Source organism: Ambystoma mexicanum, chromosome 12 (assembly GCF_040938575.1).
Source record: "Ambystoma mexicanum isolate Mex_15411 chromosome 12, UKY_AmexF1_1, whole genome shotgun sequence".
Taxonomy (NCBI): domain Eukaryota; kingdom Metazoa; phylum Chordata; class Amphibia; order Caudata; family Ambystomatidae; genus Ambystoma; species Ambystoma mexicanum.
Window position 1 is genome coordinate 1,017,234,938 of NC_090936.1, and position 70,030 is coordinate 1,017,304,967.

Sequence of the window (70,030 nt, forward strand, 5' to 3'; positions counted from 1 at the left end):
CTCTCCTGTTGCCCCCACCCCCAGGTCATGCCCCGTGTCTCTCTTCTGTTACCCCCCACCCCCCTCTCATGCCCCGTGTCCCCCTTGTGTTCCCCCCACCCCACCCTCATGCCCCGTGTCTCCCTGCTGTTGCCTCCCACCCCCGCTCATGCCCCGTGTCTCCCTGCTGTTGCCCCCACCCCCTGCTCATGCCCGTGTCTCCCTCCTGTTACCCCCCACCCCCGATCATGCCCCGTGTCTCCCTGCTGTTGCCCCACACCCCCCGCTCATGCTCCGTGTCTCCCTGCTGTTGCCCCCCACCCCCTGCTCATGCCCTGTGTCTCCCTCCTGTTACCCCCACCCCCGGTCATGCTCCGTGTCTCCCTGCTGTTGCCACCCACCCCCTGCTCATGCCCCGTGTCTCTCTCCTGTTACCCCCCACACCCCTCTCATGCCCCTTGTGTCTCCCTCGTGTTCCCCCCACCCCCCGCTCATGCCCTGTGTTGCCCTGCTGTTGCCCCCACCCCCCGCTCATGCCCCGTGTCTCTCTCATGGTGCACCCCAGCCCTGCTCATGCCCCGTGTCTCTCTCCTGTTACCCCCCACCCCCCTCTCATGCCATGTGTCTCTCTCCTGTTACCCCCCACGCCCCCTCTCGTGCCCCGTGTCTCTCTCCTGTTGCCCCCCACCCCCAGTCATGCCCCGTGTCTCCCTGCTGCTGCCCCCCAGCACCCGCTCATGCCCCGTGTCTCCCTCCTGTTACCCCCCACCCCCCGCTCATGCCCTGTGTCTCTCTCCTGTTGCCCGCCATCCCCCGCTCATGCCCCGTGTCTCTCTCCTGTTACCCCCCACCCTCCTCTCATGCCCTGTGTCACCCTGCTGTTACCCCCACCCTCTGCTCATGCCGGTGTCTCTCTCCTGTTGCCCCCCTGCTCATGCCCCGTGTCTCTCTCCTGTTACCCCCCCACACCCGCTCATGTCCCGTGTCCCTCTCCTGTTGCCCCCACCCCACTCTCATGCCCTGTGTCTCTCTCCTGTTACCCCGCACCCCCCTCTCATGCCCCGTATCTCTCCTGTTGCCCCCCACCCCCGGTCATGCCCTGTGTCTCCCTGCTGTTGCCCCCCACCCCGCGCTCATGCCCCGTGTCTCTCTCCTGATCCCCCACCCCCCGGTCATGCCCGTGTCTCCCTGCTGTTGCCCCTCACCCCCTGCTCATGCCCCGTGTCTCCCTGCTGTTGCCCCCGACCCCCAGCTCATGCCACGTGTCTCCCTGCTTTTGCCCCCCACCCCGCTCATGCCCCATGTCTCTCTCATGTTACCCCCACCCCCTGCTCATGCCCCATGTCTCTCTCCTGTTACCCCCCACCCCCCCTCATGCCCCGTGTCTCCCTGCTGTTGCCCCCCACCCTCCGCTCATGCCCATGTCTCCCTGCCTGTTGCCCCCCACCCCCTGCTCATGCCCTGTGTCTCTCTCCTGTTGCCCCCCACCCCCGCTCATGCCCCGTGTCTCCCTGCTGTTGCCCCCCACCCCCACTCATGCCCCGTGTCTCTCTCCTGTTACCCCCCACCCCCCGATCACGTCCCGTGTCTCCCTACTGTTGCCTCCCACCCCCCGCTCATGCCCCGTGTCTCCCTGATGTTGTCCCCCAGTCCCCCACCCCCCGCTCATGCCCCGTGTCTCCCTCCTGTTACCCCCCACCCTTGGTCATGTCCCGTGTCTCCCTGCTGTTGCCCCGCACACCCAGCTCATGCCCCGTGTCTCTCCCCTGTTACCCCCCACCCCCTCTCATGCCTCGTGTGTCTCCATCATGTTCCCCCCACCCCCTGCTCATGCCCTGTGTTGCCCTGCTGTTGCCCCCACCCCCCACTCATGCTCCGTGTCTCTCTCCTGTTACCCCCACCCCCTCTCATGCCCCGTGTCTCTCTCCTGTTACCCCCACCCCCCTCTCATGCCCAGTGTCTTTCTCCTGTTGCCCCCCACCCCCGGTCATGCCCCGTGTCTCCCTGCTGTTGCCCCCCACCCCTCGCTCATGCCCGTGTCTCCCTCCTGTTACCCTCAACCCTCCGCTCAAGCCCCGGTGTCTCTCTCCTGTTGCTCCCACCCCCCGCTCATGCCCCGTGTCTCCCTGCTGTTGCACCCCACCCTTCGCTCATGCCCAGTGTCTCTCTCCTGTTACCCCCCACCCCGTGCTCATGCCCCGTGTCCCTCTCTTGTTGCCCCACCCCCCTCTCATGCCCTGTGTCTCTCTCCTGTTACCCCCACCCCCCTCTCATGCCCCATGTCTCTCTCTTGATACCCCCACCCCCCGCTCATGCCCCGTGTCTCCCTGCTGTTGCCCCCCACCCCACTCTCATGCCCCGTGTCTCTCTCCTGTTGCCCCCCGGTCATGCCCTGTGTCTCCCTGATGTTGCCCCTCACCCCGCGCTCATGCCCCGTGTCTCTCTCCTGTTCCCCCCACCCCCCGGTCATGCCCCGTGTCTCCCTGCTGTTGCCCCTCACCCCCTGCTCATGCCCCGTGTCTTCCTGCTGTTGCCCCTGACCCCCGCTCATGCCCCATGTCTCTCTGCTTTTGCCCCCCACCCCCAGCTCATGCCCCGTGTCTCTCTCATGTTACCCCCACCCCCCGCTCATGCCCCTTGTCTCTCTCCTGTTACCCCCCAACCCCTCTCATGCCCCGTGTCTCCCTGCTGTTGCCCCCCACCCTCTGCTTATGCCCCGTGTCTCTCTCCTGTTGCCCCCCCGCTCATGCCCCGTGTCTCTCTCCTGTTACCCCCCCACCCCCCGCTCATGCCCCGTGTCCCTCTCCTATTGCCCCCACCCCACTCTCATGCCCTCTATCTCTCTCCTGTTACCCCCTGTTAGGGAGAATTCTCTGTTTAGGCTGAATTTCCTAACCTAGGGAGTCCCCCAGCAGCTTTGCTGGATTTCTGGAGTTAGTTTTTTCCATCCTGCCAAGAGTGAGACTCTTTTTCTCCCACTCTTGGACATGAATGTGTGTAATTCCTTTGAATGTCAATGTGTTCAATGGGCTATGGGGTCTTTTACTCCATAGGGTCTCATATGTTTTACTATGTGTGTTACACTGCACCCTCCGTGCTGTAACACGGGGCGTCCTAGAGGATCCCCACCATGGACTCCATACCCTGGGACTGACTACTGTCTCCCAGGGCATGTAAAGTCACCATTGGCTTTACTAGACCTAAATTTACTAACATAACTAGTACAAACCATCCTATTGTGGACGTACTAGTAGGGGTAATTCGATTACTCCTGGGTCTGTTACTCGAGGGGACACTGTCCCGTCCCCCCTCGTCGAGTTGTGGCTGGTGACAGTGGAAACTACTCGTTATATTCGACACTGGGCATGAGCAGGGGATGGGGGTAACATGAGAGAGACATGGGGCATGAGCGGGGTTGGGGGGCAAAAGCAGGGAGACACGGGGCATGAGCAGGGGGTGAGGGGCAACAGCAGGGAGACACGGGGCATGACCGGGGGGTGGGGGGAACAGGAGAGAGACATGGGGCATGAGCGCGGGGTGGGGGGCAACAGCAGGGAGACACAGGGCATGACTGGGGGGGCAACAGGAGAGAGACAATGGGCATGAGTGGGGGGTGGGGGGCAACAGCAGGGAGACACGGGGCATGACTGGGGGGTGGGGGGCAACAGAAGAGAGACACAGGGCATGAAAGGGGGGTGGGGATAACAGGAGAGAAACACGGGGCATGAGCGGTGGTTGGGGGGCAACAGCAGGGAGACACGGGGCATGACCGTGTCTCCCTGCTGTTGTCCCCCAGCCACCGGGGCATGACCGGGGGCTGGATGACAACAGGAGAGAGACACGGGGCATGAGAGGGGGGTGGGGGGTAACAGGAGGGAGACACGGGGCTTGAGAGGGGGTGGGTGGGTAACAGCAGGGAGACACGGGGCATGAGCAGGGCTGGGGGAACACGAGGGAGACATGGGGCATAAGAGGGGGGTGGGGGGTAACAGGAGAGAGACACCGTGCATGAGCGGGGGTGGGGGGCAACAGCAGGGAGCCACAGGGCAGGAGCGGGGGGTGGGGGGGCAACAGCAGGGAGACACGGGGCATGAACGGGTGTGGGGGCAACAGCAGGGAGACACGGGGCATGAGCAGGGGGTGGGGGGTAACAGGAGAGAGACACGGGGCATGAGAGGGGGTGGGGGGTGTTAGGCGGAAACCTGTGCAGTTCCCTCTGGGACCACTGCAAAAGATTTAGGACTACAGGTGTTTGGCAGTAAACCCACGTGGTAGCAGTCTGTACCACACAGATTCACTTGGTAGCTGTGGCTGAGCAGTCAGACTTCCCTCAAGAAGTGTTAGGCAGTATGTGGAGTATACAAAATAGGGCAATTTACACAGTAGAACAAGCAAACACGGGACAGAGCTTTGGTGTAAAGATATATAGTTATTTATTTATAAAAAACACATCTATGGAAAACACACTGGCACTAATACGGCAAACAACTTCAATCACAATTAATATAAGTAAATCAATCCCCCCAACAATAGTTCGACAAGTCTAGGTTCCGAATGCTTTAACCTAGATGGCACTCTAGTATTCGTTAGGACGGGAGAGAAAAGGCAGGGTATGAAATCAACTCGGTACCAACACTTTTACAAACAAATGCAAGGCAAGTAAGGCAGTGTCTACTGTAGATCGCAACGTTCAGAGGCCAGGCCCACTAGAGAGGCAAGGCGATATGTCCCAAAAAGTATCACAGTGGAAATGCACTTCGAGTCTTTGTCGCAAATTGTTATAGAAAGATTGGACCAGTTCAGAACAGAAAGTTAAGAAGGCTTGGAGGCGACCCAATGGAGAGGCGAGGATTAAGACACCTCACACTAACCGACACAAGGGAAGCCAGGCGGACACAGTACCTTGTATGTGGAGAGACAGCTCCGGCGGGGCAGTTGTTCCTGGTGGTGGATGCAAGTCGGGGCTTTGCCAAGAGAAGAGATGCTCTCGTCGTCGAAGGAAAGTTGAAGATCGTTGCACCACCAGGGAAGAGACCAGCTGTGGAGTGCTCCGTCACAAGGCACCACCTTTTGGTCGCGGTACGGGTTAGTGGCTATCCGGTTGCCGGGGTGCTCAGCACGGGCAATTCGACCACTATGCCCTGGAAGCGAAGAAAAAGCAAAGGGAACTGGTTGTTCCCACCAGTCAGGGGAAGAAGACTCTCCAGCCGGGAGATCTCCTCTGTCGTTGGGAAGTGGTGAGTCGGTTCGGCATGGCTCCACCGGAGGTGTCGTCGTTGCCGGTCGGCTCAGCTTTACCCTCGTCGGATTCTTAGGTCCTGTGGCGACTTCTGAAGATCCAGTCCCAAAAGCCCTGCTTTTATGCAGAAAAACCCCTTTCAGTCAGCCTAGCTGTCAATCAAAACACGCTAAGTGGTGAGCGGGGTGGCTCACCACTTGGGCCAATCACACCAGAGTGCGACTTGAGTTGGCAATGCAACTCAGTCCAGGGTGCCTAAACCTCCTCCCATAGAGTTATATTCTGGGTCTAATATTCTATGGGATAACTCTATGGGATGCCCCATGTCTCCCTGCTGTTACCCACCCACCCCCTCTCAAGCCCCGTGTCTCCCTCCTGTTACCCCCCCACCCCCCTCTCATGCCCCGTGTCCCTCTCTTGTTGCCCCCACCCCACTCTCATGCCCTGTGTCTCTCTCCTGTTACCCCTCACCCCCCTCTCATGCCCGTGTCTCTCCTGTTGCCCCCCACCCCCGCTCATGCCCCGTGTCTTTCTCTTGTTGCCCCTCCGCTCATGCCCAGTTGCTCCCTGCTGTTGCCCGTCATCCCCGCTCATGCCCATAGTCTCTCACCTGTTGCCCCCCACAACCCTCTATTGCCCCGTGCCTCCCTCATGTTCCCCCCACCCCCGCTCATGCCCCGTGTCTCCCTGCTCTTGCCCCCCGGCCCCCCGCTCATGCCCCATGTCTCTCTCCTGTTACCCCCAACCCCCTCTCATGCCCCGTGTCTCTCTCCTGTTACCCCCCACCCCCCTCTCATGCCCCGTGCCTCTCTCCTGTTGCCCCCCACCCCCGATCATGCACTGTATCTCCCTTCTGTTTCCCTCCACCGCCCACTCATGCCCTGTGTCTCTCCTGTTACCCTCACCCCCCTCTCATGCCCCGTGTCTCTCTCCTGTTGCCCCCCACCCCCGGTCATGCCCCGTGTCTCCCTGCTGTTGCCCCTCACCCCCCGCTCATGCCCCTTATCTCTCTCCTGTTCCCCCACCCCCGCTCATGCCTCGTGTCTCCCCTGTTCCCCCCAACCCCCGCTCATGCCCTGTGCCTCCCTGCTGTTGCCCCCACCCCCCGCTCATGCCTCGTGTCTCTCTCCTGTTACCCCCCACCCCCTCTCATGCCCCGTGTCTCCCTCCTGTTGCCCCCTACCCCCCGCTCATGCCCCGTGTCTCTCTCCTGTTAAGCCCCAAATCCCGGTTATGCCCCGTGTCTCCCTGCTGTTGCCCCCCACCGTCTGCTCATGCCCCGTGTCTCCCTGCTGTTGCCCCCACACCCCGCTCATGCTCTGTGTCTCTCTCCTGTTGCCCCACACCCCCGGTCATGCCCGTGTCTCCCTGCTGTTGCCCCCCATCCCCGGCTCATGCCACGTGTCTCTCTCCTGTTAAGCCCCACATCCCGGTCATGCCCCGTGTCTCCCTGCTGTTGCCCCCCACCCCCTGCTCATGCCCCGTGTCTCCATGCTGTTGCCCCCCACCCCCTGCTCATGCCCTGTGTCTCTCTCCTGTAGCCCCCACTCCCCGCTCATGAACCGTGTCTCTCTCCTGTTACCCACCACCCCCTCTCATGCCCTGTGTCTCCCTGCTGTTGCCCTCACCCTCCGCTCATGCCCCGTGTCTCCCTGCTGTTGCCCCCCACCCCCCGCTCATGCCCCGTGTCTCTCTCCTGTTACCCCCCACCCCCCGCTCATGCCCTGTGTCTCTCTCCTGTTGCCCCCACCTCCCGCTCATGGCCCGTGTCTCCCTGCTGTTGCCCCCCACCCCCCGCTCATGCCCCGTGTCTCTCTCCTGTTACCCCCCACACCCCCGGTCATGCCCCATGTCTCACTGCGGTTGCCCTCACCCCCTGCTCATGCCCCGTGTATTTCTCCTGTTACCCCGCACCCCCTCTCATGCCCCGTGTCTCTCTCCTTTTGCCCCATACCCCCTGGTCATGCCCCATGCCTCCCTGCTGTTGCCCCCAAACCCCCGCTCATGCCCCGTGTCTCTCTCCTGTTGCCCCCCACCCCGGTCATGCCCTGTGTCTCCCTGCTGTTGCCCCTGTCCCCCGCTCATGCGCCTTGTCTCTCTCCTGTTCCCCCACCCCGCTCATGCCTCGTGTCTCCCCTGTTCCCCCCCACCCCCCGCTCATGCCCCGTGTCTCCTTGCTGTTGCCCCCACCCCCTGCTCATGACCCGTGTATTTCTCCTGTTACCCCCCTCTCGTGCCCCGTGTCTCTCTCCTGTTACCCCTCACCCCCTGGTCATGCCCCGTGCCTCCCTGCTGTTGCCCCCAACCCCCAGCTCATGCCCCGTGTCTCTCTCCTGTTGCCCCCCACCCCCGGTCATGCCCCGTGTCTCCCTGCTGTTGCCCCTCACCCCCGCTCATGCTCCTTGTCTTCTCCTGTTCCCCCACCCCCGCTCATGCCTCGTGTCTCCCCTGTTCCCCCCCACCCCCCGCTCATGCCCTGTGCCTCCCTGCTGTTGCCCCCCACCCACCGCTCATGCCTCGTGTCTCTCTCCTGTTACCCCCCCAACCCCTCTCATGCCCCGTGTCTCCCTCCTGTTGCCCCCCACCCCCCTCTCATGCCCCGTGTCTCTCTCCTGTTAAGCCCCAAATCCCGGTCATGCCCCGTGTCTCCCTGCTGTTGCCCCCCACCGTCTGCTCATGCCCTGTGTCTCCCTGCTGTTGCCCCCACACCCCGCTCATGCTCTGTGTCTCTCTCCTGTTGACCCCCAACCCCCCGGTCATGCCCGTGTCTCCCTGCTGTTGCCCCCCACCCCCGGCTCATGCCACGTGTCTCTCTCCTGTTAAGCCCCACATCCCGGTCATGCCCGTGTCTCCCTGCTGTTGCCCCCACCCCCTGCTCTTGCCCCGTGTCTCCTTGCTGTTGCCCCCCACCCCCTGCTCATGCTCTGTGTCTCTCTCCTGTTGCCCCCCACCCCCCGGTCATGCCCCGTGTCTCCCTGCTGTTGCCCCCCCACCCCCGGCTCATGCCACGTGTCTCTCTCCTGTTCCCCCACCCCCCGCTTATGCCCCGTGTCTCTCTCCTGTCACCCCCCACCCCCTCTCATGCCCCGTGCCTCCCTCGTGTTCTCCTCACCCCCGCTCATGCCCCGTGTCTCCCTGCTGTTCCCCCCGCTCATGCTCCGTGTCTCCCTGCTGTTGCCCCCCCACCCCCTCTCATGCCCCGTGTCTATCTCCTGTTACCCCCCACCCCCCTCTCATTCCCCGTGTCTCTCTCCTGTTGCCCCCCACCCCCCGATCATGCACCGTGTCTCCCTGCTGTTTCTCCCCCACCCCCTCTCATGCCCCGTGTCTCTCTCCTGTTACCCCCCACGCCCCCTCCCATGCCCCCTGTCTCTCTCCTGATGCCCCCCGGTCATGCCCCGTGTCTCTCTTCTGTTGCCCCCTAACCCCCTGGTCATGCCCCATGTCTCCCTGCTGTTGCCCCCACCCCCCGCTCATGCCCCGTGTCTCTCTCATGTTGCCCCTCACCCCCCGCTCATGCCCCGTGTCTCTCTCCTGTTACCCACCACCCCCCTCTTATGCCCCATGTCTCCCTCTTGTTCCCCCACCCCCCGCTCATGCCCCGTGTCTCCCTGCTGTTACCCACCCACCCCCTCTCATGCCCTGTGTCTCTCCTGTTACCCCCACCCCCCTCTCATGCCCCGTGTCTCTCTCCTGTTGCCCCCCACCCCCCCGGTCATGCCCCGTGTATTTCTCCTGTTACCTCCCACCCCCCTCTCGTGCCCCGTGTCTCTCTCCTGTTGCCCCTCACCCCCTGGTCATGCCCCGTGCCTCGCTGCTGTTGCCCCCAAATCCCCCCTCTCATGCCCTGTGTCTCTCTCCTGTTGCCCCCCACCCCGGTCATGCCCTGTGTCTCCCTGCTGTTGCCCCTCACCCCCCGCTCATGCCCTTTGTCTCTCTCCTGTTCCCCAACTCCGCTCATGCCTCGTATCTCCCCTGTTCCCCCCACCCCCCGCTCATGCCCTGTGCCTCCCTGCTGTTGCCCCCCACCACCCCGCTCATGCCTTGTGTCTCTCCCCTGTTACCCCCTACCCCCCTCTCATGCCCCGTGTCTCCCTCCTGTTGTCCCCCACCCCCCGCTCATGCTCCGTGTCTCTCTCCTGTTAAGCCCCACATCCCGGTCATGCCCTGGGTCTCCCTGCTGTTGCCCCCCACCCCCTGCTCATGCCCCGTGTCTCTCTCCTGTTGCCCCCCACCCCCGGTCATGCCCCGTGTGTCCCTGCTGTTGCCTCCCCACCCCCGGCTCATGCCACGTGTCTCTCTCCTGTTCCCCCACCCCCCGCTTATACCACGTGTCTCTCCTGTTACCCCCATCCCCCGCTCATGCCCCGTGTCTTTCTCTTGTTGCCCCTCCGCTCATGCCCAGTTGCTCCCTGCTGTTGCCCTTCATCCCCGCTCATACCCCGTGTCTCTCTCCTGTTACCCCCAGCACCCTCTCATGCCCCGTGCCTCCCTCCTGTTCCCCCCACCCCGCTCATGCCCCCTGTCTCCCTGCTGTTGCCCCCCGGCCCCCCGCTCATGCCCCATGTCTCTCTCCTGTTACCCCCAACCCCCTCTCATGCCCCATGTCTCTCTCCTGTTACCCCCAACCCCCTCTCATGCCCCGTGTCTCTCTCCTGTTACCCCCCGCCCCCCTCTCATGCCCCGTGCCTCTCTCCTGTTGCCCCCCACCCCCGATCATGCACCGTGTCTGCCTGCTGTTACCCACCCACCCCCTCTCATGCCCCGTGTCTCTCCTGTTACCCCCAGCCCCCTCTCATGCCCCGTGTCTCTCTCCTGTTGCCCCCCACCCCCCTCTCATGCCCCGTGCCTCTCTCCTGTTGCCCCCCACCCCAGATCATGCACCGTGTCTGCCTGCTATTACCCACCCACCCCCTCTCATGCCCCGTGTCTCTCCTGTTACCCCCACCCCCCTCTCATGCCCCGTGTCTCTCTCCTGTTTCCCCCCACCCCCACTCATGCCCTGTGTCTCTCTCCTATTACCCCCACCCCCCGCTCATGTCCCGTGTCTGCCTGCTGTTACCCACCCACCCCCTCTCATGCCCCGTGTCTCTCCTGTTACCCCCGCCCCCCTCTCATGCCCCGTGTCTCTCTCCTGTTGCCCCCCACCCCCCCGGTCATGCCCCGTGTCTCCCTGCTGTTGCCCCCCCAACCCCCGCTCATGCACCGTGTTTCACTCCTGTTACCCCCCACTCCCGGTCATGCCCCGTGTCTCCCTGCTGTTGCCGCCCACCTCCCGCTCATGCCCTGTGTCTCTCTCCTGTTACCCCCCACCCCCTGCTCATGCCCCGTGTCTTCCTGCTGTTGCCCCCACCCCCCGTTCATGCTCTGTGTCTCTCTCCTGTTGCCCCCCAACCCCCGGTCATGCCCCGTGTCTCCCTGCTGTTGCCCCCCCCGACCCCCAGCTCATGCCACGTGTCTCTCTCCTGTTTCCCCACCCCCCGCTTATACCACGTGTCTCTCCTGTTACCCCCATCCCGCGCTCATGCCCCGTGTCTTTCTCTTGTTGCCCCTCCGCTCATGCCCAGTTGCTCCCTGCTGTTGCCCGTCATCCCCGCTCATGCCCCGTGTCTCTCTCCTGTTACCCCCCACCACCCTCTCATGCCCGTGCCTCCCTCATGTTCCCCCCACCCCTAGCGCTTATGCCCCGTGTCTCCCTCCTGTTACCCCCCACCTCCCTCTCATGTCCTGTGCCTCCCTCGTGTTCCCCTCACCCCCGCTCATGCCCTGTGTCTCCCTGCTGTTGCCCCCCGCTCATGCTCCGTGTCTCCCTGCTGTTGCCCCCCAACCCCTCTCATGCCCCGTGTCTCTCTCCTGTTACCCCCCACCCCCCTCTCATTCCCCGTGTCTCTCTCCTGTTGCCCCCCACCCCCGATCATGCACCGTGTCTCCCTGCTGTTTCTCCCCCACCCCCTCTCATGCCCCGTGTCTCTCTCCTGTTACCCCCCACCCCCCTCACATGCCCCGTGTCTCTCTCCTGTTACCCCCACCCCCTCTCATGCCCCGTGTCTCTCTCCTGTTACCCCCCACTCCCCCTGCCATGCCCCCTGTCTCTCTCCTGATGCCCCCCACCCCCTGGTAATGCCCCGTGTCTCCCTTCTGTTGCCCCCTATACCCCCCGGTCATGCCCCGTGTCTCCCTGCTGTTGCCCCCCACCCCCCGCTCATGCCCCGTGTCTCTCTCATGTTGCCCCCCGCTCATGCCCCGTGTCTCTCTCCTGTTACCCACCACCCCCCTCTTATGCCCCATGTCTCCCTCTTGTTCCCCCACCCCCCGCTCATGCCCTGTGTCTCCCTGCTGTTACCCACCCACCCCCTCTCATGCCCCGTGTCTCTCTCCTGTTACCCCCACCCCCCTCTCATGCCCCGTGTCTCTCTCCTGTTACCCCCCACTCCCGGTCATGCCCCGTGTCTCCCTGCTGTTGCCTTCCACCTCCCGCTCATGCCCTGTGTCTCTCTCCTGTTACCCCTACCCCCTTTCATGCCCTGTGTCTCTCTCCTGTTACCCCCCACCCCCCTTTCATGCCCTGTGTCTCTCTCCTGTTGCCCCCCACTCCCCGGTCATGCCCCGTGTCTCCCTGCTGTAGCCCCCCACCCCCCACTCATGCCCCGTGTCTCTCTCCTGTTGCCCCCCGATCATGCCCTGTGTCTCCCTGCTGTTTTCTCCACCCCCGCTCATGCCCCATGTCTCCCTGATGTTGTCCCCCCCGCTCATGACACATGTCTCATTCCTGTTACCCCCCACCCTCGGCCATGCCCCCTGTCTCCCTGCTGTTGCCCCCCACCCCCGGTTCATGCCCTGTGTCTCTCCCCTGTTACCCCCCACCCCCCTCTCATGCCTCGTGTGTCTCCATCATGTTCCCCCTATCCCCTGCTCATGCCCTGTTTTGCCCTGCTGTTGCCCCATCCCCCGCTCATCCCCGTGTCTCTCTCATGTTGCCCCCCACCCCCTGCTCATGCCCCGTGTCTCTCTCCTGTTACCCCCCACCCCCTCTCATGCCCCGTGTCTCTCTCCTGTTACCCCCACCCCCTCTCATGCCCCGTGTCTCTCTCCTGTTGCCCAACACCCCTGGTCATGCCCCGTGTCTCCTTTCTGTTGCGCCCCACACCCCGCTCATGCCCCGTGTCTCCCTCCTGTTATCCTCAACCCCCACTCATGCCCTGTGTCTCTCTCCTGTTGCCCCCGACCCCCCGCTCATGCCCTGTGTCTCTCTCCTGTTACCCCCCACCCCCGCTCAAGCCCCGGTGTCTCTCTCCTGTTGCTCCCACCCCCTGCTCATGCCCTGTGTCTCTCTCCTGTTACCCCCCACCCCCATCTCATGCCCTGTGTCTCCCTGCTGTTGCCCCCCACCCTTAGCTCATGCCCTGTGTCTCTCTCCTGTTGCCCCCCATCCCCGCTCATGCCCCGTGTCTCTCTCCTGTTACCCCCAACCCCCTGCTCATGCCCCGTGCCCATCTCCTGTTGCCCCCACCCCCTCTCATGCCCTGTGTCTCTCTCCTGTTGCCTCCGACCCCCGCTCATGCCCCGTGTCTCCCTGCTGTTGCCCATGACCCCCAGCTCATGCCCCGTGTCTCCCTGCTGTTGCCCCTCACCCCCCGCTCATGCTCTGTGTCTCTCTCCTGTTACCCCCCACCCCCTGATCCTGCCCTGTGTCTCTCTCCTGTTGCCACCCACCCCCCGCTCATGCCCTGTGTCTCTCTCCTGTTACCCCCCACCCCCCCGCTCATGCCCTGTGTCTCTCTCCTGTTGCCCCCACTCCCCGCTCATGCCCCGTGTCTCTCTCCTGTTACCCCCAACCCTCTCTCATGCCCGTGTCTCCCTGCTGTTGCCCCCCACCCTCCGCTCATGCCCTGTGTCTCCCTGCTGTTGCCCCCCACCCCCTGCTCATGCCCCGCGTCTCTCTCCTGTTACCCCCCACCCGCCGCTCATGCCCTGTGTCTCTCTCCTGTTGCCCCCACCCCCCGCTCATGCCCTGTGTCTCCCTGCTGTTGTCCCCCACCCCCCGCTCATGCCCTGTGTCTCTCTCCTGTTACTCCTCACCCCCCGGTCATGCCCCGTGTCTCCCTGCTGTTGCCCCCCACCCCCTGCTCATGCCCCGTGTCGTTCTCCTGTTACCCCCCACCCCCCTCTCATGCCCCGTGTCTCTCTCCTTTTGCCCCTCACCCCCCAGTCATGCCCCGTGCCTCCCTGCTGTTGCCCCGAACCCCCCGCTCATGCCCCGTGTCTCGTGTCTCTCTCCTGTTACACCCCACCCCCGGTCATGCCCCGTGTCTCCCTGCTGTTGCCCCTCACCCCCCGCTCATGCCCCTTGTCTCTCTCCTGTTCCCCCACCCCCGCTCATGCCTCGTGTCTCACCTGTTCCCCCCCACCCTCGGTCATGCCCTGTGCATCCCTGCGGTTGACCCCCACCCCCCCGCTCATGCCTTGTGTCTCTCTCCTGTTACCCCCATCCCTATCTCATGCCCCGTGTCTCCCTCCTGTTGCCCCCCACCCCCCACTCATGCCCTGTGTCTCTCTCCTGTTAAGCCCCACATCCCGGTCATGCCCCGTGTCTCCCTGCTGTTGCCCACTAACCCCCGCTCATGCCCCGTGTTTCACTCTTGTTACCCCCCACCCCCGGTCATGCCCCGTGTCTCCCTGCTGTTGCCTCCCACCTCCCACTCATGCCCTGTGTCTCTCTCCTGTTACCCCCAATCCCCTTGCATGCCCTGTGTCTCTCTCCTGTTACCCCCCACCCTCTTTCATGACCTGTGCCACTCTCCTGTTGCCCCCCACCCCCGGTCATGCCCCGTGTCTCCCTGCTGTTGCTCCCCACCCCCCATTCATGCCCCCTGTCTCTCTCCTGGTGCCCCGCGCTCATGCCCCGTGTCTCTCTCCTGTTCCCCCCATCCCTGGTCATGCCCCATGTCTCCCTGCTGTTGCCCCTCACCCCCCGCTCATGCCCCGTGTCTCCATGCTGTTGCCCTCGTCCCCCCGCTCATGCCCCGTGTGTCCCTGCTGTTGCCCCCCACCCCACTCATGCCCGTGTCTCTCTCATGTTACCCCCCACCCCCGCTCATGCCCTGTGTCTCTCTCCTGTTGCCCCCCACCCCCGCTCATGCCCCGTGCCTTCCTCCTGTTACCCCCCAGCCCCCGCTCATGCCCTGTGTCTCTCTCCTGTTGCCCCCACTCCCCACTCATGCCCCGTGTCTCTCTCCTGTTACCCCCCACCCCCCTCTCATGCTCCATGTCTCCCTGCTGTTGCCCCCCACCCTCCGCTCATGCCCGTGTATCCCTGCTGTTGCCCCCATCCCCGCTCATGCCCCGTGTCTCTCTCCTGTTACCCCCAACCCCCTGCTCATGCCCCGTGCCCATCTCCTGTTGCCCCCACCCCCTCTCATGCCCTGTGTCTCTCTCCTGTTGCCTCCGACCCCCGCTCATGCCCCGTGTCTCCCTGCTGTTGCCCATGACCCCCAGCTCATGCCCCGTGTCTCCCTGCTGTTGCCCCTCACCCCCCGCTCATGCTCTGTGTCTCTCTCCTGTTACCCCCCACCCCCTGATCCTGCCCTGTGTCTCTCTCCTGTTGCCACCCACCCCCCGCTCATGCCCTGTGTCTCTCTCCTGTTACCCCCCACCCCCCCGCTCATGCCCTGTGTCTCTCTCCTGTTGCCCCCACTCCCCGCTCATGCCCCGTGTCTCTCTCCTGTTACCCCCAACCCTCTCTCATGCCCGTGTCTCCCTGCTGTTGCCCCCCACCCTCCGCTCATGCCCTGTGTCTCCCTGCTGTTGCCCCCCACCCCCTGCTCATGCCCCGCGTCTCTCTCCTGTTACCCCCCACCCGCCGCTCATGCCCTGTGTCTCTCTCCTGTTGCCCCCACCCCCCGCTCATGCCCTGTGTCTCCCTGCTGTTGTCCCCCACCCCCCGCTCATGCCCTGTGTCTCTCTCCTGTTACTCCTCACCCCCCGGTCATGCCCCGTGTCTCCCTGCTGTTGCCCCCCACCCCCTGCTCATGCCCCGTGTCGTTCTCCTGTTACCCCCCACCCCCCTCTCATGCCCCGTGTCTCTCTCCTTTTGCCCCTCACCCCCCAGTCATGCCCCGTGCCTCCCTGCTGTTGCCCCGAACCCCCCGCTCATGCCCCGTGTCTCGTGTCTCTCTCCTGTTACACCCCACCCCCGGTCATGCCCCGTGTCTCCCTGCTGTTGCCCCTCACCCCCCGCTCATGCCCCTTGTCTCTCTCCTGTTCCCCCACCCCCGCTCATGCCTCGTGTCTCACCTGTTCCCCCCCACCCTCGGTCATGCCCTGTGCATCCCTGCGGTTGACCCCCACCCCCCCGCTCATGCCTTGTGTCTCTCTCCTGTTACCCCCATCCCTATCTCATGCCCCGTGTCTCCCTCCTGTTGCCCCCCACCCCCCACTCATGCCCTGTGTCTCTCTCCTGTTAAGCCCCACATCCCGGTCATGCCCCGTGTCTCCCTGCTGTTGCCCACTAACCCCCGCTCATGCCCTGTGTTTCACTCTTGTTACCCCCCACCCCCGGTCATGCCCCGTGTCTCCCTGCTGTTGCCTCCCACCTCCCACTCATGCCCTGTGTCTCTCTCCTGTTACCCCCAATCCCCTTGCATGCCCTGTGTCTCTCTCCTGTTACCCCCCACCCTCTTTCATGACCTGTGCCACTCTCCTGTTGCCCCCCACCCCCGGTCATGCCCCGTGTCTCCCTGCTGTTGCTCCCCACCCCCCATTCATGCCCCCTGTCTCTCTCCTGGTGCCCCGCGCTCATGCCCCGTGTCTCTCTCCTGTTCCCCCCATCCCTGGTCATGCCACATGTCTCCCTGCTGTTGCCCCTCACCCCCCGCTCATGCCCCGTGTCTCCATGCTGTTGCCCTCGTCCCCCCGCTCATGCCCCGTGTGTCCCTGCTGTTGCCCCCCACCCCACTCATGCCCGTGTCTCTCTCATGTTACCCCCCACCCCCGCTCATGCCCTGTGTCTCTCTCCTGTTGCCCCCCACCCCCGCTCATGCCCCGTGCCTTCCTCCTGTTACCCCCCAGCCCCCGCTCATGCCCTGTGTCTCTCTCCTGTTGCCCCCACTCCCCACTCATGCCCCGTGTCTCTCTCCTGTTACCCCCCACCCCCCTCTCATGCTCCATGTCTCCCTGCTGTTGCCCCCCACCCTCCGCTCATGCCCGTGTATCCCTGCTGTTGCCCCCCACCCCCCGCTCGTGCCCCATGTCTCTCTCCTGTTACCCCCACCCCCCGCTCATGCCTTGTTTCTCTAACCAGTTGACCCCCACCCCTGCTCATGCCCCGTGTCTCCCTGCTGTTGCGGCCGTCCCCCACTCATGCCCCGTGTCTCTCTCCTGTTACCCCCCACCCCCGATCATGCCCTGTGTCTCCCTGCTGTTGCCCCCCACCCCCCGCTCATGCCCCGTGTCTCCCTGCTGTTGCCCCCCACCCCCCGCTCATGCCCCGTGTCTCCCTCCTGTTACTCCAACCCCCGTCATGCCCCATCTCTCCCTGCTGTTGCCCCCCACCCCTCGCTCATGCCCCGTGTCTCACTCCCGTTACCCCCACCCCCCCTCTCTTGCCCTGTGTGTCTCCATCGTGTTCCCCCCACCCCCCGCTCATGCCTGTGCTGCCCTGCTGTTGCCCCAACCCCCCGCTCATGCCCCGTGTCTCTCTCATTTGCCCCCCACGCCCCCGCTCATGCTCCGTGTCTCTCTCCTGTTACCCCCCACCCCCTCTCATGCCCCGTGTCTCTCTCTTGTTACCCCCCACCCCCCCTCTCATGCCCTGTGTCTCTCTCCTGTTGCACCCCACCAAGTCATGCCCCGTGTCTCCATGCTGTTGCCCCCACCCCCCGCTCATGCCCCGTGTCTCCCTCCTGTTACCCCCCACCCCCCGCTCATGCCCCGTGTCTCTCTCCTTTTGCCCCCCACCCCCCGCTCATGCCCCGTGTCTCTCTCCTGTTACCCCCCACCCCCCGCTCAAGCCCTGGTGTCTCTCTCCTGTTGCTCCCACCCCCGCTCATGCCCCGTGTCTCTCTCCTGTTACCCCCAGCCCCCTCTCATGCCCCGTGTCTCCCTGCTGTTGCCCCCACCCTTCGCTCATGCCCCGTGTCTCTGTCCTGTTGCCCCCCACCCCTGCTCATGCCCCGTGTCTCTCTCCTGTTACCCCCCACTCATGTGACGTGTCCCTCTCCTGTTGCCCCCACCCCCATCTCATGCCCTGTGTCTCTCTCCTGTTACCCGCCACCCCCTCTCATGTCCCGTGTCTCACTCCCGTTACCCCCACCCCCCCTCTCATGCCCTGTGTGTCTCCATCGTGTTCCCCCCACCCCCCGCTCATGCCCTGTGCTGCGCTGCTGTTGCCCCAACCCCCCGCTCATGCCCCGTGTCTCTCTCATTTGCCCCCCACCCCCCCGCTCATGCTCCGTGTCTCTCTCCTGTTACCCCCCACCCCCTCTCATGCCCCGTGTCTCCCACCTGTTACCCCCCACCCCCCGCTCATGCCCCGTGTCTCTCTCCTGTTGCCCCCCACCCCCCGCTCATGCCCCGTGTCTCTCTCCTGTTACCCCCCACCCCCCGCTCAAGCCCTGGTGTCTCTCTCCTGTTGCTCCCACCCCCCGCTCATGCCCCGTGTCTCTCTCCTGTTACCCCCAGCCCCCTCTCATGCCCCCTGTCTCCCTGCTGTTACTCCAACCCCCGTCATGCCCCATCTCTCCCTGCTGTTGCCCCCCACCCCTCGCTCATGCCCCGTGTCTCACTCCCGTTACCCCCACCCCCCCTCTCTTGCCCTGTGTGTCTCCATCGTGTTCCCCCCACCCCCCGCTCATGCCTGTGCTGCCCTGCTGTTGCCCCAACCCCCCGCTCATGCCCCGTGTCTCTCTCATTTGCCCCCCACGCCCCCGCTCATGCTCCGTGTCTCTCTCCTGTTACCCCCCACCCCCTCTCATGCCCCGTGTCTCTCTCTTGTTACCCCCCACCCCCCCTCTCATGCCCTGTGTCTCTCTCCTGTTGCACCCCACCAAGTCATGCCCCGTGTCTCCATGCTGTTGCCCCCACCCCCCGCTCATGCCCCGTGTCTCCCTCCTGTTACCCCCCACCCCCCGCTCATGCCCCGTGTCTCTCTCCTTTTGCCCCCCACCCCCCGCTCATGCCCCGTGTCTCTCTCCTGTTACCCCCCACCCCCCGCTCAAGCCCTGGTGTCTCTCTCCTGTTGCTCCCACCCCCGCTCATGCCCCGTGTCTCTCTCCTGTTACCCCCAGCCCCCTCTCATGCCCCGTGTCTCCCTGCTGTTGCCCCCACCCTTCGCTCATGCCCCGTGTCTCTGTCCTGTTGCCCCCCACCCCTGCTCATGCCCCGTGTCTCTCTCCTGTTACCCCCCACTCATGTGACGTGTCCCTCTCCTGTTGCCCCCACCCCCATCTCATGCCCTGTGTCTCTCTCCTGTTACCCGCCACCCCCTCTCATGTCCCGTGTCTCACTCCCGTTACCCCCACCCCCCCTCTCATGCCCTGTGTGTCTCCATCGTGTTCCCCCCACCCCCCGCTCATGCCCTGTGCTGCGCTGCTGTTGCCCCAACCCCCCGCTCATGCCCCGTGTCTCTCTCATTTGCCCCCCACCCCCCCGCTCATGCTCCGTGTCTCTCTCCTGTTACCCCCCACCCCCTCTCATGCCCCGTGTCTCCCACCTGTTACCCCCCACCCCCCGCTCATGCCCCGTGTCTCTCTCCTGTTGCCCCCACCCCCCGCTCATGCCCCGTGTCTCTCTCCTGTTACCCCCCACCCCCCGCTCAAGCCCTGGTGTCTCTCTCCTGTTGCTCCCACCCCCCGCTCATGCCCCGTGTCTCTCTCCTGTTACCCCCAGCCCCCTCTCATGCCCCCTGTCTCCCTGCTGTTGCCCCCACCCTTCGCTCATGCCCCGTGTCTCTGTCCTGTTGCCCCCCACCCCTGCTCATGCCCCGTGTCTCTCTCCTGTTACCCCCCACTCATGTCCCGTGTCCCTCTCCTGTTGCCCCCACCCCCATCTCATGCCCTGTGTCTCTCTCCTGTTACCCGCCACTCCCCCTCTCATGCCCCGTGTCTCTCTCCTGTTACCCCCCAACCCCGCTCATGCTCCATGTCTCCCTGCTGTTGCCCCCCACCCCCTGTCATGCCCCGTGTCTCGCTGCTGTTGCCCCCCACCCCCCGCTCATGCCCCGTGTCTCCCTGCTGTTGCCTCCCACTCATGCACCGTATCGCTCTCCTGTTACCCCCCACCCCCGTCTCATGCCCCGTGTCTCCCTCGTGTTCCCACACCCCCCGCTCATGCCCCGTGTATCCCTGCTGTTACCCACCCACCCCCTTTCATGCCCCTTGTCTCTCCCCTGTTACCCCCCACCCCCCTCTCATGCCCCGTGTCTCTCTCCTGTTGCCCCCACCCCCCGGTCATGCCCCATGTCTCCCTGCTGTTGCCCCCCAACCCCCGCTCATGCCTCGTATTTCTCTCCTGTTACCCCCCACCCTCCGGTCATGCCCCATGTCTCCCTGCTGTTGCCCCCCACCCGCTGCTCATGCCCCGTGTCTCTCTCCTGTTACTCCCCACCCCCCTCTCATGCCCTGTGTCTCTCTCCTGTTGCCCCACACCCCCCGGTCATGCCCCGTGTCTCCCTGCGTTGCCCTCCACCCCCCACTCATGCCCCGTGTCTCTCTCCTGTTGCCCCCTGGTCATGCCCCGTGTCTCCCTGTTGTTGCCCCCACCCCGCGCTCATGACCTGTGTCTCTCTCCTGTTCCCCCCACCCCCCGGTCATGCCCCGTGTCTCCCTGCTGTTGCCCCTCACCCCCCGCTCATGCCCCGTGTCTACCGGCTGGTGCCCCCCACCCCCCGCTCATGCCCGTGTCTATCTCCTGTTACCCCCCACCCCCTGCTCATGCCCTGTGCCTCTCTCCTGTTGCCCCCCTCCCCCCGCTCATGCCCTGTGTCTCTCTCCTGTTACCCCCCACCCCCCGGTCATGCCCCGTGTCTCCCTGATGTTGCCCCTCACCCCCCACTCAAGCCCTGTGTATCCCTGCTGTCGCCCCCCACCCCTCGCTCATGCCCCGTGTCTATCTCCTGTTACCCCCCACCCCCTGCTCATGCCCTGTGTCTCTCTCCTGTTGCCCCCTCCCCCCGCTCATGCCCTGTGTCTCTCTCCTGTTACCGCCCACCCCTCGCTCATGCCCTGTGTCTCTCTCCTGTTGCCCCCACTCCCCGCTCATCCCCCGTGTCTCTCTCCTGTTACCCCCCACCCCCCTCTAATGCTCCGTGTCTCCCTGCTGTTGCCCCCCACCCTCCGCTCATGCCCCGTGTCTCCCTGCTGTTGCCCCCCACCCCCCGTGTCTCTCTCCTGTTACCCCCACCCGCCGCTCATGCCCTGTGTTTCTCTCCTGTTGCCCCCACCCCCCGCTCATGCCCTGTGTCTCCCTGTTGTTACCCCCACCCCCCGCTCATGCCCCGTGTCTCTCTCCTGTTACCCCCCATCCCCCGGTCATGCCCCTTGTCTCCCTGCTGTTGCCCCACACCCCCTGCTCATGCCCCGTGTCTTTCTCCTGTTACCCCCCACCCCCGCTCATGCCCCGTGTCTCCCTGCTGTTGCCCCCACCCCCCACTCATGCCCCGTGTCTCTCTCCTGTTACCCCCCACCCGCCGCTCATGCCCTGTGTTTCTCTCCTGTTGCCCCCACCCCCCGCTCATGCCCTGTGTCTCCCTGCTGTTACCCCAACCCCCCACTCATGCCCCGTGTCTCTCTCCTGTTACCCCCCACCCCCCGGTCATGCCCCTTGTCTCCCTGCTGTTGCCCCACACCCCCCGCTCATGCCCCGTGTCTCCCTGCTGTTGCCTCTCACTCATGCACCATATCTCTCTCCTGTTACCCCCAACCCCGTCTCATTCACCGTGTCTCCCTCGTGTTCCCCCACCCCCCGCTCATGCCCCGTGTATCCCTGCTGTTACCCACCCACCCCCTTTCATGCCCTGTGTCTCTCTCCTGTTACCCCCACCCCCCTCTCATGCCCCGTGTCTCTCTCCTGTTGCCCCCACCCCCCGGTCGTGCCCCATGTCTCCCTGCTGTTGCCCCCCAACCCACGCTCATGCCCCGTGTTTTTCTCCTGTTACCCCCCCACCCCCCGGCCATGCCCCATGTCTCCCTGCTGTTGCCCCCCACCGCCGGCTCATGCCCCGTGTCTCTCTCCTGTTACCCCCCACCCCCTCTCATGCCCTGTGTCTCCTCCTGTTGCCCCCCACCCCCCGGTCATGCCCCGTGTCTCCCTGCTGTTGCCCCCCACCCCCCACTCATGCCCTGTGTTTCTCTCCTGTTGCCCCCACCCCCCGCTCATGCCCTGTGTCTCCCTGTTGTTACCCCCACCCCCCGCTCATGCCCCGTGTCTCTCTCCTGTTACCCCCCCACCCCCCGGTCATGCCCCTTGTCTCCCTGCTGTTGCCCCACACCCCCTGCTCATGCCCTGTGTCTTTCTCCTGTTACCCCCCACCCCCGCTCATGCCCCGTGTCTCCCTGCTGTTGCCCCCACCCCCCGCTCATGCCCCGTGTCTCTCTCCTGTTACCCCCCACCCGCCGCTCATGCCCTGTGTTTCTCTCCTGTTGCCCCCACCCCCCGCTCATGCCCTGTGTCTCCCTGCTGTTACCCCAACCCCCCACTCATGCCCCGTGTCTCTCTCCTGTTACCCCCCACCCCCCGGTCATGCCCCTTGTCTCCCTGCTGTTGCCCCACACCCCCGCTCATGCCCCGTGTCTCCCTGCTGTTGCCTCTCACTCATGCACCATATCTCTCTCCTGTTACCCCCCACCCCCGTCTCATTCACCGTGTCTCCCTCGTGTTCCCCCACCCCCCGCTCATGCCCCGTGTATCCCTGCTGTTACCCACCCACCCCCTTTCATGTCCTGTGTCTCTCTCCTGTTACCCCCACCCCCCTCTCATGCCCCGTGTCTCTCTCCTGTTGCCCCCACCCCCCGGTCGTGCCCCATGTCTCCCTGCTGTTGCCCCCCAACCCACGCTCATGCCCCGTGTTTTTCTCCTGTTACCCCCCCACCCCCCGGCCATGCCCCATGTCTCCCTGCTGTTGCCCCCCACCCCCGGCTCATGCCCCGTGTCTCTCTCCTGTTACCCCCCACCCCCCTCTCATGCCCTGTGTCTCTCTCCTGTTGCCCCCCACCCCCCGGTCATGCCCCGTGTCTCCCTGCTGTTGCCCCCCACCCCCCACTCATGCCCCGTGTCTCTCTCCTGTTGCTCCCTGGTCATGCCCCGTGTCTCCCTGCTCTTGCCCCCACACCGCGCTCATGACCTGTGTCTCTCTCCTGTTCCCCCCACCCCCCGGTCATGCCCCGTGTCTCCCTGCTGTTGCCCCTCACCCCCCGCTCATGCCCAGTGTCCTACCGTCTGGTGCCCCCCACCCCCCGCTCATGCCCCATGTCTATATCCTGTTAACCCCCACCCCCTGCTCATGCCCTGTATCTCTCTCCTGTTGCCCCCCGCCCCCCGCTCATGCCCTGTGTCTCTCTCCTGTTGCTCCCTGGTCATGCCCCGTGTCTCCATGCTCTTGCCCCCACACCGCGCTCATGACCTGTGTCTCTCTCCTGTTCCCCCCACCCCCCGGTCATGCCCCATGTCTCCCTGCTGTTGCCCCTCACCCCCCGCTCATGCCCAGTGTCCTACCGTCTGGTGCCCCCCACCCCCCGCTCATGCCCCATGTCTATATCCTGTTAACCCCAACCCCCTGCTCATGCCCTGTATCTCTCTCCTGTTGCCCCCCTCTCCCCGCTCATGCCCTGTGTCTCTCTCCTGTTACCCCCCACCCCCGGTCATGCCCCGTGTCTCCCTGCTGTTGCCCCTCACCCCCCGCTCATGCCCTGTGTATCCCTGCTGTCGCCCCACCCCTCGCTCATGCCCCGTGTCTATCTCCTCTTGCCCCTCTCCCCCCGCTCATGCCCTGTGTCTCTCTCCTGTTACCCCCCACCCCTCGCTCATGCCCTTTGTCTCTCTCCTGTTGCCCCCACTCCCCGCTCATGCACCGTGTCTCTCTCCTGTTACCCCCACCCCCCTCTAATGCCCCGTGTCTCCCTGCTGTTGCCCCCCACCCTCCGCTCATGCCCCGTGTCTCCCTGCTGTTGCCCCCCACCCCCCGCTCATGCCCCGTGTCTCTCTCCTGTTACCCCCCACCCGCCGCTCATGCCTTGTGTTTCTCTCCTGTTGCCCCCACCCCCCGCTCATGCCCTGTGTCTCCCTGCTGTTACCCCCCACCCCCCGCTCATGCCCCATGTCTCTCTCCTGTTACCCCCCACCCCGCGGTCATGCCCCTTGTCTCCCGGCTGTTGCCCCCAACCCCCCGCTCATGCCCCGTGTCTCTCTCCTGTTACACCCCACCCCCGGTCATGCCCCGTGTCTCCCTGCTGTTGCCCCTCACCCCCCGCTCATGCCCATTGTCTCTCTCCTGTTCCCCCACCCCCGCTCATGCCTCGTGTTTGTTTGTTTGTTTGTTTGTTTGTTTATTTATTTGTATGGCGCACCTTACCCAGGGGCAACAGGGCGCAGGCAAAAGATAATTCGAAGCTTACAATGTTGCAGAAATATACACTTTGAAGTAGTAATAAAAATAATCAGAATTACAGGAATAAAAAATATACAAATCTTCATACATACAAAGTCAATATCTATGCAGGGGTAAATATACAGATATGTACAGGGCTGTTAGAGGCGGGTAAACCTAAAAGAATATTCTGGATTACAGGAATAAGAGGTATACAAGTCTTCAAACATAAAAAGTCAATATCTATACAGGAGGTAAGTTTACAGAAGTGTGCAGGGCTGTTAGAGGCGAAGGCAGAATCACGAACAAGAGTATCACTATCTATACATAGGTGTAGAAAGTGCAGCTAAATACAAGGGTTATTGGAGTTAAGGTGACTGATGAGGTGTCTTCTAAAGTGCAAGTATGGTTGGTCAGCTCTTAGGTTGTGAGGCAGAGAGTTCCGGAGTGTGGCAGCTTTCACCGGAAACTGTTCCCACCAATGGTGGAGAGTTTGAATCTGGGAATTATCAGACGGTTGGAATTGATAGTTCTTGTTTGTCGGATGGAGGAGTTTCTCTTTACCTTGTCCATCAGATAACTGGGGGCGGCATTGTTGAGGGCTTTATGGGTTAGGGAGGCCAACTTTAGTTTGATTTTGTTGTCTGTAGAGAGCCATTTCTGTTGGCGTCTAGTGGTTGAGATATGATCTCTCTTATTAATGCCGAGGGCAGCTCTCAAGGCATTATTTTGTAAGATTTGGAGCCTGTGGATAATGGCTTTGTTGGCACCGCTATAGAGGGCATTACAATAATCAAGCCTAGATAGTATGAGTGCTCTTGCCAGGATCAGGCAGCTGTCATTGGATAGGAATGGTCTGCCTGCCCTTATTAATTTGCAAGTGTACGCAGTGGTAGATGACAGTGAGTTGACCTGTTTAGTGAATGACATAGTGGCATCCAGATAAAAGCCAAGGGTTTTTACTTCCCTGGATACTCTGATGAGATTACCATCTATGTTGAATTCGGCATATTCAAGGCCTAGTTTGTTGATATTAGCAGGGGTACCTAAGATGATGAGCTCTGTCTTGTCATCATTCAGGCATAGACCATGAGATGCCATCCATGCCTGAATGATGAGATATACCCTATTCACCAACTCACTGTCCTTACTGTGATCCCCTGAAAGTGGGAGGAGAATCTGAGTGTCATCAGCATAATTAGTGTAGGTGACACCCAGATGGTCCAGATCGTCGAACAGGGGTTTGGTGAAGATGTTATATAGTGTGGGGGAGACGCATGAGCCCTGCGGGACTTCGCAAGTGATAGGAGAGGGGTCTGCTGCTGCTGAAGGGGAGAAGACTCTCATAGTTCTCTCACTCAGAAAGGATTCAATCCATTTGATAGCTTCTGGGGAGAAATGAGCAGCTGAGTCAAGGTGTCTGCAGAGGACCTTGTGGTCGACGAGGTCGAAAGCCGCAGAGAGGTCGAGTAAGAGGAGGAGTGCTGTCTTGCCCTTGTCCCTCAGATCATCAATTTGGGTTTTCAGATCGATGAGGGCTGTTTCCGTGCCGTGTAATGGGCGGAAACCTGATTGTCTGGCGCCTAGTAGCTTGTGTAGTTCTAGGTATTTTTGAATCTGGACATAGGCAACTTTGTCCAAGATTTTCAGTAGGAAGGGTACCGTTGTGATGGGTCAGTAGTTGGTGGGGATGAGGGGATCGAGCGTCTGTTTTTTGAGGAGGGGGAGCAAACCAAGATTGTTTTAAGTTGGAAGGGATACTGCCTGAGGAGAAGGAGGCGTTTATAAGTTTAGAGATAAAGGGTGACAGGTCTCTGGCTGCGTCCTTTATTATGTGTGCAGGGCAGATATCGCCTTTACAGTTTGATGGTTTAATAGAGAGGATGATTTTCTCAACCTCAAGGGTGTTAGTTTTAGAGAAGGTGAATGAGTTAGTGTGTGTACTTGGTGAGGCTTTGGGCGGAGATGTGGGAGGGTTAGTGAGGTTTAGGGAATCTTTTTTTAGTTGAATTTTATTTTGTAGGGTGTTTATTTTATTTGCTAGTGCTTGTTGGATGTCTGTGCACCAGGTCTGGTTCTTAGTGCAGGTGTTGGGTGTGGCTATGGGTGACTCAAGTTCCTTCAGTATGGAGAAGAGCTCCTTCATACTTGAGTTGGAGTTGGCAATGCGGATGTTATAGGAATTCCGTTTAGCTAAGCAGATTTCAGCTTTGTAATGATGAGAAATCGTGTCCAGGATGGCTTTCTTTTCACTGGAGGGGCATAATTTCCAATCAGCTTCACATTTGCGCTTTTTTAGGCGGAGGACTTTGAGTTCGGGTGTGTACCATTTGTTTAAATGGGTTTTAGGCTTACTGGTGCGAAGTTTGAGTGGGGCAATTTTGTCCATGGTAGTTAACATGATTTATTATATTCGTGAACTAGTGTGTTGGGATCTAAATTGTCTGGCAATGCGTTTAGGGTTGGAAGGATAGCTGGGATGATTTTTTCTATTGAGATATTTTTCTTGTTTCTTGTGAGGCAGGGTGGTGCCAGTGACACGGTTGTGTTAGGTGATCTAGAGGTCAATAGGTTAAATGAGACCAGCGAATGGTCGGTCCAAGGTAGTGGTGTGGTGGCGGAGATGACCACTGAGCAATTAGCATCAGCAACCCAGTCTAGGGTTCTACCCTTCAGGTGGGTGGGTAGGTTGACTTTTTGTGAGAGTCCGAGTGATGAGATCGTATTGGCTATGGTAGAGGCATGTATGTCTGCTGGGTCGTTGAACCCTAAGTTAAGGTCCCCTAGTAGCAGTAGTTGTGAAGTGGTTTTCGCATTGTTAGAAATTAGGTTGTGTAGATCTTCCTCGAAGGTTCCAAGTGGACCTGGTGGTCTGTAGATCAGGTGGATAGTGAGGGATTGGGTATTGTTTATGGGGAGTTTGGCGGTGAGGGATTCACACGATTGCAGAGTTTGGGTCGGGGCTAGTCTGAGAGCTAAACTTACTTTCGATATGATGGCGATGCCACCGCCCCGGTTACCTACCCGGTCCTGCCTAGATATAGTGTAGCCGTCTGGGATGGCTAGCATTAGAGATGGGCCTGCTGCATTGTGGAGCCACGTTTCAGTTAGAGCAATAAAGTCTAATTTGTCTTTGATAATTAGGTCTGCAATATCAAGGGCATGTGCGACCAATGATCTGGTATTGAGGAGAGCTCCTTTGTAGGAATGTACATCCGTTTTTGCCGAGATGTTTGTATGAATGATAGGTTTGGACTTGGTTGTGGGGATAGTGGTGCCTTTGGTAGAACTTTTGGCTTCGCATTTGGAATCAGACAGGAATCTTCGGGGCGGCTCATGAAGTTTAGAGAGTCTAGCGCGAAGTTTGTTGTTTCTTTCGGTGGTAGTGCAAGGGTGGGAGGCAAAAGTTGTAGGACTTGACTTGCAATGATATCTTGGGTAGGAAGGGTCAGGATAGTACCTAGTTGTGTAGGAGTCGTTGGTGAGACTAGTGCCTGGCTGGGGAGGGGGGGCTCCTGAGTCAGTATCCTGGATGGGAATGTCTGGGGATGCGGGCGTGGCCATTGCACAGAAGATGAGTAATATAGTTAGCATTTTCTGCAGTACTGCGCTGGCGTTGTGTGAGCAGAGTGGGAGTAGCAATGTGGGTGTTATCTGAAAGATTGGGTAGGCAGGGCGAGAAGCAATACAAACAGGTACAGTTCAATTCGGGCAGGGCAGTAAGAGTGCAATATGCAGATAGGGCATTGACATCTAGATTCAGTTTGTGATCAGGGGGTGAACTTTGGATTGCGGTAGGAGCTCTGTGGGCTCTGGGAGGACAAAGGTGGCTTTGTAAACAGAATATGCGCAGGAATAGGGGTAGGCAGCAAATATGCGGTGGGGTAGCACCTAGATTCAAAGTAGCACAATTAGGCAAAAGTGCGGTGAGGTAACACCTAACTTCAAATAGCACAATTTGGCAAAAATGCAATGGGGTAACACTTAACTTTAAATAGCACAATTTGGCAAAAATGCAATGGGGTAACACCTAACTTCAAATAGCACAATTTGGCCAAAATGCAATGCGGTACCACCTAACTTCAAATAGCACAATTTGGCAAAAATGCAGTGGGGTAACACCTAGCTTCAAATAGCACAATTTGGCAAAAATGCAAAGGGGTAACACCTAACTTCAAATAGCACAATTTGGCAAAAATGCAGTGGGGTAACACCTAGCTTCAAATAGCACAATTTGACAAAAATCCAATGGGGTAACACCTAACTTCAACTAGCACAATTTGGCAAAAATGCAATGGGGTAACACCTAACTTCAAATAGCACAATTTGGCAAAAATGCAGTGGGGTAACACCTAGCTTCAAACAGCACAATTTGGCAAAAATGCAATGGGGTAATACCTAACTTCAAATAGCACAATTTGGCAAAAATGCAATGGGGTAACACCTAACTTCAAATAGCACAATTTGGCAAAAATGCAGTGGGGTAACACCTAACAGTCCTGTGGTGCACATGGGTTATGCACTTTGGTTACTATTTCCTGGGGTGTCACAGACACACATAGTGCTGGAGACAATGGGTAGCTGGGAGTAGTGCAGTAGTGTTGGCCAAAAGTTACCTGGAATAAGATGGGCATAGGGTATGGCAGAGGGCAGAGTCGGGCATAAACAGGCACAGAAACAGGTGGCAGCGTTGGCTTACCTGGAGCGGTGAGGGCAGAGTATGTATCCCTGCTGTTACCCATCCACCCCCTTTCATGCCCCGTGTCTCTCTCCTGTTACCCCCCAGCCCCCTCTCATGCCCCGTGTCTCTCTCCTGTTGCCCCCACCCCCCGGTCATGCCCCATGTCTCCCTGCTGTTGCCCCCAACCCACGCTCATGCCCCGTGTTTTTCTCCTGTTACCCCCCACCCCCCGGTCATGCCCCATGTCTCCCTGCTGTTGCCCCCCACCCCCTGCTCATGCCCCGTGTCTCTCTCCTGTTACCCCCCACCCCCCAGTCATGCCCCGTGTCTCCCTGCTGTTGCCCCCCACCCCCCAGTCATGCCCCGTGTCTCCCTGCTGTTGCCCCCCACCCCCCACTCATGCCCCGTGTCTCTCTCCTGTCGACCCCTGGTCATGCCCCGTGTCTCCCTGCTGTTGCCCCCACCCTGCGCTCATGACCTGTGTCTCTCTCCTGTTCCCCCCACCCCCCGGTCATGCCCCGTGTCTCCCTGCTGTTGCCCCTCACCCCCCGCTCATGCCCAGTGTCTACCGGCTGGTGCCCCCCACCCCCCTGCTCATGCCCCGTGTCTATCTCCTGTTACTCCCCAACCCTGCTCATGCCCTGTGTTTCTCTCCTGTTGCCCCCCTCCCCCCGCTCATGCCCTGTGTCTCTCTCCTGTTACCCCCCACCCCCCAGTCATGCCCCGTGTCTCCCTAGCTGTTGCCCCTCACCCCCGCTCATGCCCTGTGTATCCCTGCTGTCGCCCCCCACCCATCGCTCATGCCCCGTGTCTATCTCCTGTTACCCCCCACCCCCTGCTCATGCCCTGTGTATCTCTCCTGTTGCCCCCCACCCCCCGCTCATGCCCTGTGTCTCTCTCCTGTTGCCCCCACTCCCCGCTCATGCACCATGTCTCTCTCCTGTTACCCCCACCCCCCTCTAATGCCCCGTGTCTCCCTGCTGTTGCCCCATCCTCTGCTCATGCCCCATGTCTCCCTGCTGTTGCCCCCACCCCCCGCTCATGCCCCGTGTCTCTCTCCTGTTACCCCCACCCGCTGCTCATGCCCCTTGTCTCCCTGCTGTTGCCCCACACCCCTGCTCATGCCCCATGTCTTTCTCCTGTTACCCCACACTCCCCGCTCATGCCCCGTGTCTTTCTCCTGTTACCCCCCACCCCCGCTCATGCCCCGTGTCTCCCTGCTGTTGCCCCACCCCCCGCTCATGCCCCGTGTCTCCCTGCTGTTGCCTCTCACTCATGCACCGTATCTCTCTCCTGTTACCCCCCACCCCGTCTCATTCACCGTGTCTCCCTCGTGTTCCCCCACCCCCCGCTCATGCCCCGTGTATCCCTGCTGTTACCCACCCACCCCCTTTCATGCCCTGTGTCTCTCTCCTGTTACCCCCACCCCCCTCTCATGCCCGGGTCTTTTTCCTGTTGCCCCCACCCCCCGGTCATGCCCCATGTCTCCCTGCTGTTGCCCCCCAACCCACGCTCATGCCCCATGTTTTTCTCCTGTTACCCCCCCACCCCCCGGCCATGCCCCATGTCTCCCTGCTGTTGCCCCCCACCCCCGGCTCATGCCTCGTGTCTCTCTCCTGTTACCCCCATCCACCTCTCATGCCCTGTGTCTCTCTCCTGTTGCCCCCCACCCCCCTGGTCATGCCCCGTGTCTCCCTGCTGTTGCCCCCCACCCCCCACTCATGCTCCGTGTCTCTCTCCTGTTGCCCCCTGGACATGCCCCGTGTCTCCCTGCTCTTGCCCCCACACCGCGCTCATGACCTGTGTCTCTCTCCTGTTCCCCCCACCCCCCGGTCATGCCCCATGTCTCCCTGCTGTTGCCCCTCACCCCCCGCTCATGCAACGTGTCTACCGGCTGGTGCCCCCCACCCCCCGCTCATGCCCCATGTCTATATCCTGTTACCCCCCACCCCCTGCTCATGCCCTGTATCTCTCTCCTGTTGCCCCCCTCCCCCCGCTCATGCCCTGTGTCTCTCTCCTGTTACCCCCCACCCCCGGTCATGCCCCGTGTCTCCCTGCTGTTGCCCCTCACCCCCCGCTCATGCCCTGTGTATCCCTGCTGTCACCCCCCACCCCTCGCTCATGCCCCGTGTCTATCTCCTGTTACCCCCCATCCCCTGCTCATGCTCTGTGTCTCTCTCCTCTTGCCCCTCTCCCCCCGCTCATGCCCTGTGTCTCTCTCCTATTACCCCCCACCCCTCGCTCATGCCCTTTGTCTCTCTCCTGTTGCCCCCACTCCCCGCTCATGCACCGTGTCTCTCTCCTGTTACCCCCACCCCCCTCTAATGCCCGTGTCTCCCTGCTGTTGCCCCCCACCCTCCGCTCATGCCCCGTGTCTCCCTGCTGTTGCCCCCCACCCCCCGCTCATGCCCCGTGTCTCTCTCCTGTTACCCCCCACCCGCCGCTCATGCCTTGTGTTTCTCTCCTGTTGCCCCCACCCCCCGCTCATGCCCTGTGTCTCCCTGCTGTTACCCCCCACCCCCCGCTCATGCTCCATGTCTCTCTCCTGTTACCCCCCACCCCCCGGTCATGCCCCTTGTCTCCCGGCTGTTGCCCCCAACCCCCCGCTCATGCCCCGTGTCTCTCTCCTGTTACACCCCACCCCCGGTCATGCCCCGTGTCTCCCTGCTGTTGCCCCTCACCCCCGCTCATGCCCATTGTCTCTCTCCTGTTCCCCCACCCCCGCTCATGCCTCGTGTATCCCTGCTGTTACCCATCCACCCCTTTCATGCCCCGTGTCTCTCTCCTGTTACCCCCCAGCCCCCTCTCATGCCCCGTGTCTCTCTCCTGTTGCCCCCACCCCCTGGTCATGCCCCATGTCTCCCTGCTGTTGCCCCCCAACCCACGCTCATGCCCCGTGTTTTTCTCCTGTTACGCCCCACCCCCCGGTCATGCCCCATGTCTCCCTGCTGTTGCCCCCCACCCCCTGCTCATGCCCCGTGTCTCTCTCCTGTTACCCCCCACCCCCCTCTCATGCCCTGTGTCTCTCTCCTGTTGCCCCCCACCCCCTGGTCATGCCCCATGTCTCCCTGCTGTTGCCCCGCACCCCCCACTCATGCCCCGTGTCTCTCTCCTGTTGACCCCTGGTCATGCCCCGTGTCTCCCTGCTGTTGCCCTCACCCTGCGCTCATGACCTGTGTCTCTCTCCTGTTCCCCCCACCCCCCGGTCATGCCCCGTGTCTCCCTGCTGTTGCCCCTCACCCCCCGCTCATGCCCCGTGTCTACCGGAAGTGCCCCCCACCCCCCGCTCATGCCCCGTGTCTATCTCCTGTTACTCCCCAACCATGCTCATGCCCTGTGTCTCTCTCCTGTTGCCCCCCTCCCCCCGCTCATGCCCTGTGTCTCTCTCCTGTTACCCCCCACCCCCCGGTCATGCCCCGTGTCTCCCTAGCTGTTGCCCCTCACCCCCGCTCATGCCCTGTGTATCCCTGCTGTCGCCCCCACCCATCGCTCATGCCCCGTGTCTATCTCCTGTTGCCCCCCTCCCCCCGCTCATGCCCTGTGTCTCTCTCCTGTTACCCCCCACCCCTCGCTCATGCCCTTTGTCTCTCTCCTGTTGCCCCCACTCCCCGCTTATGCACCGTGTCTCTCTCCTGTTACCCCCACCCCCCTCTAATGCCCTGTGTCTCCCTGCTGTTGCCCCCATCCTCTGCTCATGCCCCATGTCTCCCTGCTGTTGCCCCCACCCCCCGCTCATGCCCCGTCTCTCTCTCCTGTTACCCCCCACCCGCTGCTCATGCCCCTTGTCTCCCTGCTGTTGCCCCACACCCCTGCTCATGCCCCGTGTCTTTCTCCTGTTATCCCCCACTCCCCGCTCATGCACCGTGTCTCTCTCCTGTTACCCCCACCCCCCTCTAATGCTCCATGTCTCCCTACTGTTGCCCCCCACCCCCGCTCATGCCCTGTGTCTCCCTGCTGTTACCTCCCACCCCCCGCTCATGCCCCGTGTCTCTCTCCTGTTACCCCCCACCCCCCGGTCATGCCCCTTGTCTCCCTGCTGTTGCCCCACACCCCCTGCTCATGCCCCGGGTCTTTCTCCTGTTACCCCCCACCCCTCTCTCATGCCCCGTGTCTCTCTTCTGTTTCCCCTCACCCCCCGGTCATGCCCTTGCCTCCCTGCTGTTGCCCCCAACCCCCTGCTCATGCCCCGTGTCTCTCTCCTGCTACACCCCACCCCTGGTCATGCCCCGTGTCTCCCTGCTGTTGCCCCTCACCCCCCGCTCATGCCCCTTGTCTCTCTCATGTTCCCCCACCCCCGCTCATGCCTCGTGTCTCCCCTGTTGCCCCCCACCCCCCACTCATGCCCTGTGCCTCCCTGCTGAAGCCCCCCACCCCCCCCGCTCATGCCCTGTGTCTCTCTCCTGTTGCCCCCCACCCACTGGTCATGCCCCGTGTCTCCCTGCTGTTGCCCCCCACCCCCCACTCATGCCCCGTGTCTCTCTCCTGTTGCCCCCTGGTCATGCCCCGTGTCTCCTTGCTGTTGCCGCTACACCGCGCTCATGACCTGTGTCTCTCTCCTGTTCCCCCCACCCCCCGGTCATGCCCCGTGTCTCCCTGCTGTTGCCCCTCACCCCTCGCTCATGCCCCGTGTCTACCGGCTGGTGCCCCCCACCCCCCGCTCATGCCCCATGTCTATATCCTGTTACCCCCCACCCCCTGCTCATGCCCTGTATCTCTCTCCTGTTGCCCCCCTCCCCCGCTCATGCCCTGTGTCTCTCTCCTGTTACCCCCCACCCCCAGTCATGCCCCGTGTCTCCCTGCTGTTGCCCCTCACCCCCCGCTCATGCCCTGTGTATCCCTGCTGTCGCCCCCACCCCTCGCTCATGCCCCGTGTCTATCTCCTGTTACCCCCCACCCCCTGCTCATGCCCTGTGTCTCTCTCCTCTTGCCCCTCTCCCCCCGCTCATGCCCTGTGTCTCTCTCCTGTTACCCCCCACCCCTCGCTCATGCCCTTTGTCTCTCTCCTGTTGCCCCCGCTCCCCGCTCATGCACTGTGTCTCTCTCCTGTTACCCCCACGCCCCTCTAATGCCCCGTGTCTCCCTGCTGTTGCCCCCCACCCTCCGCTCATGCCCCGTGTCTCCCTGCTGTTGCCCCCCACCCCCCGCTCATGCCCGTGTCTCTCTCCTGTTACCCCCCACCAGCCGCTCATGCCTTGTGTTTCTCTCCTGTTGCCCCCACCCCCCGCTCATGCCCTGTGTCTCCCTGCTGTTACCCCCCACCCCCGCTCATGCCCCATGTCTCTCTCCTGTTACCCCCCACCCCCCGGTCATGCCCCTTGTCTCCCGGCTGTTGCCCCCAACCCCCCGCTCATGCCCCGTGTCTCTCTCCTGTTACACCCCACCCCCGGTCATGCCCCGTGTCTCCCTGCTGTTGCCCCTCACCCCCCGCTCATGCCCATTGTCTCTCTCCTGTTCCCCCACCCCCGCTCATGCCTCGTGTATACCTGCTGTTACCCATCAACCACCTTTCATGCCCGTGTCTCTCTCCTGTTACCCCCCAGCCCCCTCTCATGCCCCGTGTCTCTCTCCTGTTGCCCCCACCCCCCGGTCATGCCCCATGTCTCCCTGCTGTTGCCCCCCAACCCACGCTCATGCCCCGTGTTTTTCTCCTGTTACCCCCCACCCCCCGGTCATGCCCCATGTCTCCCTGCTGTTGCCCCCCACCCCTTGCTCATGCCCTGTGTCTCTCTCCTGTTACCCCCCACCCCCCTCTCATGCCCCGTGTCTCCCTGCTGTTGCCCCCCACCCCCCACTCATGCCCCGTGTCTCTCTCCTGTTGACCCCTGGTCATGCCCCGTGTCTCCCTGCTGTTGCCCCCACCCTGCGCTCATGACCTGTGTCTCTCTCCTGTTCCCCCCACCCCCCGGTCATGCCCCGTGTCTCCCTGCTGTTGCCCGTCACCCCCCGCTCATGCCCTGTGTCTACCGGCTGGTGCCCCCCACGCCCCGCTCATGCCCCGTGTCTCTCTCCTGTTGCCCCCCTCCCCCCGCTCATGCCCTGTGTCTCTCTCCTGTTACCCCCCACCCCCCGGTCATGCCCCGTGTCTCCCTAGCTGTTGCCCCTCACCCCCGCTCATGCCCTGTGTATCCCTGCTGTCGCCCCCCACCCATCGCTCATGCCCCGTGTCTATCTCCTGTTACCCCCCACCCCCTGCTCATGCCCTGTGTATCTCTCCTGTTGCCCCCCTCCCCCCGCTCATGCCCTGTGTCTCTCTCCTGTTACCCCCCACCCCTCGCTCATGCCCTTTGTCTCTCTCCTGTTGCCCCCACTCCCCGCTCATGCACCGTTTCTCTCTCCTGTTACCCCCACCCCCCTCTAATGCCCCGTGTCTCCCTGCTGTTGCCCCCATCCTCTGCTCATGCCCCATGTCTCCCTGCTGTTGCCCCCACCCTCCGCTCATGCCCCGTGTCTCTCTCCTGTTACCCCCCACCCGCTGCTCATGCTCCTTGTCTCCCTGCTGTTGCCCCACACCCCTGCTCATGCCCCGTGTCTTTCTCCTGTTACCCCCCACTCCCCGCTCATGCACCGTGTCTCTCTCCTGTTAACCCCACCCCCCTCTAATGCCCGTGTCTCCCTACTGTTGCCCCCCACCCGCCGCTCATGCCCTGTGTCTCCCTGCTGTTACCTCCCACCCCCCGCTCATGCCCCGTGTCTCTCTCCTGTTACCCCCCACCCCCCGGTCATGCCCCTTGTCTCCCTGCTGTTGCCCCCACCCCTCTCTCATGCCCCGTGTCTCTCTCCTGTTGCCCCTCACCCCCCGGTCATGCCCTTGCCTCCCTGCTGTTGCCCCCAACCCCCCGCTCATGCCCCGTGTCTCTCTCCTGTTACAACCCACCCCTGGTCATGCCCCGTGTCTCCCTGCTGTTGCCCCTCACCCCCCGCTCATGCCCCTTGTCTCTCTCCTGTTCCCCCACCCCCGCTCATGCCTCGTGTCTCCCCTGTTGCCCCCCCACCCCCCACTCATGCCCTGTGCCTCCCTGCTGTTGCCCCCCACCCCCCGCTCGTGCCTCGTGTCTCTCTCCTGTTACCCACACCCCTCTCTCATGCCCCGTGTCTCCCTCCTGTTGCCCCCCACCCCCCGCTCATGCCCCGTGTCTCTCTCTTGTTAAGCCACACATCCCGGTCGTGCCCCGTGTCTCCCTGCTGTTGCCCCCCACCCCCTGCTCATGCCCCGTGTCTCCCTGCTGTTGCCCCTCACCCCCCGCTCATGCCCCGTGTCTACCGGCTGGTGCCCCCAACCCCCGCTCATGCCCCGTGTATCCCTGCTGTTGCCCCCCACCCCCGCTCATGCCCTGTGTCTCTTTCCTGTTACCCCCCACCCGCTGCTCATGCCCTGTGCCTCTCTCCTGTTGCCCCCCTCCCCCCACTCATGCCCTGTGTCTCTCTCCTGTTACCCCCCACCCCCCGCTCATGCCCTGTGTCTCTCTCCTGTTGCCCCCACTCCCCACTCATGCCCCGTGTCTCTCTCCTGTTACCCCCCACCGCCCTCTCATGCCCCGTGTCTCCCTGCTGTTGCCCCCCACCCTCCGCTCATGCCCCGTGTCTCCCTGCTGTTGCCCCCCACCCCCCGCTCATGCCCCGTGTCTCTCTCCTGTTACCCCCCACCAGCCGCTCATGCCCTGTGTCTCTCTCCTGTTGCCCCCACCCCCCGCTCATGCCCCGTGTCTCCCTGCTGTTGCCCCCCACCCCCCGCTCATGCCCCGTGTCTCTCTCCTGTTATCCCCCACCCCCCGGTCATGCCCCTTGTCTCCCTGCTGTTGCCCCCCACCCCCTGCTCATGCCCCGTGTCTTTCTCCTGTTACCCCCCAACCCCCTCTCATGCCCTGTGTCTCTCTTCTGTTGCCCCTCACCCCCCGGTCATGCCCTGTGCCTCCCTGCTGTTGCCCCCAACCCCCCGCTCATGCCCCGTGTCTCTCTCCTGTTACACCCCACCCCCGGTCATGCCCCGTGTCTCCCTGCTGTTGCCCCTCACCCCCCGCTCATGCCTCTTGTCTCTCTCCTGTTCCCCATCCCCGCTCATGCCTCTTGTCTCTCTCCTGTTCCCCACCCCCTCCTCATGCCCCGTGTCTCCTTGCTATTGCCCCCCACCCCCTGCTCATGTTCTGTGTCTCTCTCCTGTTGCCCCCACCCCCCGGTCATGCCCCGTGTCTCCCTGCTGTTGCCCCCCCACCCCCGGCTCATGCCACGTGTCTCTCTCCTGTTCCCGCAGTCCCGCTCATGCCTCATGTCTCCCCTGTTACCCCCCACTCCCCTCTCCTGCCCCGTGTCTCCCTCCTGTTGCCCCCACCCCCCACTCATGCCCCGTGTCTCTCTCCTGTTAAGCCACACTTCCCGGTCATGCCCCGTGTCTCCCTGCTGTTGCCCCCCCCTGCTCATGCCCTGTGTCTCCCTGCTGTTGCCCCCCACCTCCCACTCATGCTCTGTGTCTCTCTCCTGTTGCCCCCCACCCCCTGCTTATGCCACGTGTCTCTCCTGTTACCCCCATCCCCCGCTCATGCCCCGTGTCTTTCTCTTGTTGCCCCCCGCTCATGCCCCGTTGCTCCCTGCTGTTGCCCGTCACCCCCAGCTCATGCCCCGTGTCTCTCTCCTGTTACCCCCCACCCTCTTCTCATGCCCCGTGCCTCCCTCGTGTTCCCCCCACCCCCGCTCATGCCCCGAGTCTCCCTGCTGTTACCCCCACCCCTCGCGCATGCTCCGTGTCTCCCTGCTGTTGCCCCCCCACCCCCCGCTCATGCCCCGTGTCTCTCTCCTGTTACCCCAACCCCCACTCATGCCCCGTGTCTCTCTCCTGTTACCCCCCACCCCCCTCTCATGCCCCATGTCTCTCTCCTGTTGCCCCCCTCCCCCGATCATGCACCGTGTCTCTCTCCTGTTACCCCCCACCCCCTGCTCATGCCCTGTGTCTCTCGCCTGTTGCCCCCAACCCCCTGCTCATGCCCCGTGTCTCTCTCCTGTTACCCCCCACCCCCCGCTCATGCCCCGTGTCTCTCTCCTGTTCCCCCACCCCTCGGTCATGCCCCGTGTCTCCCTGCTGTTGCCCCTCACCCCCGCTCATGCCCCGTGTCTCCCTGCTGTTGCCCCCGACCCCCCGCTCATGCCCTGTGTCTCCCTGCTGTTGCCCCCCACCCCTCTCTCATGCCCCGTGTCTCTCTCCTGTTACCCCCCACCCCCTGCTCATGCCCTGTGTCTCTCTCCTGTTGCCCCCACCCCCCGCTCATGCCCCATGTCTCTCTCCTGTTAACCCCCACCCCCCGCTCATGCCCTGTGTCTCTCTCCTGTAGCCCCCACTGCCCGCTCATGAACCGTGTCTCTCTCCTGTTACCCCCCACCCCCTCTCATGCCCTGTGTCTCCTTGCTGTTGCCCTCACCCTCCGCTCATGCCCCGTGTCTCCCTGCTGTTGCCCCCCACCCCCCGCTCATGCCCCGTGTCTCTCTCCTGTTACCCCCCCACCACCCGCTCATGCCCTGTGTCTCTCTCCTGTTGCCCCCAGCCCCCGCTCATGCCCCGTGTCTCCCTGCTGTTGCCCCCCATCCCCCGCTCATGCCCCGTGTCTCTCTCCTGTTACCCCCCACACCCCCGGTCATGCCCCATTTCTCACTGCGGTTGCCCCCACCCCCTGCTCATGCCCCGTGTATTTCTCCTGTTACCCCGCACCCCCCTCTCATGCCCCGTGTCTCTCTCCTGTTGCCCCTCACCCCCTGGTCATGCCCCCTGCCTCCCTGCTGTTGCCCCCAAACCCCCGCTCATGCCCCGTGTCTCTCTCCTGTTGCCCCCCACCCCGGTCATGCCCTGTGTCTCCCTGCTGTTGCCACTCACCCCCTGCTCATGCCCCTTGTCTCTCTCCTGTTCCCCCACCCCGCTCGTGCCTCGTGTCTCCCCTGTTCCCCCCCACCCCCCCGCTCATGCCCCGTGTCTCCCTGCTGTTGCCCCCACCCCCTGCTCATGCCCCGTGTATTTCTCCTGTTACCCCCCACCCCCCTCTCGTGCCCCGTGTCTCTCGCCTGTTGCCCCTCACCCCCTGGTCATGCCCCGTGGCTCCCTGCTGTTGCCCCAACCCCCAGCTCATGCCCCGTGTCTCTCTCCTGTTGCCCCTCACCCCCCGCTCATGCCCCTTGTCTTCTCCTGTTCCCCCACCCCCGCTCATGCCTCGTGTCTCCCCTGTTCCCCCTCACCCCCCGCTCATGCCCTGTGCCTCCCTGCTGTTGCCCCGCACCCCCCTGCTCATGCCTCGTGTCTCTCTCCTGTTACCCCCCACCCCCTCTCATGCCCCGTGTCTCCCTCCTGTTGCCCCCCACCCCCCGCTCATGCCCCGTGTCTCTCTCCTGTTAAGCCCCAAATCCCGGTCATGCCCCGTGTCTCCCTGCTGTTGCCCCCCACCGTCTGCTCATGCCCCGTGTCTCCCTACTGTTGCCCCCACACCCCGCTCATGCTCTGTGTCTCTCTCCTGTTGCCCCCCACCCCCCGGTCATGCCCGTGTCTCCCTGCTGTTGCCCCCCACCCCCAGCTCATGCCAGGTGTCTCTCTCCTGTTAAGCCCCACATCCCGGTCATGCCCAGTGTCTCCGTGCTGTTGCCCCCCACCCCCTGCTCATGCCCCGTGTCTCCTTGCTGTTGCCCCCAACCCCTGCTCATGCTCTGTGTCTCTCTCCTGTTGCCCCCCACCCCCGGTCATGCCCCGTGTCTCCCTGCTGTTGCCCCCCCACCCCCCGCTCATGCCCCTTGTCTTCTCCTGTTCCCCCACCCCCGCTCATGCCTCGTGTCTCCCCTGTTCCCCCCCACCCCCCGCTCATGCCCTGTGCCTCCCTGCTGTTGCCCCGCACCCCCCGCTCATGCATCGTGTCTCTCTCCTGTTACCCCCACCCCCTCTCATGCCCCGTGTCTCCCTCCTGTTGCCCCCCACCCCCCGCTCATGCCCCGTGTCTCTCTCCTGTTAAGCCCCAAATCCCGGTCATGCCCCGTGTCTCCCTGCTGTTGCCCCCCACCGTCTGCTCATGCCCCGTGTCTCCCTGCTGTTGCCCCCACACCCCGCTCATGCTCTGTGTCTCTCTCCTGTTGCCCCTCACCCCCGGTCATGCCCCTGTCTCCCTGCTGTTGCCCCCCCACCCCCGGCTCATGCCACGTGTCTCTCTCCTGTTCCCCCACCCCCCGCTTATGCCCCGTGTCTCTCTCCTGTCACCCCCACCCCCTCTCATGCCCCGTGCCTCCCTCGTGTTCCCCTCACCCCCGCTCATGCCCTGTGTCTCCCTGCTGTTCCCCCCGCTCATGCTCCGTGTCTCCCTGCTGTTGCCCCCCACCCCCTCTCATGCCCCGTGTCTCTCTCCTGTTGCCCCCACCCCCGATCATGCACCGTGTCTCCCTGCTGTTTCTCCCCCACCCCCTCTCATGCCCCGTGTCTCTCTCCTGTTACCGCCCACCCCTTTCTCATGCCCCGTGTCTCTCCCCTGTTACCCCCACCCCCACTCATGCCCCGTGTCTCTCTCCTGTTACCCCCCACTCCCCCTCCCATGCCCCCTGTCTCTCTCCTGATGCCCCCCACCCCCTGGTCATGCCCCGTGTCTCTCTTCTGTTGCCCCCTAACCCCCTGGTCATGCCCCATGTCTCCCTGCTGTTGCCCCCCACCCCCCGCTCATGCCCCGTGTCTCTCTCATGTTACCCCTCACCCCCCGCTCATGCCCCGTGTCTCTCTCCTGTTACCCACCACCACCCTCTTATGCCCCATGTCTCCCTCTTGTTCCCCCACCCCCCGCTCATGCCCCGTGTCTCCCTGCTGTTACCCACCCACCCCCTCTCATGCCCCGTGTCTCTCCTGTTACCCCCACCCCCCTCTCATTCCCCGTGTCTCTCTCCTGTTGCCCCCCACACCCCCGGTCATGCCCCGTGTATTTCTCCTGTTACCTCCCACCCCCCTCTCGTGCCCGGTGTCTCTCTCCTGTTGCCCCTCACCCCCTGGTCATGCCCCGTGCCTCACTGCTGTTGCCCCCCAACCCCCCGCTCATGCCCTGTGTCTCTCTCCTGTTGCCCCCCACCCCGGTCATGCCCTGTGTCTCCCTGCTGTTGCCCCTCACCCCCCGCTCATGCCCCTTGTCTCTCTCCTGTTCCCCCACTCCGCTCATGCCTCGTGTCTCCCCTGTTTCCCCCCACCCCCCGCTCATGCCCTGTGCCTCCCTGCTGTTGCCCCCCACCACCCCGCTCATGCCTCGTGTCTCTCCCCTGTTACCCCCTACCCCCCTCTCATGCCCCGTGTCTCCCTCCTGTTGTCCCCCACCCCCCGCTCATGCTCCGTGTCTCTCTCCTGTTAAGCCCCACATCCCGGTCATGCCCCGTGTCTCCCTGCTGTTGCCCCCCTCCCCCTGCTCATGCCCCGTGTCCCCCTGCTGTTGCCCCCACCCCCCGGTCATGCTCTCTGTCTCTCTCCTGTTGCCCCCCACCCCCCGGTCATGCCCCGTGTCTCCCTGCTGTTGCCCCCCCACCCCCGGCTCATGCCACGTGTCTCTCTCCTGTTCCCCCACCCCCCGCTTATACCACTTGTCTCTCCTGTTACCCCCATCCCCCGCTCATGCCCCGTGTCTTTCTCTTGTTGTCCCTCCGCTCATGCCCAGTTGCTCCCTGCTGTTGCCCGTCATCCCCGCTCATGCCCCTTGTCTCTCTCCTGTTACCCCCACCACCCTCTCATGCCCCGTGCCTCCCTCATGTTCCCCCCACCCCGCTCATGCCCCGTGTCTCCCTGCTGTTGCCCCCCGGCCCCCCGCTCATGCCCCATGTCTCTCTCCTGTTACCCCCAACCCCCTCTCATGCCCCATGTCTCTCTCCTGTTACCTCCAACCCCCTCTCATGCCCCGTGTCTCTCTCCTGTTACCCCCACCCCCATCTCATGCCCCGTGCCTCTCTCCTGTTGCCCCCCACCCCCGATCATGCACCGTGTCTCCCTTCTGTTTCCCCCCACCCCCCACTCATGCCCTGTGTCTCTCTCCTGTTACCCCCACCCCCCGCTCATGCCCCGTGTCTGCCTGCTGTTACCCACCCACCCCCTCTCATGCCCCGTGTCTCTCCTGTTACCCCCACCCCCCTCTCATACCCCGTGTCTCTCTCCTGTTGCCCCCCACCCCCCGGTCATGCCCCGTGTCTCCCTGCTGTTGCCCCCCCAACCCCCGCTCATGCACCGTGTTTCACTCCTGTTACCCCCCACTCCCGGTCATGCCCCGTGTCGCCCTGCTGTTGCCTCCCACCTCCCGCTCATGCCCTGTGTCTCTCTCCTGTTACCCCCCACCCCGTGCTCATGCCCCGTGTCTCCCTGCTGTTGCCCCCACCCCCCGTTCATGCTCTTTGTCTCTCTCCTGTTGCCCCCCACCCCCCGGTCATGCCCCGTGTCTCCCTGCTGTTGCCCCCCCACCCCCGGCTCATGCCACGTGTCCCTCTCCTGTTCCCCCACCCCCCGCTTATACCACATGTATCTCCTGTTACCCCCATCCCCCGCTCATGCCCCTTGTCTTTCTCTTGTTGCCCCTCCGCTCATGCCCAGTTGCTCCCTGCTGTTGCCCGTCATCCCCGCTCATGCCCCGTGTCTCTCTCCTGTTACCCCCCACCACCCTCTCATGCCCCGTGCCTCCCTCATGTTCCCCCCACCCCTAGCGCTTATGCCCCGTGTCTCCCTCCTGTTACCCCCACCTCCCTCTCATGCCCCGTGCCTCCCTCGTGTTCCCCTCACCCCCGCTCATGCCCTGTGTCTCCCTGCTGTTGCCCCCCGCTCATGCTCCGTGTCTCCCTGCTGTTGCCCCCCCACCCCCTCTCATGCCCCGTGTCTCTCTCCTGTTGCCCCCCACCCCCGGTCATGCCCCGTGTCTCCCTGCTGTTGCCCCCCACACCCCACTCATGCCCCGTGTCTCTATCCTGTTACCCCCCACCCCCCTTTCATGCCCTGTGTCTCTCTCCTGTTACCCCCCACCCTCTTTCATGCCCTGTGCCTCTCTCCTGTTGCCCCCCACCCCCGGTCATGCCCCGTGTCTCCCTGCTGTTGCCCCCCACCCCCCATTCATGCCCCCTGTCTCTCTCCTGGTGCCCCGCGCTCATGCCCCGTGTCTCTCTCCTGTTCCCCCCACCCCCCGGTCATGCCCCGTGTCTCCCTGCTGTTGCCCACCAACCCCCGCTCATGCCCCGTGTTTCACTCTTGTTACCCCCCACCCCCGGTCATGCCCCGTGTCTCCCTGCTGTTGCCTCCCACCTCCCGCTCATGCCCTGTGTCTCTTTCCTGTTACCCCCCACCCCCCTTTCATGCCCTGTGTCTCTCTCCTGTTACTCCCACCCTCTTTCATGCCCTGTGCCTCTCTCCTGTTGCCCCCCACCCCCGGTCATGCCCCGTGTCTCCCTGCTGTTGCCCCTCACCCCCCATTCATGCCCCCTGTCTCTCTCCTGGTGCCCCGTGCTCATGCCCCGTGTCTCTCTCCTGTTCCCCCCACCCCCTGGTCATGCACCATTTCTCCCTGCTGTTGCCCCCCAGCCCACTCATGCCCGTGTCTCTCTCATGTTACCCCCACCCCTGCTCATGCCCTGTGTCTCTCTCCTGTTGCCCCCCACCCCCGCTCATGCCCCGTGCCTTCCGCCTGTTACCCCCCAACCCCCGCTCATGCCCTGTGTCTCTCTCCTGTTGCCCCCACTCCCCACTCATGCCCCGTGTCTCTCTCCTGTTACCCCCCACCCCCCTCTCATGCTCCATGTCTCCCTGCTGTTGCCCCCCACCCTCCGCTCATGCCCATGTAACCCTGCTGTTGCCCCCCACCCCCCGCTCATGCCCCGTGTCTCTCTCCTGTTACCCCCCACCCCCGCTCATGCCTTGTGTCTCTAACCTGTTGACCCCCACCCCTGCCCCGTGTCTCCCTGCTGTTGCCCCCGTCCCCCACTCATCCCCTGTGTCTCTCTCCTGTTACCCCCCACCCCCCGATCATGCCCTGTGTCTCCCTGCTGTTGCCCCCCACCCCCCGCTCATGCCCCGTGTCTCCCTGCTGTTGCCCCCCACCCCCCGCTCATGCCCCGTGTCTCCCTCCTGTTACCCCAACCCCGGTCATGCCCCGTGTCTCCCTGCTGTTGCCCCCCACCCCTCGCTCATGCCCCGTGTCTCACTCCTGTTACCCCCACCCCCCTCTCATGCCCTGTGTGTCTCCATCGTGTTCCCCCCACCCCCCGCTCATGCCCTGTGCTGCCCTGCTGTTGCCCCAACCCCCCGCTCATGCCCCGTGTCTCTCTCATTTGCCCCCCACCCCCCCGCTCATGCTCCGTGTCTCTCTCCTGTTTCCCCCCACCCCCTCTCATGCCCCGTGTCTCTCTCTTGTTACCCCCACCCCCCCTCTCATGCCCTGTGTCTCTCTCCTGTTGCACCCCACCCCAAATCATGCCCCGTGTCTCCCTGCTGTTGCCCCCACCCTCCGCTCATGCCCCGTGTCTCCCTCCTGTTACCCCCCACCCCCCGCTCATGCCCCGTGTCTCTCTCCTGTTGCCCCCCACCTCCCGCTCATGCCCCGTGTCTCTCTCCTGTTACCCCCCACCCCCCGCTCATGCCCCGTGTCTCCCTCCTGTTACCCCCCACCCCCCGCTCATGCCCCGTGTCTCTCTCTTGTTGCCCCCCACCCCCCGCTCATGCCCCGTGTCTCTCTCCTGTTACTGTCATGATCTCTGCTTCCAAAAGGTCAGGGTTTTCCCAACTCCCTTGGAAGCAGATCCATAACCCAGGTTCCGAGTGCCAACCAGTCCCAATTGGGACCTTTTGGACCCAGTCCTGGCGCCAGTGGCACCAGGCTCATAAATATGCCCAGTCCCAGCGCTGGAAGTGCCGGGCTCATAATGCTTGGGTGGACTTACCTGCAGCAGACCATGCTGCTTACTTGCCTGCCAGTTGAGTCTCTGATCCTCTTCTGTTTGGAACTACTTTTCCTGTTGGGTGGGGCAGGAGCCACTCCCTAGATTCAGAACACTGGAACTCTTCTGGAAAGCAGGAACTCTTTTCTTACCTAGGCGTGGCTGTGGAAGTAGACACCTAAGCACTACAGGAGGCTATTTAAACCACACCCGATGGATGAATCTTGCTTTGCGTTATTCTGCATCCTCAGCAGCAGAACGCTCATCGTGTCTTCTGCATCTGATCCTGGGCCTAAGGAAAAAGGCTTACCATTCTGAATCCAGTCTTCAGCAACACCTATAAAGACAAGAAAGAACAGGTTAGCATTACGGTCTTCAGTGACAGCTCTTCACTTACCTGGTCCATCGGCTGTCACCAACGCCTCGCGCTGCATTCCGGCATCTGAAAGACAAAGGCTTACCTACTCTTCGTGCGCTCCGGAGGTCTTCACACTGCATTCCGGCATCTGAAAAACAAAAGCTTACCAACTCTTCGCACGCTCCGGAGGCCTTCGGCGCTGCATCCCGCATCTGAAAGACAAAACAAGGTGCATTTAAAGACATTGGGGAACTTTAATACTCACGTGCCATTACTCCTTTCCACATCTAACCCAGTGGGTATTCCGGCACCCTGCAGCCGCCCCGAACTTGTACCTGCAAAATAAAAAGACAGTTAGAGCGCATCGTGAAGCAGGCAACAAGCGCTTACTTACGTGCTTCCAGGCGCTTCTATTCATCACACGGGCTCCATCTTCAATTCACTTCAGCCCGCCATCCGCCATCGCCGGAACCCTGCAAAACAAGAGACATCATTACTAAAGACTTTAAAGACATTAGAATTACTCGAAACTTACCGTTCGTGCAGTAAACGACGGACAGCAGTCCTCTGAAGTCAAGAGGCCTGCTCCCCTTATCCAGTGAAGAAACTGGTTACAGCACCCTGCCTCGAGGCAGATGGAGAGCACGGCGTTCACTTACCTAAGGTGAGAGCGTTAACCTTTGGGGTTCTACAGGAGAAGAGAAAGGGAAGAAGAGAGAGACATTCAATAACCCAGTTCATTAATCCCACATTTTCTATCTGCAGACATCTTACCCTTCGAGCCAGACATACAGTGCACAGAGGTCCAGCCCAAAGAGCCAGCCGTGTGTTACACATCACCTTTGAAGATACGGTATACGCCCAGTCAAGACCGGCGCCTCTACGGGAATCAGGTGAGCGTTACAGAACGCAAAGCCTACCACAAAACTCCCGTCCAGGCGCTATGGAAACCTCGGATACCGACCAGCTAGCCCAGTTACTTGGGGAACTAAGGGCAGAAGTGCATGCAGCCCGTCAGGAAACGAACGCTCTAAGAAGGGAGCTGATTATTTCCAAGGAGCGAACAGATGATCTCGCTAGACAATTGCTACAGTCACAAGCCGGACAGACCCCGTTACCCGCATCTGGGGGAAATCTTCCTTCTACATCCTCTATGAATCCAGTGCAGATCAACCTACCTGGGAATGTACCTCTGGCTCCGCCCGAACGATTTTCTGGTGACCCAAAGAGGTTTGCAGTATTTATCAATCAGTGCCGGTTGCATTTCTTATGCCGGCCAGCAGCCTTTCCAACTGATCAAGCTAAAGTAGCTTTCGTGCTTTCGTACCTTAGTGGCAATGCGGCAGACTGTCGATCCCTCTAGTAAATCAAGATGATCCGGTCCTCCATGATTTTCAAGCTTTTCAGCTCAGTATGGAAAAACTGTTCGCAAGACATTCACAGGGGCAGGCCTTGGACAATGAGCTTCTTTCGTTGCGACAAGGTAATCAAGACCTTTTGGCTTATATTGCGTCTTTCAACAGACTGATAGTGGAAACTCACTGGCCTGAGGACAAAAGGATTACGCTGTTTTATAGAGGTCTACGCGGAGAGCTCAAAGATGTGTTAGCCCAAGTAGTGAATCCCCCACAAGATTGTTCGGACTATATAGACTTAGTCGTTCAAATAGATCACAGACTGCAGAACAGGAAGGCCGATCGTTCCAAGTTTGATGCTCGAGTATTTTCCAAACCGCCAACTCCTTCCAAAGGAGTAGACTCCGGGGAACCCATGCAAATAGGGGGTCTGAAAGGTCCTCTAACACAAAAGGAGCGGGAAAGGAGAAAACAGTTGCAATTATGCCTCTATTGCGGAAACTCAGGGCACTTTCTTCGAGACTGTCCGGTGAAACCTGCCAAGAAGGCAGTAGGAGCTGCAGTTACCAAAGTTACAAACTCTGAGCAGGGAAACGACCTCGCCCGACAAGAATAGAGGTCCTCTTGCCGAGCGTGAAAACCAGTTCCGTGACCTCGCATTTCGTGATACCTATGGTCCTCATTAGCCCTGATAATCCGGATCGATTACATGCAATTGAAGCTTACGTCGACAGAGGTGCCATCGGCAATTATGTGGATCATGAAATGGTTTTGAGGATGAATCTAACTCTTTGTCCCAAGGCTGTAAAGGATGTCATTACTACGGTGGATGGTACGGAGATAGCCTCCGGGCCAGTAACGCATACCACTCAAGAAGTGACGCTAGTAAGTCAAGATGGACACCATGAGAAGATCGTGTTCGATGTGATCAAGGCCCCTCAGTTTCAGATTATTCTAGGAATACCTTGGTTAGAGAAACACAATCCTCTGATCGATTGGCGAGCAAGAACGGTCCAGTTTCCAGAATGTGTCTCTACTTGTCACCCTCCACCTGGTGTTGCACTGGCAGCAATTTCTTCAGAGACTCCCCAGTTACCTCCCGAATACCTAGAATACCAAGATGTTTTCCGGAAGGATCAGGCTAACTCTCTACCTCCTCATAGGTCTTATGACTGCCAGATCGACCTGATACCTGGATCTACTCCTCCTTGTAGTAGAATTTATGCTCTCACCGAGCCTGAGAACCTTCACCTTCGACAATACCTGGATCAATACCTGGCAAATGGGTTTATTCGTCCTTCCAAGTCCCCTGCTTCTTCAGCTTTGTTCTTCGTTCCAAAAAATGAAGGAGACCTTAGAACTTGTATAGATTATCGCTCCCTGAACCAGATCACCGTTAAGAATAGATATCCGTTACCTTTGATCCCTGAACTCCTGGAGCAAGTCAGAAAAGCATGCATATATACAAAGCTGGATCTTAGAGGAGCTTACCACTTGGTACGAGTAAAAGAGGGCGATGAATGGAAGACGGCCTTCCGCACCAAGTATGGGCTATTTGAATATCAGGTCATGCCCTTCGGACTTTGTAATGCCCCGGCCGCCTTTCAATATTTTATGAACGATGTCCTCAGAGAGCTCATAGATGTGTGTGTTGTTGTTTACATTGACGACATCCTCGTTTATTCTTCATCGGAATCTGAACATCGGAAACACGTGAAAATGGTCCTCGAAAGATTGCGTCAACACAAACTTTTCGCTAAGTTGAAAAAATGTGTTTTCAACGTGACTGAAGTTGAATTCTTGGGATTCATATTATCACCTGGCGGAGTGCGTATGGATTCAAAGAAGGTCGATGCAGTTCTCAAATGGCCATCACCATCCTCCGTAAAAGGTGTGCAAAGCATGTTAGGCTTCGCTAACTTTTACCGCAGGTTTATCCCCGAATTCTCTCGAATAGTCCAGCCCATCACTGCCTTGTTAAAGAAAAACAAACGTTTTGAATGGTCTACCGAGGCGGAACAAGCTTTCCAGGATTTGAAGACTAAATTTATCTCTGCACCAATCTTAAAACACCCTCGCCCCGAACTCCCCTACATCGTGGAAACTGATGCTTCAAGCCTTGCCATGGGGGCAGTTCTATCACAAAAAGACCCTGTAACCAATCAGTTGCATCCCGTGGCATTTTGGTCCCGCAAATTCTCGCCTCCTGAAATCAATTACACGATTACTGACAAGGAACTTCTGGCTATCAAGTCTGCCTTTAAGGCTTGGCGGCATTATGTGCTGGGGGCCCGACACACCGTTACTGTGATTACGGATCACCGAAACCTGCAATATTTGAAAACCGCAAAAGCCCAATCCTCTAGACAACTCCGTTGGGCATTATTCTTTGCCGAGTTTGACTTCATAATTACCTATCGACCTGGTACAAAAAACGGTAAAGCTGATGCCCTTTCTCGGATGGGAGTGGAAGAACACTTGATCAACCCTAAACCTGTACCAATCATTCCCGAACAAAGAATTCTGGGTGTAATCGCCACAGAATCCATAGAGGAAGCTTAGGATAAAGCCAGGCAACTTTTAACTCCAGCAGACAAACAGAATTGGCATCAGCAGGGAAAGGACTTTGCAGTAAAGGACAACTTATTGTATTTCCAAGAATGATTATACCTACCCAGCACAGATTTACAGAGAAAAGTAATCTCTTGTTATCACGATTCTTTAATGAAAGGACATCCCGGTATGGCCAAGACCTCAGAAAAGATCAAGCGCTACTTCTGGTGGCCGTCTTGGAAAAAAGATATCAGAGACTTTATAATGTCCTGTGGAGTATGCGCCCAAAACAAGAGTCAAAAGGAAAGACCAGCAGGCCTCTTACGCCCTATTGACATCCCACCTCGCCCTTGGCATACGCTTTCTATGGACTTCATCACCGATCTACCTCCATGCTCCGGATACAATACGATTCTAGTAATCGTGGACTTATTCTCCAAGATGGTGCATTTCATTCCGCTCAAAGGCTTGCCAACAGCAGCAACTCTGGCCCGAGAATTTCTCGAAAACATCGTCCGACTGCACGGTTTTCCTTCGGTTCTAATTTCGGATCGAGGTAGTCAATTTATTTCTCATTTTTGGCGAAGTTGCTGTCGGTCGGCTCAAATTGATGTGAGACTATCGACCAGTCACCACCCTCAGACCGACGGACAAACTGAGAGGACCAATCAAACTCTGGAACAGTATTTACGCTGCATGCTGCAACAAACTGAAAAAACTTGGAAAGACATCCTTTGGATAGCCGAATATGCCTACAATAACTCTGTCCATTCGGGAACTGGGAAAACCCCGTTTTTTCTTTTGTACGGCAGTCACCCTCGAACCTCGGAGTTGGATCCCCTCCAAGATCTTGAAACACCAGCAGTAGACTACCTGCATTCTACAATCACCCAAGCCTTTAAGGAAGCTGTTTCTCACCTTCAAAGGGCTAAAGAACAATACAAGAAAGGAGGAGATCAACATCGGAAGGAAGCCCCTCAATATCAAGTAGGGGATCAAGTCTGGTTATCCACCAAATATCTACCTCTAAAAGGGACACGCACATTCAACCCAAGATACCTTGGTCCCTATTCCATCACTACCATAGTAAACCCAGTAGCGGTCAAGTTGGACTTGCCCCCGCACATGAAGATACATCCGGTCTTCCACGTCTCTCTATTAAAACCCGTGCAACCTCAAACCCGACTAACCAAATCTCCAAAACCTATCCTAGTTGATGGAGAACTCGAGTTTGAAGTCAAAAGCATTCTGGACTCCAAGATCTCCAAATCTAAACTATTCTACCTAATTGACTGGAAAGGCTACGGCCCCCAAGAGAGATCCTGGGAACCTGCTGAATATGTCCACGCTCCTCGCCTAATCAAAAGATTTCACCGAACATTTCCTGACAAGCCAAAACCCCCGGAGAAGCCCGGTTTGGGAGGGGCCTTGAGGGGGGGTACTGTCATGATCTCTGCTTCCAAAAGGTCAGGGTTTTCCCAACTCCCTTGGAAGCAGATCCATAAACCAGGTTCCGAGTGCCAACCAGTCCCAATTGGGACCTTTTGGACCCAGGCCTGGCGCCAGTGGCACCAGGCTCATAAATATGCCCAGTCCCAGCGCTGGAAGCGCCGGGCTCATAATGCTTGGGTGGACTTACCTGCAGCAGACCATGCTGCTTACTTGCCTGCCAGTTGAGTCTCTGATCCTCTTCTGTTTGGAACTACTTTTCCTGTTGGGTGGGGCAGGAGCCACTCCCTAGATTCAGAACACTGGAACTCTTCTGGAAAGCAGGAACTCTTTTCTTACCTAGGCGTGGCTGTGGAAGGAGACATCTAAGCACTACAGGAGGCTATTTAAACCACACCCGATGGATGAATCTTGCTTTGCGTTATTCTGCATCCTCAGCAGCAGAACGCTCATTGTGTCTTCTGCATCTGATCCCGGGCCTAAGGAAAAAGGCTTACCATTCTGAATCCAGTCTTCAGCAACACCTATAAAGACAAGAAAGAACAGGTTAGCATTACGGTCTTCAGTGACAGCTCTTCACTTACCTGGTCCATCGGCTGTCACCAACGCCTCGCGCTGCATTCCGGCATCTGAAAGACAAAGGCTTACCTACTCTTCGTGCGCTCCGGAGGTCTTCACACTGCATTCCGGGATCTGAAAAACAAAAGCTTACCAACTCTTCGCACGCTCTGGAGGCCTTTGGCGCTGCATCCCGCATCTGAAAGACAAAACAAGGTGCGTTTAAAGACATTGGGGAACTTTAATACTCACGTGCCATTACTCCTTTCCACATCTAACCCAGTGGGTATTCCGGCACCCTGCAGCCGCCCCGAACTTGTACCTGCAAAATAAAAAGACAGTTAGAGCGCATTGTGAAGCAGGCAACAAGCGCTTACTTACGTGCTTCCAGGCGCTTCTATTCATCACACGGGCTCCATCTTCAATTCACTTCAGCCCGCCATCCGCCATCGCTGGAACCCTGCAAAACAAGAGACATCATTACTAAAGACTTTAAAGACATTAGAATTACTCGAAACTTACCGTTCGTGCAGTAAACGACGGACAGCAGTCCTCTGAAGTCAAGAGGCCTGTTCCCCTTATCCAGTGAAGAAACTGGTTACAGCACCCTGCCTCGAGGCAGATGGAGAGCACGGCGTTCACTTACCTAAGGTGAGAGCGTTAACCTTTGGGGTTCTACAGGAGAAGAGAAAGGGAAGAAGAGAGAGACATTCAATAACCCAGTTCATTAATCCCACATTTTCTATCTGCAGACATCTTACCCTTCGAGCCAGACATACAGTGCACAGAGGTCCAGCCCAAAGAGCCAGCCGTGTGTTACACATCACCTTTGAAGATACGGTATACGCCCAGTCAAGACCGGCGCCTCTACGGGAATCAGGTGAGCGTTACAGTTACCCCCAGCCCCCTCTCATGCCCCGTGTCTCCCTGCTGTTGCCCACACCCTTCGCTCATGCCCCGTGTCTCTGTCCTGTTGCCCCCCACCCCTGCTCATGCCCAGTGTCTCTCTCCTGTTACCCCCCACTCATGTCCCGTGTCCCTCTCCTGTTGCCCCCACCCCATCTCATGCCCTGTGTCTCTCTCCTGTTACCCGCCACCCCCCTCTCATGCCCCGTGTCTCTCTCCTGTTACCCCACAACCCCGCTCATGCCCCGTGTCTCCCTGCTGTTGCCCCCCACCCCCGGTCATGCCCCGTGTCTCCCTGCTGTTGCCCCCCACCCCCCGCTCATGCCCCGTGTCTCCCTGCTGTTGCCTCCCGCTCATGCACCGTATCGCTCTCCTGTTACCCCCCACCCCCGTCTCATGCCCCGTGTCTCCCTCGTGTTCCCACACCCCCCGCTCATGCCCCGTGTATCCCTGCTGTTACCCACCCACCCCCTTTCATGCCCCTTGTCTCTCCCCTGTTACCCCCCACCCCCTCTCATGCCCCGTGTCTCTCTCCTGTTGCCCCCACCCCCCGGTCATGCCCCATGTCTCCCTGCTGTTGCCCCCCAACCCCCGCTCATGCCTCGTATTTCTCTCCTGTTACCCCCCACCCTCCGGTCATGCCCCATGTCTCCCTGCTGTTGCCCCCCACCCCCTGCTCATGCCCCGTGTCTCTCTCCTGTTACTCCCCACCCCCTTCTCATGCCCTGTGTCTCTCTCCTGTTGCCCCACACCCCCCGGTCATGCCCCGTGTCTCCCTGCGTTGCCCTACACCCCCCACTCATGCCCCGTGTCTCTCTCCTGTTGCCCCCTGGTCATGCCCCGTGTCTCCCTGCTGTTGCCCCCACCCCGCGCTCATGACCTGTGTCTCTCTCCTGTTCCCCCCACCCCCGGTCATGCCCCGTGTCTCCCTGCTGTTGCCCCTCACCCCCCGCTCATGCCCCGTGTCTACCGGCTGGTGCCCCCTACCCCCCGCTCATGCCCCGTGTCTATCTCCTGTTACCCCCCACCCCCTGCTCATGCCCTGTGTCTCTCTCCTGTTGCCCCCCTCCCCCCGCTCATGCCCTGTGTCTCTCTCCTGTTACCCCCCATCCCCCGTTCATGCCCCGTGTCTCCCTGATGTTGCCCCTCACCCCCCGCTCATGCCCTGTGTATCCCTGCTGTCGCCCCCCACCCCTCGCTCATGCCCCGTGTCTATCTCCTGTTACCCCCTGCTCATGCCCTGTGTCTCTCTCCTGTTGCCCCCCTCCCCCCGCTCATGCCCTGTGTCTCTCTCCTGTTACCGCCCACCCCTCGCTCATGCCCTGTGTCTCTCTCCTGTTGCCCCCACTCCCCGCTCATCCCCCGTGTCTCTCTCCTGTTACCCCCCACCCCCCTCTAATACCCCGTGTCTCCCTGCTGTTGCCCCCCACCCTCCGCTCATGCCCCGTGTCTCCCTGCTGTTGCCCCCGCTCATGCCCCGTGTCTCTCTCCTGTTACCCCCACCCGCCGCTCATGCCCTGTTTCTCCCTGCTGTTACCCCCACCCCCCGCTCATGCACCGTGTCTCTCTCCTGTTACCACCCACCCCCCGTTCATGCCCCTTGTCTCCCTGCTGTTGCCCCACACCCCCTGCTCATGCCACGTGTCTTTCTCCTGTTACCCCCCACCCCCGCTCATGCCCCGTGTCTCCCTGCTGTTGCCCCCACCCCCCGCTCATGCCCCGTGTCTCTCTCCTGTTACCCCCCACCCGCCGCTCATGCCCTGTGTTTCTCTCCTGTTGCCCCCACCCCCCGCTCATGCCCTGTGTCTCCCTGCTGTTACCCCCACCCCCCGCTCATGCCCCGTGTCTCTCTCCTGTTACCCCCCCACCCCCCGGTCATGCCCCTTGTCTCCCTGCTGTTGCCCCACACCCCCTGCTCATGCCCCGTGTCTTTCTCCTGTTACCCCCCACCCCCGCTCATGCCCCGTGTCTCCCTGCTGTTGCCCCCACCCCCCGCTCATGCCCCGTGTCTCCCTGCTGTTGCCTCCCACTCATGCACCGTATCTCTCTCCTGTTACCCCCCACCCCCGTCTCATTCACCGTGTCTCCCTCGTGTTCCCCCACCCCCCGCTCATGCCCCTTGTATCCCTGCTGTTACCCACCCACCCCCTTTCATGCCCTGTGTCTCTCTCCTGTTACCCCCACCCCCCTCTCATGCCCCGTGTCTCTCTCCTGTTGCCCCCACCCCCCGGTCATGCCCCATGTCTCCCTGCTGTTGCCCCCCAACCCACGCTCATGCCCCGTGTTTTTCTCCTGTTACCCCCCACCCCCCGGCAATGCCCCATGTCTCCCTGCTGTTGCCCCCCACCCCCGGCTCATGCCCTGTGTCTCTCTCCTGTTACCCCCCACCCCTCTCTCATACCCTGTGTCTCTCTCCTGTTGCCCCCACCCCCCGGTCATGCCCCGTGTCTCCCTGCTGTTGCCCCCCACCCCCCACTCATGCCCCGTGTCTCTCTCCTGTTGCCCCCTGGTCATGCCCCGTGTCTCCCTGCTGTTGCCCCCACACAGCGCTCATGACCTGTGTCTCTCTCCTGTTCCCCCCACCCCCCGGTCATGCCCCGTGTCTCCCTGCTGTTGCCCCTCACCCCCCGCTCATGCCCCGTGTCTACCGGCTGGTGCCCCCCACCCCCGCTCATGCCCCATGTCTATATCCTGCTACCCCCCACCCCCTGCTCATGCCCTGTATCTCTCTCCTATTGCCCCCCTCCCCCCGCTCATGCCCTGTGTCTCTCTCCTGTTACCCCCCACCCCCGGTCTTGCCCCGTGTCTCCCTGCTGTTGCCCCTCACCCCCCGCTCATGCCCTGTGTATCCCTGCTGTCGCCCCCCACCCCTCGCTCATGCCCCTGTGTCTATCTCCTGTTACCCCCCACCCCCTGCTCATGCCCTGTGTCTCTCTCCTCTTGCCCCTCTCCCCCCGCTCATGCCCTGTGTCTCTCTCCTGTTACCCCCACCCCTCGCTCATGCCCTTTGTCCCTCTCCTGTTGCCCCCACTCCCCCGCTCATGCACCGTGTCTCTCTCCTGTTACCCCCACCCCCCTCTAATGCCCCGTGTCTCCCTGCTGTTGCCCCCCCACCCTCCGCTCATGCCCCGTGTCTCCCTGCTGTTGCCCCCCACCCCCCGCTCATGCCCGTGTCTCTCTCCTGTTACCCCCCACCGCCGCTCATGCCTTGTGTTTCTCTCCTGTTGCCCCCCACCCCCCGCTCATGCCCTGTGTCTCCCTGCTGTTACCCCCACCCCCCTCTAATGCCCCGTGTCTCCCTGCTGTTGCCCCCCACCCTCCGCTCATGCCCCGTGTCTCCCTGCTGTTGCCCCCCACCCCCGCTTCATGCCCGTGTCTCTCTCCTGTTACCCCCCACCCGCCGCTCATGCCTTGTGTTTCTCTCCTGTTGCCCCCACCCCCCGCTCATGCCCTGTGTCTCCCTGCTGTTACCCCCCACCCCCCGTCATGCCCCATGTCTATATCCTGTTACCCCCCACCCCCCTGCTCATGCCCTGTATCTCTCTCCTGTTGCCCCCCTCCCCCCACTCATGCCTGTGTCTCCCTCCTGTTACCCCCCACCCCCGGTTATGCCCCGTGTCTCCCTGCTGTTGCCCCTCACCCCCCGCTCATGCCCTGTGTATCCCTGCTGTCGCCCCCCACCCCTCGCTCATGCCCCGTGTCTATCTCCTGTTACCCCCCCACCCCCTGCTCATGCCCCTGTGTCTCTCTCCTCTTGCCCCTCTCCCCTGCTCATGCCCTGTGTCTCTCTCCTGTTACCCCCCACCCCTCGCTCATGCCCTTTGTCTCTCTCCTGTTTCCCCCACTCCCCGCTCATGCCCCGTGTCTCTCTCCTGTTACCCCCCCCCCCTCTAATGCCCCGTGTCTCCCTGCTGTTGCCCCCCACCCTCCGCTCATGCCCCGTGTCTCCCTGCTGTTGCCCCCCACCCCCCGCTCATGCCCCGTGTCTCTCTCCTGTTACCCCCCACCCGCCGCTCATGCCTTGTGTTTCTCTCCTGTTGCCCCCACCCCCCGCTCATGCCCTGTGTCTCCCTGCTGTTAACCCCCACCCCCCGCTCATGCCCCATGTCTCTCTCCTGTTACCCCCCACCCCCGGTCATGCCCCGTGTCTCCCTGCTGTTGCCCCTCACCCCCCGCTCATGCCCTGTGTATCCCTGCTGTCGCCCCCCACCCCTCGCTCATGCCCTGTGTCTATCTCCTGTTACCCCCCACCCCCTGCTCATGCCCTGTGTCTCTCTCCTCTTGCCCCTCTCCCCCCGCTCATGCCCTGTGTCTCTCTCCTGTTACCCCCCACCCCTCGCTCATGCCCTTTGTCCCTCTCCTGTTGCCCCCACTCCCCGCTCATGCACCGTGTCTCTCTCCTGTTACCCCCACCCCCCTCTAATGCCCCGTGTCTCCCTGCTGTTGCCCCCCACCCTCCGCTCATGCCCCGTGTCTCCCTGCTGTTGCCCCCCACCCCCCGCTCATGCCCGTGTCTCTCTCCTGTTACCCCCCACCCGCCGCTCATGCCTTGTGTTTCTCTCCTGTTGCCCCCACCCCCCGCTCATGCCCTGTGTCTCCCTGCTGTTACCCCCCACCCCCCGCTCATGCCCCATGTCTATATCCTGTTACCCCCCACCCCCTGCTCATGCCCTGTATCTCTCTCCTGTTGCCCCCCTCCCCCCACTCATGCCCTGTGTCTCCCTCCTGTTACCCCCCACCCCCGGTTATGCCCCGTGTCTCCCTGCTGTTGCCCCTCACCCCCCGCTCATGCCCTGTGTATCCCTGCTGTCGCCCCCACCCCTCGCTCATGCCCCGTGTCTATCTCCTGTTACCCCCCCACCCCCTGCTCATGCCCTGTGTCTCTCTCCTCTTGCCCCTCTCCCCTGCTCATGCCCTGTGTCTCTCTCCTGTTACCCCCCACCCCTCGCTCATGCCCTTTGTCTCTCTCCTGTTTCCCCCACTCCCCGCTCATGCACCGTGTCTCTCTCCTGTTACCCCCACCCCCCTCTAATGCCCCGTGTCTCCCTGCTGTTGCCCCCCACCCTCCGCTCATGCCCCGTGTCTCCCTGCTGTTGCCCCCCACCCCCCGCTCATGCCCCGTGTCTCTCTCCTGTTACCCCCCACCCGCCGCTCATGCCTTGTGTTTCTCTCCTGTTGCCCCCACCCCCCGCTCATGCCCTGTGTCTCCCTGCTGTTAACCCCCACCCCCCGCTCATGCCCCATGTCTCTCTCCTGTTACCCCCCACCCCCCGGTCATGCCCCTTGTCTCCCGGCTGTTGCCCCCAACCCCCCGCTCATGCCCCGTGTCTCTCTCCTGTTACACCCCACCCCCGGTCATGCCCCGTGTCTCCCTGCTGTTACCCATCCACCCCCTTTCATTCCCCGTGTCTCTCTCCTGTTACCCCCCAGCCCCCTCTTATGCCCCGTGTCTCTCTCCTGTTGCCCCCACCCCCCGGTCATGCCCCATGTCTCCCTGCTGTTGCCCCCCAACCCACGCTCATGCCCCGTGTTTTTCTCCTGTTACCCCCACCCCCCGGTCATGCCCCATGTCTCCCTGCTGTTGCCCCCCACCCCCTGCTCATGCCCCGTGTCTCTCTCCTGTTACCCCCCACCCCCCTCTCATGCCCTGTTTCTCTCTCCTGTTGCCCCCCACCCCCCGGTCATGCCCCGTGTCTCCCTGCTGTTGCCCCCCACCCCCCACTCATGCCCCGTGTCTCTCTCCTGTTGACCCCTGGTCATGCCCCGTGTCTCCCTGCTGTTGCCCCCACCCTGCGCTCATGACCTGTGTCTCTCTCCTGTTCCCCCCACCCCCCGGTCATGCCCCGTGTCTCCCTGCTGTTGCCCCTCACCCCCCGCTCATGCCCCGTGTCTACCGGCTGGTGCCCCCCACCCCCCGCTCATGCCCCGTGTCTATCTCCTGTTACTCCCCAACCCTGCTCATGCCCTGTGTCTCTCTCCTGTTGCCCCCCTCCCCCGCTCATGCCCTGTGTCTCTCTCCTGTTACCCCCCACCCCCTTTCATGCCCTGTGTCTCTCTCCTGTTGCCCCCCACCCCCTGCTCATGCCCCGTGTCTCTCTCCTGTTATCCCCCACCCCCTTTCATGCCCTGTGTCTCTCTCCTGTTGCCCCCCACCCCCCGGTCATGCCCCGTTCGTGCAGTAAACGACGGACAGCAGTCCTCTGAAGTCAAGAGGCCTGCTCCACTTATCCAGTGAAGAAACTGGTTAGAGCACCCTGCCTCGAGGCAGATGGAGAGCACGGCGTTCACTTACCTAAGGTGAGAGCGTTAACCTTTGGGGTTCTACAGGAGAAGAGAAAGGGAAGAAGAGAGAGACATTCAATAACCCAGTTCATTAATCCCACATTTTCTATCTGCAGACATCTTACCCTTCGAGCCAGACATACAGTGCACAGAGGTCCAGCCCAAAGAGCCAGCCGTGTGTTACACATCACCTTTGAAGATACGGTATACGCCCAGTCAAGACCGGCGCCTCTACGGGAATCAGGTGAGCGTTACAGTTACCCCCAGCACCCTTCGCTCATGCCCCGTGTCTCTGTCCTGTTGCCCCCCACCCCTGCTCATGCCCCGTGTCTCTCTCCTGTTACCCCCCACTCATGTCCCGTGTCCCTCTCCTGTTACCCGCCACCCCCCTCTCATGCCCCGTGTCTCTCTCCTGTTACCCCTCAACCCTGCTCATGCCCCGTGTCTCCCTGCTGTTGCCCCCCACCCCCGGTCATGCCCCGTGTCTCCCTGCTGTTGCCCCCCACCCCCCGCTCATGCCCCGTGTCTCCCTGCTGTTGGCTCCCACTCATGCACCGTATCGCTCTCCTGTTACCCCCCACCCCCGTCTCATGCCCCGTGTCTCCCTCGTGTTCCCACACCCCCTGCTCATGCCCCGTGTATCCCTGCTGTTACCCACCCACCCCCTTTCATGCCCCTTGTCTCTCCCCTGTTACCCCCCACTCCCCTCTCATGCCCCGTGCCTCTCTCCTGTTGCCCCCACCCCCCGGTCATGCCCCATGTCTCCCTGCTGTTGCCCCCCAACCCCCGCTCATGCCTCGTATTTCTCTCCTGTTACCCCCCACCCTCCGGTCATGCCCCATGTCTCCCTGCTGTTGCCCCCCACCCCCTGCTCATGCCCCGTGTCTCTCTCCTGTTACTCCCCACCCCCCTCTCATGCCCTGTGTCTCTCACCTGTTGCCCCACACCCCCCGGTCATGCCCCGTGTCTCCCTGCGTTGCCCTTCACCCCCCACTCATGCCCCGTGTCTCTCTCCTGTTGCCCCCTGGTCATGCCCCGTGTCTCCCTGTTGCCACCACCCCGCGCTCATGACCTCTGTCTCTCTCCTGTTCCCCCCACCCCCCGGTCATGCCCCGTGTCTCCCTGCTGTTGCCCCTCACCCCCCGCTCATGCCCCGTGTCTACCGGCTGGTGCCCCCCACCCCCCGCTCATGCCCCGTGTCTATCTCCTGTTACCCCCCACCCCCTGCTCATGCCCTGTGTCTCTCTCCTGTTGCCCCCCTCCCCCCGCTCATGCCCTGTGTCTCTCTCCTGTTACCCCCCACCCCCCGTCATGCCCCGTGTCTCCCTGATGTTGCCCCTCACCCCCCGCTCATGCCCTGTGTCTCTCTCCTGTTACCCCCCACCCCCCGGTCATGCCCCGTGTATCCCTGCTGTCGCCCCCCACCCCTCGCTCATGCCCCGTGTCTATCTCCTGTTACCCCCCACCCCCTGCTCATGCCCTGTGTCTCTCTCCTGTTGCCCCCCTCCCCCGCTCATGCCCTGTGTCTCTCTCCTGTTACCCCCACCCGCCGCTCATGCCCTGTGTTTCTCTCCTGTTGCCCCCACCCCCCGCTCATGCCCTGTGTCTCCCTGCTGTTACCCCCACCCCCCGCTCATGCCCCGTGTCTCTCTCCTGTTACCCCCCACCCCCCGGTGATGCCCCTTGTCTCCCTGCTGTTGCCCCACACCCCCTGCTCATGCCCCGTGTCTTTCTCCTGTTACCCCCCACCCCCGCTCATGCCCCGTGTCTCCCTGCTGTTGCCCCCACCCCCCGCTCATTCCCCGTGTCTCTCTCCTGTTACCCCCCACCCGCTGCTCATGCCCTGTGTTTCTCTCCTGTTGCCCCCACCCCCCGCTCATGCCCTGTGTCTCCCTGCTGTTACCCCCACCCCCCGCTCATGCCCCGTGTCTCTCTCCTGTTACCCCCCCACCCCCCGGTCATGCCCCTTGTCTCCCTGCTGTTGCCCCACACCCCCTGCTCATGCCCCATGTCTTTCTCCTGTTACCCCCCACCCCCGCTCATGCCCCGTGTCTCCCTGCTGTTGCCCCCACCCCCCGCTCATGCCCCGTGTCTCCCTGCTGTTGCCTCCCACTCATGCACCGTATCTCTCTCCTGTTACCCCCCACCCCCGTCTCATTCACCGTGTCTCCCTCGTGTTCCCCCACCCCCCGCTCATGCCCCGTGTATCCCTGCTGTTACCCACCCACCCCCTTTCATGCCCTGTGTCTCTCTCCTGTTACCCCCACCCCCCTCTCATGCCCCGTGTCTCTCTCCTGTTGCCCCCACCCCCGGTCATGCCCCATGTCTCCCTGCTGTTGCCCCCCAACCCACGCTCATGCCCCGTGTTTTTCTCCTGTTACCCCCCCACCCCCCGGCAATGCCCCATGTCTCCCTGCTGTTGCCCCCCACCCCCGGCTCATGCCCCGTGTCTCTCTCCTGTTACCCCCCACCCCCCTCTCATACCCTGTGTCTCTCTCCTGTTGCCCCCCACCCCCCGGTCATGCCCCGTGTCTCCCTGCTGTTGCCCCCCACCCCCCACTCATGCCCCGTGTCTCTCTCCTGTTGCCCCCTGGTCATGCCCCGTGTCTCCCTGCTGTTGCCCCCACACCGCGCTCATGACCTGTGTCTCTCTCCTGTTCCCCCCACCCCCCGGTCATGCCCCGTGTCTCCCTGCTGTTGCCCCTCACCCCCCGCTCATGCCCCGTGTCTTCCGGCTGGTGCCCCCCACCCCCCGCTCATGCCCCATGTCTATATCCTGTTACCCCCCACCCCCTGCTCATGCCCTGTATCTCTCTCCTGTTGCCCCCCTCCCCCCGCTCATGCCCTGTGTCTCCCTCCTGTTACCCCCCACCCCCGGTCATGCCCCGTGTCTCCCTGCTGTTGCCCCTCACCCCCCGCTCATGCCCTGTTTATCTCTGCTGTCGCCCCCACCCCTCGCTCATGCCCCGTGTCTATCTCCTGTTACACCCCACCCCCTGCTCATGCCCTGTGTCTCTCTCCTCTTGCCCCTCTCCCCCGCTCATGCCCTGTGTCTCTCTCCTGTTACCCCCCACCCCTCGCTCATGCCCTTTGTCTCTCTCCTGTTGCCCCCACTCCCCGCTCTTGCACCGTGTCTCTCTCCTGTTACCCCCACCCCCCTCTAATGCCCCGTGTCTCCCTGCTGTTGCCCCCCACCCTCCGCTCATGCCCCGTGTCTCCCTGCTGTTGCCCCCACCCCCCGCTCATGCCCCGTGTCTCTCTCCTGTTACCCCCCACCCGCCGCTCATGCCTTGTGTTTCTCTCCTGTTGCCCCCACCCCCCGCTCATGCCCTGTGTCTCCCTGCTGTTACCCCCCACCCCCCGCTCATGCCCCATGTGTCTCTCCTGTTACCCCCCACCCCCCGATCATGCCCCTTGTCTCCCGGCTGTTGCCCCCAACCCCCCGCTCATGCCCCTTGTCTCTCTCCTGTTACACCCCACCCCCGGTCATGCCCCGTGTCTCCCTGCTGTTACCCATCCACCCCATTCATTCCCCGTGTCTCTCTCCTGTTGCCCCCACCCCCCGGTCATGCCCCATGTCTCCCTGCTGTTGCCCCCCAACCCACGCTCATGCCCCGTGTTTTTCTCCTGTTACCCCCACACCCCGGTCATGCCCCATGTCTCCCTGCTGTTGCCCCCCACCCCCTGCTCATGCCCCGTGTCTCTCTCCTGTTACCCCCCACCCCCCTCTCATGCCCTGTGTCTCTCTCCTGTTGCCCCCCACCCCCCGGTCATGCCCCGTATCTCCCTGCTGTTGCCCCCACCCCCCACTCATGCCCCGTGTCTCTCTCCTGTTGACCCCTGGTCATGCCCCGTGTCTCCCTGCTGTTGCCCCCACCCTGCGCTCATGACCTGTGTCTCTCTCCTGTTCCCCCCACCCCCCGGTCATGCCCCGTGTCTCCCTGCTGTTGCCCCTCACCCCCCGCTCATGCCCCGTGTCTACCGGCTGGTGCCCCCCACCCCCCGCTCATGCCCCGTGTCTATCTCCTGTTACTCCCCAACCCTGCTCATGCCCTGTGTCTCTCTCCTGTTGCCCCCCCCCGCTCATGCCCTGTGTCTCTCTCCTGTTACCCCCCACCCCCCTTTCATGCCCTGTGTCTCTCTCCTGTTGCCCCCCACCCCCTGCTCATGCCCCGTGTCTCTCTCCTGTTATCCCTCACCCCCCTTTCATGCCCTGTGTCTCTCTCCTGTTGCCCCCCACCCCCCGGTCATGCCCCGTGTCTCCCTGCTGTTGCCCCCTATCCCCCACTCATGCCCCGTGTCTCTCTCCTGTTGCCCCCCACCCCCCTTTCATGCCCTGTGTCTCCCTGCTGTTGCCCCCACCCCCCGCTCATGCCCTGTGTCTCCCTGCTGTTACCCCCCACCCCCCGCTCATGCCCCATGTCTATATCCTGTTACCCCCCACCCCCTGCTAATGCCCTGTATCTCTCTCCTGTTGCCCCCATCCCCCGCTCATGCCCTGTGTCTCCCTCCTGTTACCCCCCACCCCCGGTCATGCCCCGTGTCTCCCTGCTGTTGCCCCTCACCCCCCGCTCATGCCCTGTGTATCCCTGCTGTCGCCCCCCACCCCTCGCTCATGCCCCGTGTCTATCTCCTGTTACCCCCACCCCCTGCTCATGCCCTGTGTCTCTCTCCTCTTGCCCCTCTCCCCCGCTCATGCCCTGTGTCTCTCTCCTGTTACCCCCCACCCCTCGCTCATGCCCTTTGTCTCTCTCCTGTTGCCCCCACTCCCAGCTCATGCACCGTGTCTCTCTCCTGTTACCCCCACCCCCCTCTAATGCCCCGTGTCTCCCTGCTGTTGCCCCCCACCCTCCGCTCATGCCCCGTGTCTCCCTGCTGTTGCCCCCCACACCCCGTGTCTCTCTCCTGTTACCCCCACCCGCCGCTCATGCCCTGTGTTTCTCTCCTGTTGCCCCCACCCCCCGCTCATGCCCTGTGTCTCCCTGTTGTTACCCCAACCCCCCGCTCATGCCCCGTGTCTCTCTCCTGTTACCCCCCACCCCCCGGTCATGCCCCTTGTCTCCCTGCTGTTGCCCCACACCCCCTGCTCATGCCCTGTGTCTCCCTGTTGTTACCCCACCCCCGCTCATGCCCTGTGTCTCTCTCCTGTTACCCCCCACCCCCCGGTCATGCCCGTGTCTCCCTGATGTTGCCCCTCACCCCCCGCTCATGCCCTGTGTATCCCTGCTGTCGCCCCCCACCCCTCGCTCATGCCCCGTGTCTATCTCCTGTTACCCCCCACCCCCCTGCTCATGCCCTGTGTCTCTCTCCTGTTGCCCCCCTCCCCCGCTCATGCCCCTGTGTCTCTCTCCTGTTACCGCCCCCCCCTCGCTCATGCCCTGTGTCTCTCTCCTGTTGCCCCCACTCCCCGCTCATCCCCCGTGTCTCTCTCCTGTTACCCCCCACCCCCTTCTAATGCCCCGTGTCTCCCTGCTGTTGCCCCCCACCCTCCGCTCATGCCCCGTGTCTCCCTGCTGTTGCCCCCACCCCCCGCTCATGCCCCGTGTCTCTCTCCTGTTACCCCCACCCGCCGCTCATGCCCTGTGTTTCTCTCCTGTTGCCCCCACCCCCCGCTCATGCCCTGTGTCTCCCTGCTGTTACCCCCACCCCCCGCTCATGCCCCGTGTCTCTCTCCTGTTACCCCCCACCCCCCGGTAATGCCCCTTGTCTCCCTGCTGTTGCCCCACACCCCCTGCTCATGCCCCGTGTCTTTCTCCTGTTTCATGCCCCGTGTCTTTCTCCTGGTTAACCCACCCCCGCTCATGGCCCCGTGTCTCCTGCTGTTGCCCCCACCCCCCGCTCATTCCCCGTGTTCTCTCCTGTTTCCCCCACCCGCTGCTCATGCCCTGTGTTTCTCTCCTGTTGCCCCCACCCCCCGCTCATGCCCTGTGTCTCCCTGCTGTTACCCCCACCCCCCGCTCATGCCCCGTGTCTCTCTCCTGTTACCCCCCCCACCCCCCGGTCCTGCCCCTTGTCTCCCTGCTGTTGCCCCACACCCCCTGCTCATGCCCCATGTCTTTCTCCTGTTACCCCCACCCCCGCTCATGCCCCGTGTCTCCCTGCTGTTGCCCCCACCCCCCGCTCATGCCCCGTGTCTCCCTGCTGTTGCCTCCCACTCATGCACCGTATCTCTCTCCTTACCCCCCACCCCCGTCTCATTCACCGTGTCTCCCTCGTGTTCCCCCACCCCCGCTCATGCCCCGTGTATCCCTGCTGTTACCCACCCACCCCCTTTCATGCCCTGTGTCTCTCTCCTGTTACCCCCACCCCCCTCTCATGCCCGTGTCTCTCTCCTGTTGCACCCCACCCCCGGTCATGCCCCCATGTCTCCCTGCTGTTGCCCCCCAACCACGCTCATGCCCCGTGTTTTTCTCCTGTTCCCCCCCACCCCCCGGCAATGCCCCATGTCTCCCTGCTGTTGCCCCCACCCCGGCTCATGCCCCGTGTCTCTCTCCTGTTACCCCCCACCCCCCTCTCATACCCTGTGTCTCTCTCCCTGTTGCCCCCACCCCGGTCATGCCCGTGTCTCCTGCTGTTGCCCCCCACCCCCCACTCATGCCCCGTGTCTCTCTCCTGTTGCCCCCTGGTCATGCCCCGTGTCTCCCTGCTGTTGCCCCCACACCGCGCTCATGACCTGTGTCTCTCTCCTGTTCCCCCCCCACCCCGGTCATGCCCCGTGTCTCCCTGCTGTTGCCCACACCCCCGCTCATGCCCCGTGGCTTCCGGCTGGTGCCCCCCACCCCCCGCTCATGCCCCATGTCTATATCCTGTTACCCCCCACCCCCTGCTCATGCCCTGTATTCTCTCCTGTTGCCCCCTCCCCCCGCTCATGCCCTGTGTCTCCCTCCTGTTACCCCCCACCCCGGTCATGCCCCGTGTCTCCCTGCTGTTGCCCCTCACCCCCCGCTCATGCCCTGTTTATCCCTGCTGTCGCCCCACCCCTCGCTCATGCCCCGTGTCTATCTCCTGTTACACCCCCCCCTGCTCATGCCCTGTGTCTCTCTCCTCTTGCCCCTCTCCCCCGCTCATGCCCTGTGTCTCTCTCCTGTGTTACCCCCCACCCCTCGCTCATGCCCTTTGCTCTCTCCTGTTGCCCCATCCCCGCTCATGCACCGTGTCTCTCTCTGTTACCCCCCCCCCCCTAATGCCCCGTGTTCTCCCTGCTGTTGCCTCCCCACCCTCCGCTCATGCCCCGTGTCTCCTGCTGTTGCCCCCCACCCCCGCTCATGCCCCGTGTCTCTCTCCTGTTACCCCCCACCCGCCGCTCATGCCTTGTGTTTCTCTCCTGTTGCCCCCACCCCCCGCTCATGCCCTGTGTCTCCCTGCTGTTACCCCCACTCCCGCTCATGCCCCATGTGTCTCTACTGTTACCCCCCACCCCCCGATCATGCCCCTTGTCTCCCGCTGTTGCCCCCACCCCCGCTCATGCCCCGTGTCTCTCTCCTGTTACACCCCACCCCCGGTCATGCCCCGTGTCTCCCTGCTGTTACCCATCCACCCCATTCATTCCCCGTGTCTCTCTCCTGTTACCCCCCCCAGCCCCCTCTTATGCCCCGTGTCTCTCTCCTGTTGCCCCCACCCCCCGGTCATGCCCCATGTCTCCCTGCTGTTGCCCCAACCCACGCTCATGCCCCGTGTTTTTCTCCTGTTACCCCCACACCCCGGTCATGCCCCATGTCTCCCTGCTGTTGCCCCCCACCCCCTGCTCATGCCCCGTGTCTCTCTCCTGTTACCCCCCACCCCCCTCTCATGCCCTGTGTCTCTCTCCTGTTGCCCCCCACCCCCCGGTCATGCCCCGTGTCTCCCTGCTGTTGCCCCCACCCCCCACTCATGCCCCGTGTCTCTCTCCTGTTGACCCCTGGTCATGCCCCGTGTCTCCCTGCTGTTGCCCCCACCCCTCGCTCATGCCCTTTGTCCCTCTCCTGTTGCCCCCACTCCCCGCTCATGCACCGTGTCTCTCTCCTGTTACCCCCACCCCCCTCTAATGCCCCGTGTCTCCCTGCTGTTGCCCCCCACCCTCCGCTCATGCCCCGTGTCTCCCTGCTGTTGCCCCCCACCCCCCGCTCATGCCCGTGTCTCTCTCCTGTTACCCCCACCCGCCGCTCATGCCTTGTGTTTCTCTCCTGTTGCCCCCACCCCCCGCTCATGCCCTGTGTCTCCCTGCTGTTACCCCCACCCCCCTCTAATGCCCCGTGTCTCCCTGCTGTTGCCCCCCACCCTCCGCTCATGCCCCGTGTCTCCCTGCTGTTGCCCCCCACCCCCCGCTCATGCCCGTGTCTCTCTCCTGTTACCCCCCACCCGCCGCTCATGCCTTGTGTTTCTCTCCTGTTGCCCCCACCCCCCGCTCATGCCCTGTGTCTCCCTGCTGTTACCCCCCACCCCCCGCTCATGCCCCATGTCTATATCCTGTTACCCCCCACCCCCTGCTCATGCCCTGTATCTCTCTCCTGTTGCCCCCCTCCCCCCACTCATGCCCTGTGTCTCCCTCCTGTTACCCCCCACCCCCGGTTATGCCCCGTGTCTCCCTGCTGTTGCCCCTCACCCCCCGCTCATGCCCTGTGTATCCCTGCTGTCGCCCCCCACCCCTCGCTCATGCCCCGTGTCTATCTCCTGTTACCCCCCCACCCCCTGCTCATGCCCTGTGTCTCTCTCCTCTTGCCCCTCTCCCCTGCTCATGCCCTGTGTCTCTCTCCTGTTACCCCCCACCCCTCGCTCATGCCCTTTGTCTCTCTCCTGTTTCCCCCACTCCCCGCTCATGCACCGTGTCTCTCTCCTGTTACCCCCACCCCCCTCTAATGCCCCGTGTCTCCCTGCTGTTGCCCCCCACCCTCCGCTCATGCCCCGTGTCTCCCTGCTGTTGCCCCCCACCCCCCGCTCATGCCCCGTGTCTCTCTCCTGTTACCCCCCACCCGCCGCTCATGCCTTGTGTTTCTCTCCTGTTGCCCCCACCCCCCGCTCATGCCCTGTGTCTCCCTGCTGTTAACCCCCACCCCCCGCTCATGCCCCATGTCTCTCTCCTGTTACCCCCCACCCCCGGTCATGCCCCGTGTCTCCCTGCTGTTGCCCCTCACCCCCCGCTCATGCCCTGTGTATCCCTGCTGTCGCCCCCCACCCCTCGCTCATGCCCTGTGTCTATCTCCTGTTACCCCCCACCCCCTGCTCATGCCCTGTGTCTCTCTCCTCTTGCCCCTCTCCCCCCGCTCATGCCCTGTGTCTCTCTCCTGTTACCCCCACCCCTCGCTCATGCCCTTTGTCCCTCTCCTGTTGCCCCCACTCCCCGCTCATGCACCGTGTCTCTCTCCTGTTACCCCCACCCCCCTCTAATGCCCCGTGTCTCCCTGCTGTTGCCCCCCACCCTCCGCTCATGCCCCGTGTCTCCCTGCTGTTGCCCCCCACCCCCCGCTCATGCCCGTGTCTCTCTCCTGTTACCCCCCACCCGCCGCTCATGCCTTGTGTTTCTCTCCTGTTGCCCCCACCCCCCGCTCATGCCCTGTGTCTCCCTGCTGTTACCCCCCACCCCCCGCTCATGCCCCATGTCTATATCCTGTTACCCCCCACCCCCTGCTCATGCCCTGTATCTCTCTCCTGTTGCCCCCCTCCCCCCACTCATGCCCTGTGTCTCCCTCCTGTTACCCCCCACCCCCGGTTATGCCCCGTGTCTCCCTGCTGTTGCCCCTCACCCCCCGCTCATGCCCTGTGTATCCCTGCTGTCGCCCCCCACCCCTCGCTCATGCCCCGTGTCTATCTCCTGTTACCCCCCCACCCCCTGCTCATGCCCTGTGTCTCTCTCCTCTTGCCCCTCTCCCCTGCTCATGCCCTGTGTCTCTCTCCTGTTAACCCCCACCCCTCGCTCATGCCCTTTGTCTCTCTCCTGTTTCCCCCACTCCCCGCTCATGCACCGTGTCTCTCTCCTGTTACCCCCACCCCCCTCTAATGCCCCGTGTCTCCCTGCTGTTGCCCCCCACCCTCCGCTCATGCCCCGTGTCTCCCTGCTGTTGCCCCCCACCCCCCGCTCATGCCCCGTGTCTCTCTCCTGTTACCCCCCACCCGCCGCTCATGCCTTGTGTTTCTCTCCTGTTGCCCCCACCCCCCGCTCATGCCCTGTGTCTCCCTGCTGTTAACCCCCACCCCCCGCTCATGCCCCATGTCTCTCTCCTGTTACCCCCCACCCCCCGGTCATGCCCCTTGTCTCCCGGCTGTTGCCCCCAACCCCCCCGCTCATGCCCCGTGTCTCTCTCCTGTTACACCCCACCCCCGGTCATGCCCCGTGTCTCCCTGCTGTTACCCATCCACCCCCTTTCATTCCCCGTGTCTCTCTCCTGTTACCCCCCAGCCCCCTCTTATGCCCCGTGTCTCTCTCCTGTTGCCCCACACCCCCCGGTCATGCCCCATGTCTCCCTGCTGTTGCCCCCCAACCCACGCTCATGCCCCGTGTTTTTCTCCTGTTACCCCCACCCCCCGGTCATGCCCCATGTCTCCCTGCTGTTGCCCCCCACCCCCTGCTCATGCCCCGTGTCTCTCTCCTGTTACCCCCCACCCCCCTCTCATGCCCTGTTTCTCTCTCCTGTTGCCCCCCACCCCCCGGTCATGCCCCGTGTCTCCCTGCTGTTGCCCCCCACCCCCCACTCATGCCCCGTGTCTCTCTCCTGTTGACCCCTGGTCATGCCCCGTGTCTCCCTGCTGTTGCCCCCACCCTGCGCTCATGACCTGTGTCTCTCTCCTGTTCCCCCCACCCCCCGGTCATGCCCCGTGTCTCCCTGCTGTTGCCCCTCACCCCCCGCTCATGCCCCGTGTCTACCGGCTGGTGCCCCCCACCCCCCGCTCATGCCCCGTGTCTATCTCCTGTTACTCCCCAACCCTGCTCATGCCCTGTGTCTCTCTCCTGTTGCCCCCCTCCCCCGCTCATGCCCTGTGTCTCTCTCCTGTTACCCCCCACCCCCTTTCATGCCCTGTGTCTCTCTCCTGTTGCCCCCCACCCCCTGCTCATGCCCCGTGTCTCTCTCCTGTTATCCCCCACCCCCTTTCATGCCCTGTGTCTCTCTCCTGTTGCCCCCCACCCCCCGGTCATGCCCCGTTCGTGCAGTAAACGACGGACAGCAGTCCTCTGAAGTCAAGAGGCCTGCTCCACTTATCCAGTGAAGAAACTGGTTAGAGCACCCTGCCTCGAGGCAGATGGAGAGCACGGCGTTCACTTACCTAAGGTGAGAGCGTTAACCTTTGGGGTTCTACAGGAGAAGAGAAAGGGAAGAAGAGAGAGACATTCAATAACCCAGTTCATTAATCCCACATTTTCTATCTGCAGACATCTTACCCTTCGAGCCAGACATACAGTGCACAGAGGTCCAGCCCAAAGAGCCAGCCGTGTGTTACACATCACCTTTGAAGATACGGTATACGCCCAGTCAAGACCGGCGCCTCTACGGGAATCAGGTGAGCGTTACAGTTACCCCCAGCACCCTTCGCTCATGCCCCGTGTCTCTGTCCTGTTGCCCCCCACCCCTGCTCATGCCCCGTGTCTCTCTCCTGTTACCCCCCACTCATGTCCCGTGTCCCTCTCCTGTTACCCGCCACCCCCCTCTCATGCCCCGTGTCTCTCTCCTGTTACCCCTCAACCCTGCTCATGCCCCGTGTCTCCCTGCTGTTGCCCCCCACCCCCGGTCATGCCCCGTGTCTCCCTGCTGTTGCCCCCCACCCCCCGCTCATGCCCCGTGTCTCCCTGCTGTTGGCTCCCACTCATGCACCGTATCGCTCTCCTGTTACCCCCCACCCCCGTCTCATGCCCCGTGTCTCCCTCGTGTTCCCACACCCCCTGCTCATGCCCCGTGTATCCCTGCTGTTACCCACCCACCCCCTTTCATGCCCCTTGTCTCTCCCCTGTTACCCCCCACTCCCCTCTCATGCCCCGTGCCTCTCTCCTGTTGCCCCCACCCCCCGGTCATGCCCCATGTCTCCCTGCTGTTGCCCCCCAACCCCCGCTCATGCCTCGTATTTCTCTCCTGTTACCCCCCACCCTCCGGTCATGCCCCATGTCTCCCTGCTGTTGCCCCCCACCCCCTGCTCATGCCCCGTGTCTCTCTCCTGTTACTCCCCACCCCCCTCTCATGCCCTGTGTCTCTCACCTGTTGCCCCACACCCCCCGGTCATGCCCCGTGTCTCCCTGCGTTGCCCT